Below are 72089 nucleotides of genomic sequence, written 5' to 3' on the forward strand. Positions count from 1 at the left end.
TGCAAACCAGGACATGAGAGTCAAGAGGGGAGGGGCAAGCAAGAGGGGAGGAGCCAAGAGGGCAAAGAGGCCGTCAGTGAATCAAGAGAAGAACCAGTGGGCGTGGGCGTGGGTGTGGGTGAAATGCAGGTTTTTGTAGGGAAGAGAAAATGCTGGAAGGGAAGCAAAGCCTGGGCTGAAGAGGTTTAGGAAACAGGGTGAGGTGGTGTGTGCTGCTGGGCTCTGGTGCCCATTAATGCCATTAATCCCAGTACCTGGCAGGCAGGGGCAGGCGGTTCTGTGAGTTCTAGGCCAGCCAGGTCTGTAGGGTCAGTTCCAGGACCCAGGGGAGAAGAGTGAGAGCAGGCTCAGGAGAGCCGAGGAGACATTGCAGACACTTGGGTATGCAATTAGGCAGCAAGGCCGTTAGTCTTGGGTTTCTTTGGTACCTGATAGACATGTCACCATACTAAAATTATAAAGTCTATCAAAACTTGTGCATACCACAACCATGGTCTACAAACAGAGCAAATATTTAAGAAAAATGAGAAATACTAGTCTTCAATTCTTTTGGAGGATTTTGGTTCAGTTAATGGAATCAAATTCGAAGATACATTCATTGTCAGTAACCACTGGAATTGTTTCTAGGATCCCCATAGACACTAAACTGGCCTGTGCCAATCAAATGGTGTAACATTTGCAGATGACCTGTATATATTGACCATCATTTCTTTATTTCAGGTTTTTCTGCACACCTAGTGTCTTAGTTACTTGTCTATTGTTGGGATAAAACACCACAACCAAGGAAACTTATGGAAGGAAGGGTTTATTTGGGGTATAAGGTTCCAGAGAGATGTGTCCATCACAGTTACAATGTAGAAACATGGTATCACACAGACATGGTCACCGTGGCTTGAGCAACAGGCTAAGAGCTGACACTTCAAACCACAAACAGCAAGCAGAGAGAGCACGCTGGGAACGAACGGTGTGAGACTTTTGAAACCTCAAAGCCAGCCTCAACTTTTTCCAGCATGGTCACATCTACCAACTGGGGTGCCAAGCATCCAAACATCTGACCCCCTGGGGAACGTTTTCATCCAAACCGCCACACCTAGTACAACAAACAAGCAAGCAAGCAACACCACAGATTGGACAGAGGTGCCGGCCTTGCGAAAACTGTCACGACAGGCTTTTCTCTGTCCTTTTAAAACAGGTTTCTAGAAGCGGCAGTAAGCACTCACGGGCTCGGGAGTTTTTGTCTGATGGGCCTCACAATAGGGCGGTGCGAGCTACTCTCTAGCAGTGTTTCTAGACTTGTGGTCTCAACCTGTGCCAAACAGGCCAGGTCCAGCCACCTTTCCTCAATTGGCCAAGTAAATGATACTAATTGTGAAAAAGCAGAGCAAAGACATTTTTTCAGTATGGCCATGTTGTAAAGAGGGATAAAGAGACCCGGTGGCCCCTCCTCCAGCCCACCGTTTGGTTCTGATGTAAGGGTGAGCGTTACGTGGTAGGCAAGAACTCAGCATTCTGCAAGAGTGTGCTCCCACTCAGCCAAGTTTCCCCTGGAAAGGCATCTGATAAGCTGAAGATCTCCAGGAGAAAAGTTTTTCTTCTGGATGACACCCCATCCCCCACCCTCCTCTGACTGACACCCCATCCCCCATTCCTCACCTTCAGACCTTTCTTCTCCAGTACAAGATTCTTGAAGGAGATCTAATTTCTTGGGGGAGGGGGGGGTCATGGCTTTAATAGTTTGATAGCTAAAGAGAGGAGCATAAATGCCCCTTTAGAGTGTTTTCTTTCACTGGAAAGTGAGTGTGACCGGGGTTCACAATATCAAACTCCCAAATAATAAAAATGTTATGAAAAAAAAACATATCCTCCCCCCACTCCCAGATAGTCAGTTGCTGCACATGGATTCCAGGTGCAGTCCGGTGCCCAGCATTCAGACAATGGTGCAGATTCTGTCTGCTGAACTTCTGTTTGGTCCCCCAAATTTCTGCTCAGGTGTCACCTACATTTTTTCTCTGCTCATGCAGAGAAAATCATTTAACTACTTTCCTACTTTCTTCAAACCTCAATTATTTTACTGCTAAGAGCAAACTGGTCAAGGTCTGGGACACGGCTCACCCTCCACGTAGACACACACTTACTGAGGGCCACACCAGGTTGAGTAGTTTGTATGCCAAGGGCTACTAGTGACATCCACCTGTGGGGGCGTTCAGAGGATCACGAGGTCAGAGGCATGAGGACAGCTATCACACCCCTGATAGTGGCAGGACCTGGGGCACTCAGAATTCTGCTCCTTCAGTTGGTTTCAAACATTACTCTTCTGAGAGCATCAGAGGAGAGGTGGTTGTGAGACCTGTGGGGAAGCAGAGTGCTTCCCTCTGGGAAATAGGTCCTCCTCGCTTTATTTCTGCTCTTAGTCATCCTAACTGATCCTGAGTCAGTATTTTGGTCCATCTGAGTTTCCTTTTCTCAACTTCCATTGTTCCTATTCACTTCACTGGCTGTTTCCCCACAGCTCTTGAAGACTCGCCCCACCCCTCAGATAGCACTTATTATCAAAGCTTGTCTTCCAGATTTGCCAGGAATCAGCCCGGAAACTTCCAGTTTGAGGGGAATCCCTTCTTTTGTTTGATGTCTCACTGAGTAAAGTAAGGAGGAAGAAAGGTAGTTTGGTTCTTACAACTCCAGCTTCAGCTGGGTGTGGCGGTGTGTGCTCGCACGGACACCCAGGAGGCTGGGGTAAGGGGATGGGTGGCAAGCTAAGGATCAACCTAGGCTAGAGCAATATGGTATATAGAGATGTAAATATTGATGGATGGTACTCTGGCTGTGAATTATATTTGAGTTTCCTGTTGTGATGGATAGGCAAGTGCAACTTTACTGTGAGATAGGTCACAGAAAAGTACTTTTTTTGGGCATGAGAGACTCAGAAAAGCTTTAGAAGCCAGGATTGCTAGTGGAATCAGATGTCAAGAATGACTACATGTGCACTGATCATGTAAGCATCACATGCTTCTTTATGTGAGCATCACAGTGCATCACGTGCGCAAGACTCCTTTTATTTCAGTCGCCTTAGTTCTGTTTATGATCTTGGTTACTTATTTCCCTTCTCTGCTCCACTTGTTATTTTATTATTTAATTTATTTTATGTGTGTGTGTGTGTGTGTTTGTGTGTGCGCATGCTGGCGTTGTGAGTGCTGGAAATAAACTGGGCCTGTATACCTGAGCTGTTTTTCTAGTCGTTCTTCTTTCTTTTTTTTTTTATATTTTGTTATAATAATGGATTAGTTAGTTCTGTTGGACTAACAAAACACCATGGATACTCAAATTATAAACAGTAAGGGTTTAAACTAGGTATGGTGGCACACAACTGTAATCTTGAAACTTAGGATGCAGAGGCAGGAAGATAATTACAAATTCCAGGCCAGCCAGGACTATATGGAAAAACAAAACAAAACAACCATTGTGTAGGCTGGAGAGATGGCTCAGTGGTTAAGAACACTGGCTGCTCTTCCAGAGGTTCTGAATTCAATTCATAGCAACAATCTAGTAGTGTATAACCATCTGTAATGAGATCTGGTGCACCTCTTTTAGTGTCTAAGCATACATGCAGGGAGAATATTGTATGCATAATAACTCAATAAATCTAAAGAAGAGGAAGAAGGAGGAGGAGGAAGAGGAGGAGGAGAAGGAGGAGGAGGAGGAGGAGGAGGAGGAGGAGAAGAAGAAGAAGAAGGAGGGAGAAGGAGGAGGGGGAGGAAGGAGGAGGAAGAAGAAGAGGAGGAGGAGGAGGAGGAAGAGGAAGAAGAAGAAGAAGAAGAAGAAGAAGAAGAAGAAGAAGAAGAAGAAGAAGAAGAAGAAGAAGAAGAAGAAGCAGCAGCAGCAGCAGCGTGGGCCTGCGGCTTTCTTGGTAGAAGGCTTGCGCAGGATCCACCCCCCCACCCCACCCCACCCCCACCCCCCACCCCCCGCACCTCATTCCCTGGGCATTGTGGCACATGCTTGTAACCTCAGCTCTTGGTTGGAGGAGTGAGAAGGATCAAAAATTCAAGGCCACCCTGGTCAGCCTTGGACACATGAGAACGACCTCAAAAAATTCAATGTATGGTAGAAAATGTATCCGCACTATTTGTCTTTATTTTAGTGAACACAATCAGTTCCACCAATTTCCTGCAAGTAGAACATTTTCTTCTTTGCAGCTGAATACTGCTCCACTGAGTATGTAAGATACCTTTTCCTTAATGCATTCATGTTTGCTAGGCACAGAGACTGATCCCAAAACCATGGAATAATACTGTCATAGCCTTGGGTAAGCAGGGACCCCTGATGTTTGCCATCTTTAGTTTCTTTCTGTGTTTATGTAAAGTTGGTGCAGTCAGCTCAATGGTAGCTGCAGCTGTAACTAAAGATTTAAACAATTGCATAATAGATGTAATTGCCCATGTGTAAGATAAGGTGCCCACCTGTGGGCGTTGACTCTTTCCTACCGTTTGAGTCCCAGGGATCAAATTCAAGCTGTCAGATCTGGCAGCAAGGACCTTCAATAACCGTGCCATCTCTCCAGCCCTAGATTTGATCTTTAAAAATGGGCTTCCATATTGATTTCCATTGTGAATTGACTAATTTATGGTCCTTTTCCCCTGCACCTTCAACAGCATTTGTATGTGTTGGTAATATTCTGTTCTAAGTGGAGAGAGACAGAATGAGTGCACTGTTAGCTGCTCTGGCTGCTCTGGCTGAAGATGTTGAATATTTTTTTCTGTGTTTCTTGACCATTCAAACTTTGTTCAATTTACTTGCGTACTAACTGGTTAAATTATATATTCTTTTGTTTTTAGGTTTTTGAGCTCTTCTTCTTCTCATTTTTTTTAAAGATGTATTTATTTCATTTATATGAGTACACTGTAGCTGCCTTCAGACACACCAGAAGAGGGCATCGGATCCCATTACAGATTGTTGTGAGCCACCATGTGGTTGCTGGGAATTGAACTCAGGACCGCTGGAAGAGCAAGCAGCCAGTGCTCTTAACCACTGAACCATCTCTTCAGCCCACCCCACCCCTTTTTGTGTTTTTCTTATATTCTGTGTGTTGCCCTCTGTCAGGTGAAGAGCTGACATTTCCCCCCTGCCACTCCTTGGACTGTTCATTCATTCTGTCTTTGATTTGATGTAATCATAGTCCCAAATTTTTACCATTACTTTCTAAGCAAACAAGAGCTAGTAAGAAAGTCCTTGCCTGTACTTATATCTTGGAGTTTCCCTAATTTCAAAGTTTCATATTCCTTATTAAGGTCTTTGGTGTACTCCAAGTTGACTTTTTTCCCTAGTGAGAGGTAGGATCTAGTTTATGTCTGTGAGTGGATACCCTGTTTACTTAGACCTATTTGCAGACAGCTTTTAAAAGTTCAATGTATGTTTCTGACTCCTTTGTACAGAATGAGACAGTTATAGTTGTCCATTATAATTCCATTTCTATGTTATTCTTTGAGCTAGTAGCAAGCTCTTTTCTTACAGTGGTTTTGTCGTAAAATAGGTACTGTGGATATCTGACATTTTTCTTTTGATTTGCGATGGCCTTGGCTACTAGGGGCCTTTTGGGGATTCATATGAATTTAGAATTTTTTCCACCACTTCTATGAAAAATGTTTTAGAACTTCTACGTGAATCATTCTGAATCTGTAGATTACTTTTGCTAGTATGCTTTTTTAACAATATTAATTCTCTCCATGTATGAAAAGTATGTCTTCTAATGTCTTTAATTTGTTCTGTGTTTTACAATCTTCATAGCAGAGGTTCCCCCACCCCCTTGGGCTAGTTTTATACACACACACACACCTCTTCTCTTTGAGCCTAGTGAGAATGAATTGTTTTGTGATTCCTTCCTCAGCAGCTCCACTCTTGGAGTATGTGTTGGTTTTGTTTCTTTTCTGTTGTGATAAAACAATGTATGCCACGATGGATGCATGCCACAGTCTGTTCCAGATGCAGAGTCCACCATTTTCTGTGCTGTCCCTTTCTCTCTGCTGTTTCTGTAAAGAAGGAGCCAGTCATCAAGCCCTGGTTAACTTCATCTACTTGCACCCTGATTGTTGACTATGTTTTCTCTCCCCAAACCAAAACTTTACATAGAACTAAGCAAAAACACAAAAACACACAGAAAAATTATATACACAAATTGGCTTCCAGTTGGCAAAGTAATGTGCTTGAAAAGACAGATGTATCCATTGTTAACAGTTCTTAAGAGGAAGTTTGTATTTCTTTATATTTTTTCTGTATCATTAAAAATTGTTCTCACTGATAATTTGTTTAGAATGCTTTCCAAGTAAAACCTGACATTGTCAGTGTGGTCAAAGGCCTGGAGATTTCTAATAATGAATCTTGAGTACATCTCGACAGAACCCCAGCTCTAATACAGTAAATAGGAACCTGGTTGAGTTAATTTCCTGGCCTCTCTAATGGTGCCAGGCTGCTGCTGGTTGTCAATTTCACACATACAATTTCTCTGTATTCAGAACTGACAGCTTAGATTTCCCCTTCCATTGTGAGGGCTCTTCTGGTTTCTGGCTTCCCCGTGCTTGCATTTGGTAACCTTTGCCCTCTTATTTGGTACAAGCCAAAATGCCATCTTTGGAAAACTAATGTACCAGAGAAAATGGTAGCATGAAGTCTCATAACCTACTGTTCTTTTCCTTTCTGTCCGTGAAGGTTATTATTAGAACTCATTTTAGAGAATTTCAAACCCATTCAGAGTATCATGGCTTTAAATTTCTCTAATGGAAGCAAAGCTTTTGATGTTTGGGTTTTAGAAGCCTGCCTGGCTTCTTTAGAGTTCAAATTTTTATACACTGGCACAATTGATCAAAGACCCTGTTTTGAGAGAGAGGGGAAAGGCAATTTACTTTACCTATGGTTGTTTTGTGATTTTCATGTTATTATTCCTATACTTTTTATTCCTGAACCCTCTTTCTGTTTGAAGATCTACTTTCTCACTCACATTCACTGGCCTCATCTTCTTTTTGATCAGCCCGAGAAACCATCTGGAAACAATTGAGAGTGACGTCACAAATTCAGCATCATGATTTTCGATGTAGTCTAAAAGAACAAGAGAAGGAGCAAATGAAAGAGCCAGGAAGGTTGATTTAACCTCTAAACACAAATATCAAATTACCAATGGGCATCACAGTAAGAGTTTACCTTGGGTCTGCTGTTGTAAATATGCTGACCCTCATTTCTACTAGTTAGAGCAAAAAGAGCAAATAGTCATCCAGGGATAAGGCTGACCACTGATGCCAAAGCTCAAAAGGCTTTGAAGCATTGGGTCTGGCAGAATGTCCTGAAGCTAAACACAGGAGACTATGAAGTCTTAAACCGGGGCTAAAGGTCATAGGCAAGGACAATAGACCTGGAATTTGGAAGAATTCGTACTCTGCTGAAGAATTCCCAGAGCACTCATGGAAATAGCAGGTTGCCTAACTCACCAGAGAACACTAAACCCAAAGTAAGCCCTGCACTGGAGCACAAGCCAGTGATTACAGAAGGGTGGCTCAGCAGAGAGGGCAAGAGCCTAGAGTCTCCATGTGAGTGACCCTGAAATCAAAGCTAACTCATGGAGTGATTTCTTCTCCGTTCTAGAAACAGTCTGCTCCGACAACTATCTCATTCTGGAGTGAAACATCTGTTTTTGGCTTGAACAGTCCATCTCCTGCCTCTGGATTTCAGCCAGAAGCTAAGGGAGGTACACAAGTCCCAGGGAATTCTTCAGCTCTGGCAGAGCTGTAAGGACTTTACTGTGGAGAAATCACAGAGTAGCAACTGCACACTCTCCCCACCTTACCCCCTACTCTTTAAATAAGAAGTCCTCCATTTTCTGGGATCTTTCCCAAATACAGCACACTATAATTGTGTATGTTTCCCTACCCCCCAAATTTTAAAATTCCTTGAATGCTCCTTAATTTTAAAATCTTTACAAAATACCTTGTTACCAATAAATTTAGTCACTCATTTAAAATATTATTATGGGATTACGTTTTGTGATTTTAGTCTGGAAAGTATGGTCAATAGACTACTAGTTCATGAACTTCATTTGGCCACCAGCTGTGCCCAGAGAAGCCTCCCTCTGTAGAAGCTACTTTAATTGGTCACCATTGAATTCAAGGGGGCTATTGATATTACTCTTATCTGATACAAAGCAAATATTTTCAACCCTTGATTTTCTCTTGTCTCTATTTAACTATAATATACACTAAATTGGACAATAAGGGTTCTTTTTTTCTAGTAAAAAAAAAAAAAAAAAACAAGAGTGATCACAGGCTGAGGTGATGTTTCGGTGAGTACAGGCCTTGCTGCATAGACATGAGGATGTGGGTTAGGAGTCTCAGCATGTAATAAAACAAAGGAAAGAAGGATGAAGGGAAGGAGAGACAGGGAGGGCTACAAGGACGATACAATATGTTATCTCCTCACTGGGAAGGCAGAGAGCAGAGAGCCCTGAGGGCTTGATGGCCAGGTTAGACCACTGCTGTGCATCAGGATCAGTGAGAAGCTCTCTCAAATGTAAGGCAGAGAACAATTGAGGAAGACCCACAGCCTTGGTCTCAGTTCTATGCACACACATATACACACAAAAGAGGCCATACGGATGGAGAAATTGCCTTCAGAGGGAGTACACACAGAAGCAACTTCCATTGTCCTCAATCTGATGAGGAAACTTTCAAAAAATTGTAGGGAAGGCAGGCACATATCATGTGCCCCTATTCCAGAAATAGAAAGTACAGTCCTGTGAGCTTGACCCAGTCTTCCATATTCTTAACACAGTATAGCCACTAACATTTGCCAGGAATTTACTTTAGACTGTAGAATGCACTTTCCTATCTGGGTTTGGAGAAAAACAATGTCACTTGCTTTGATACATTTGGAAAGAGATATATATTATTTTATTTAGAAATAAGTTGATTTCGTATATTTATTTATTGTCATTATATACAGAAGATGTTACTAGTTTGCAAATCTTGTACTTGGAGGTTAATAAAGACTCATAATCTGTGGGAACAGCAGTTGGGGTGTGGGAGGGCAGAGGGAATGGGACAAGTGTGTGTTCCCAACTTCCACTAGCAGGGCAAAACGCTTGAGAAGCACTGAGCATACTCACATGTCTCTGGCTTCAGTGTTCTTCATTATGTATAAAATGATGTAATTCTTTAAAAAAAACTTCTGTTTCCCAATCTGTAAAGTGAGATTATTTTAAAAAATAAATATGATTCTTAGGTAATACATTCTATTTAGCACATGGAGAAAGCAAGAAGGTTTGGATAAACAGGAAGAGTTATTTGTATTCATGGGTAAATAAAATCTTAGCTCATCCCAAACTTACACAAACAAGAAGAGAAGCAGGTATAGAATCTGCAGACTCTTCCTCCTCTGCTCCAAACCCACTCCTCTCCCCTTCTCCTCAGCTCTGGAGTAGACCACCTGCTGTGCCCCCTCCTTTTCTGTTCCCATTCTCAGGGAACTAAGAGGTCCTGGTGGGACACCTGCCTGTCTTCCATCCTGGAGACTCCTTCTAGCTTGTCTCCATCACTAAGTGTCAACTTCCAATACCAAGAAAATCATTCGATCTAGAGCATCCAGAAGCCATACCTGGCAGGATCTACGAAACATTCCCCACCAGATGACTGATAGCTAGAACATTCTCCTAAGAACTCCAAAGGCAACAGAAACTAAGGAAGAAAACAACCTCCCAACAAAGACAAGGCCAGATTTTAGCACCTAGAATTACAGTCATCAAAAACCTAGATGCCTAGCCACCAGTATAAAAATACAATCAAAGAAGCCAGGGCACGTCTCCATTAAAGCCCTACAACCCTATGACAGAAGGCCCCGAGAAAGGCAAATATAGCTGAAGTACAAGACAAGGACTTCAATATACTCTTTATGAATATGTTAGGGGTCCTTAAAGAAGAAATAAATAAATGCATTAAAGAAATCTATGAAAACACAAACAAGGGAATGAGTTGAAGAAAACAGTTTAAGATATGGAAGTAGAGATAAAATCAATAAAGAAAACACCATCATTTTAAATGGAGGGATTCTCAAGAGCAATTTCATTAAAATCATGAACAACACTGGGTTGTCCACTCTCTCCATATCTAACATAGTATTTGAACTCCTTTCTAGGCCAGTTAAACAACTGAAGAGATCAAGAGGATACAAATAGGAAATAAAGAAATCAAAATATCATTGTTTGTAGATGATATGATAGTATACATAAGGGATCCTAGAAATTCCACCTGGAAAGTCTCACAGCTAATAAATCTTTCCAACAAAATAGCTGGAGACAAAATTAACTCATAAAAATCAGCCCTCCTATGTACAAATGACAAATAGACTGAGAAAGAAATCAGGAAAACAATACTGTTAACGATACCTCAAAATGTATAACATATTTTAAGGTAACTCTAACAAAGCAATGGAAAGACTCATGTGATAAAACCTTTACAAAACTGAAGAAAGAATTTGAAGAAGATATCAGAAGATGGAAAGATCTCCCATGCTCATGGGTCAACGGTATTAACATAGGAAAATTGTAATCCTACCAAAATTAATCTACAGATTCAAAGTAATTCCCTTAAAATTCCAACACAATTCTTCACAGATATTGAAAAGAATTTTCAACTTTATATAGAATCACAAAAAAACTTAGGATAGGAAAAACAACACAAAATAATAAAAGATCAGATGCATGTCTTACCATCCCTGATCTCAATTTGTACTGCAGAGCTAGAGTAATAAAAGCAGCATGATATTGGCACAAAAACTGACATATTGATCAATGGAGTCAAATTGAAAACCCAGACATAATTCACACATCTATGGACACTTGATTTTAGAAATAGAAGCTATAAATACACTAGCTAGACAAAATACAGCACCTTCAACAAATGGTATTCATCAAACTATATGGTTGCTTGTAGAAGAATGTAAAATGATACTAATCACTTTGCACAAAACTCAAGTCCAAATGGATCAAAGACCTCGACATAAATCTGGATACACTGAACCTGATAGAATAAAGAATATCCTTGAATTCCTCAGAACAGGTAAAGACTTTCTGAAGAGAACACCATTAGCATAGATACTAAGATTAACAATTAATAAAAGGGACCTCATGAAACTGAAAAGCTCTGAGCAGCAAAGGACTCCAGCATTTGGAAAAAGTGGCAGCCTACTGAGTGGGCAGCTTTTTTTTCTTATCAAGTGTGCATCTGATAGAGGGCTAATTTCCAAAATATGTAAAGAATTAAAAAACCCCTAGATGTTAAGAAAATAAGTAACCCAATTAAAACACGGGTTACTGATATAAATCATTATTTTTATTAGTGATTTATATCAGTTTATTTATTTATTTATTTATTTATTTATTTATTTACATTGTAAATGTTGCTTCTCTTGCTGGTGCCCCCTCTTTGAGTTCTTCACCTCATCCTCCTCACCTTTGCTTCTGAGAGGATACTCCCCCATCAACCCACTCATCCCCACCAGTATCCCCTGGGACATCAAGTTTTTACAGAATTAAATGCATCCCCTTCCTCTGGGACCAGACAAGGCAGTTCTCTGCTATATATGTGCTGGGGCCATGGACCAGCCTGTGTATGCTTTTGGCTGGTGGCTTAGTCCCTGGGAGCTCTGAGTGATCTAATTAGTTGGTGTTATTGGTGTTCTTCCTATGGGGTTGCCATCTCCTTCAGCTCCTTCAGTCCTTTCCCTAACTCTTCCATTGAGACCCCCAACCTCAGACCAATGGGGGTCGGTATTTGCATCTGTCTCAGCCAGTATCTGAGCCTCTCAAAGAAATAGATTATTCTTAAAAGAGGAAACTCAATAGCTGAGAAATAAATGTTCAGCATCCTTAGATATCAGGGGATTGTGAATCAAAACTACTTTGGGATTTTATCTTATACTTGTCAGAATGGCTAAGATCAATAACATAAGTGATAGCCCATACTGGAATAAGGGGGACACCCATCCACTGCTGAAGTCCTTTGTTTATATGTTATGGCTTCTGACTTTGTGTTTTTATGGGATCTGTGTGTATGTGAACATGTGTGTCCATATAAGTTTCTTGTGTTTTCCTCTATTTTGTTTACCAGTATGGTTGTGTTGTCCTATTCTAACCTTCTTGTTTTTCTCTTATCTTATTGTATGTTATTTTACTGTGACTGGGCAGTCCTACATCAGTTAATAATCAAGGGAATCCTCCACAGATATGCTCACAAGCCTATATGATATGGGCAAGCTCTCAGCTGTGACTCCCTTCTCAGATGACCCTAACCTGTCAAGCCGGCAATTAAAGGTAAAGACAGAAATGAAAATATGTCCTCCAAAAGACTTCGGGTAAATGTTCACTCAAATGTCCTGGCTGCTCTACTTTGGATCTGATCGCTCCTACAAAGGGTATGTCACAAAGCTTGGTCCGAAGCTTGGCACCATTGGGAGATGGTGGATCCTTTTTAGAGGTGGGCCTCACAAAGGGAAGTTAGGTCATTGAGAGTGCGCCATTGACAGGTTATTGGGATTCCAACCCTTTCTGATGTTCGCTTTTCTCTCGCAGCTGCCATGATGCGCGCAGTCTCCTTTACCGTGTGCTTCTACCACCATGTACTGACGCAGAGATCTGAGAGCTTAGCGCCGTGAGATTACAGTCCGAATGCTTGGGTCCATGAACCACAGTTCACAGGTTTGGGGCCATGTGATTACAGAATGAAATGGCTGAAATCGTGAGTTAAAATTGTTCCAGTAGACACTTCTTAAAAAATGAAAGGTCTCACTCACTCTGTGTCCCTGGTTGGCTTGGAACTCTCTGTGTAGACTGACTGGCCTCAGTGTCTCAAACTCACAGAGACCCACCTGACTATGTCTCCTGAGTACTAGGATTAAAGGCATGTACCACAACACCCTTGTTTATTTCTAGTAGTTTGTCATAGTAATGGAAATGTGAATCATACAACATCCAAAAGATGAAAACAACTCAAATGTCCATTAACATGGATAAAAAATAGCATATCCACACAATGAAATTTTAATTAGCCCTAAAGGGAAAGGAGAACTGACATACACTATAACATTGCCGGGGGGGGGGGGGGGGGGGGGGGAGACAGACACAAAAGGGTGAACATTGCAGGATTCCATTTATACAAAATTTCCAGAATAAGCAACTCCTGGGAGACATAAAGTAGATTAGGAGTTGGAGTGAGTTGGCTGAGAGGGAAGCAGCAGCCACTGTTAATGGGCATGGCTTTCTCTTGGGTTTGATGAAGACACTCCAGAATTGATTGCAATGATGTTTACACAACTCTGTGAATATCCTAGACACTTTTATGGTGCACATTTTAAACAGGAAACTATGTGGTTTGCAGACTGTATCTCAGAACAGCAGCTATTTTACAAATCTATTTTGAAAGACACAGAGGACGGAATTGTGACTCATTCAGCTCCTAGGTGAGTCTCTGAAGAATTTGTCATATAAAACAAACACATCTAAAAATGTCTGTAAGTCAACAGTGACTCAGGGAATATATTTCTGGAATGTTCTATTAAGGACAAAAGAAATTATTTAAGATGGAATAATATGAAAGGCGAGTATGTTGCCAAATTTTGATAATAGAGGGCAAATTAAATTTTTCCCTGTAAAAGTTAAGGAGCATAGCTAAACAGGTGTTTATTAGATATTTTTTATAACAGATATTATTAGGGGTGTCCATTTCAAGAATTCTGTATCTTCATTCCACATACATATAGCACATACATGTCACAGAGACAGACACTAAGGGCAGGGCTCTTTATATCCAGGGAGCCATTTTAATAGACACTGAATGCTTCAGGAGTGAGAATAAGGAGTAATACACAGGTGTGCATGGAGCTGGGACCCACACAGGTGTGCATGGAGCTGGGACCCACACAGGTGTGCATGGAGCTGGGACCCACACAGGTGTGCATGGAGCTGGGACCCACACAGGTGTGCATGGAGCTGGGACCCACACAGGAGAGCATGGAGCTGGGACCCACACAGGCGTGCATGGAGCTGGGATCCAGTGCAGAGGATTCAGACACCATGAGCTTTGCTGTCTATTCAACTGTTTTTGGCATGTTCTTCTCATAGTTTCTGGTAGAGTGTCCACATGCCCAGAGCTGAGGCTCCACAGAGGTGCTACTTCAGACTTGGAGGGAAAGGTAGGTGCAGTGGGCACAAAGGGAATGGGACTCTCAACAGACAGACAACAGCAGGTAAGCGAGCTGTCTGCTTTCTTCTATTTTGGCAAAATACAAAAATACTATAGCCGGGCGGTGGTGGCGCCTTTAATCCCAGCACTCAGGAGGCAGAGGCAGGCGGATTTCTGAGTTGGAGGCCAGCCTGGTCTACAGAGTGAGTTCCAAGACAACTAGGAATATACAGAGAAACCCTGTCTCGAAAAAACAAAAACAAACAAAACACAAAACAAAAAACCCAACAACAACAACAACAACAAAAAACAAAACAAAACAAAAGCAAAACTATATTTAAACTTTTTATTTTATGTGTATGGGTGTTTTTCTTGCTTATATGTATATGCACCAAATGCATACCATGCTCACAGAGACTATAAGGTGGCATCAGATAACCTAGAACTGGAGTTATAGTCTGCTATGAGCTACATTATGGATGCTAGGAATTGAACCCAGGTCTTTTGGAAGAGACAGTGTGCTTAACCCCAGAGCCATCTCTCTAGTCCTTAAATACATCTTAATTAAAATATAATTTCATCATTCTCCCCTTTCATTTTTCTCTCTCCAGTTTCCCCCACATTTCCTCCTTCCAACCCTCTCCTGCTCTCCTCGCCCGACTCTTAAACTTCTGCCATTTTCTTTGATTATTATTACCGCACACACATATGTCCACAAATATAAAATTATCCTGCTGATTCCACCTTTGTTGTTTATGTGCCTATGTTATTTTCTTTTTCTTTCCTTTTTTGGGGTGCACAGCAAACTTTATTGATGGCATTCAGCAGTGTAGGCCCTCTAGGCCCTTCTGTTATTATGTGGGGGTGAGGGTGGGGATGGGGGTGGGGGCTGGGATGGTCACTGTGAAGAAGACACTCAGTGCCGGAGGCTGAGTTGGGGACAGGGTCTCCTGAGCAGCTGAGGCCTCTCTCTTGCTCTTGTGTCTTTGCTGGGGTGGGCGGTACAGGGCTTCTTACTCCTTCGAGGCCATGGAAGCCATGAGGTCAACCACCCTGATACTGTAGCCATATTCATTGTCATGCCAGGAAATGAACTTTACAGCGTTGTCATGGAAAGTAATGACATGCCAGCCACAGCATCAAAAGCAGAAGAGTAGGGGTTATTGTTGAAGTCACAGGAGACAACCTGATCCTCAGTGTAGCCCAGGATGCCCTTTAGTGAGTCCTAGGATGCCTCCTTTACCACCTTTTTGATGTCATTATACTTGGCAGATTTCTCCAGGCAGCAGCATGTCAGATCTATGACATATACATTGGGGGTAGGGACATGAAGGCCATGCCAGCGAGCTTCCTGTTCTGCTCTAGCATGACCTTGCCCACAGCCTTGGCAGCACCAGTGGATGTAGGGGTCATGTTCTGCACACCTTCATGGCCATCATATCACAGCTTTCCAGAGGGACCATCCACAGTTTTCTGAGTGGCAGTGATGGCATGGACTGTGGTCATGAGTTCTTTCATGATGTCAAAGTTGTCATGGATGACCTTGGTCAGAAGGGCTAAGCAGTTGGTGGTACAGGAAGCACTGCCAAAAATCTTGAGCGAGTTCTCATATGTCTCATGGTTCACACCCATCACAATCATGGGGGCATCAGTAGAAGGGGCAGAAGGGGTAGAGATGATGACCTTTTGGGCCCCACTCTTCAAGTAGGCTTTAGCCTTCTCCATTGTGCTGAAGATGCCAGTAGACTCCACAATACACTCAGGACCCAGTATCACCCCATTTAATCTTCAAGGAATGAGATTCTGCTAACATCAAATGGGGTGTCTATATTATTTCAAAGCTGAAAATGTATTAATGACAAATTCGGGACCTTGCATACATGCATGGTTTGGTGCACATTGGGAGAGGTTATTTCTGGAAACATTCATTGTCAAGGGGTGGGATCCTGTGAGATTTTTCCCTTTTCTCTATTAGCATGTCTGTTGATATTGTCATTGCTCAGAACTTGTTTGGTCTCTTACAATCTTTCTGTCCTTCTTTTGCAATAATGTCCAAAGTCATTGATGCAGGGGCTAGGAAGTTGATGTATCCACTGGAAATGGAGTCCCCATGATTTGACATTTTCATTGTTTCCAGCTATGATTTATTGTGATTTTCTCCATTTGCTGCAAAGAGAAGCCTCTTTGCTGAGGATTTAGATATACTTATCTGTAGGTATAAGAAAAAGATTCAGAATATAGTTAGAAATTATGCTGTCCAGCAAAGAGGAGATAGTAGATTCTCTTCTAAGATCTGACCTCATTAGCACAGAATCCTTAGTTGGTTAGGTTTCTAGGACAAGGAAAGATTCCCTCCTGTTGAGTGCCTCAAGTCCAACTAGGCAGATTTTATTCCTACCAATGTGTGAGTTCCAGTTATTGTTTCTTTAGCAATACCCTACTTTTCTGGTCATTGTGGCTCCTGAGCAGCACAGCTGGGCAGGACTACTAATTGCTTACCTCCCTTGGCAGCTTGCTTGGTACTTTCTAATACTAAGCTAGATTGCAAGAAGGAAGCTGTTGGATAAAGTGCAGCTCAGATCATTCTGAAAAATTTTTAAGCACACAAGTCAGTTGTACTAAGCCACTCACAATGTTGTGCAGTTCCTCTACTTTCCATCATCCCCAAAGGATACTTTGTACCCAGCAAATACTCAATCCCCTGTATTCCTCAACCTCAGCCCTGACAAGCTCTAGTCAGTCTTCTGTCTCCAGGAACCTCAGATCCAGATAGTCACAGCAGTATTATTTGCGTGGTCTACCAAAAGGTAGAATCAACCTGCATGTCAATAAAATGACTATTACTCAGTTGCAAAGACAATGAGGTCCTAATACACACCGTAAGACAATGAACCCACAAAGTCATAAGCTATTACATTTAGAAAGAGAGATGAGGTATTTCTCACTAGGGTCCTCTGGTTCAACACTGGGAAGTTTCTCTTCTACTCCTGGCCATGCATGAGGTCATCCCTTTTACAGCATTTATGGTGTCAATCAAGCCTTCTGACTTCGAAGTTTAGAAATAATTTTCTCTTCCTACCTGTCATAATAGCAGAGGAAACTTTAGCTGAAGAATTGCTTCAATTTGATTGGCCTGTAGTCATTCTGCGAAGCATTTGCCAGTTTGCTATTTTATTGAGGATGATCTTGTACTTCTGATTCTTCTGTCTCTGTCTCCCAAGTGCTGGGGTTATAGCATTACACCACCACACCCAGTTTATATAGTACTGTACACCAAACTCAAGCCCCAATGTATACTGTTAACTAAGCAACATCTTTAGCTCTCTTGGAATCTTTTTATGATGATGCTCTTTATGTTACTAATTAGTTTTGCTTTTTGGACCTATCAGACTAGTACATATATATTCACAACTGTACATCAATCACATGTACCTGTAACTATATATTTCCCATGTATATGTATTTATATATAGCTCATATATATCAATAACTATATATAGTTCTTATATACCTGTAACTATATATACAGTCCATTATAGACCTGCCTTTATCCATACCTGTATATGTTTTTCATCTCATTAAGCTCTACCTTATTTGAGAACTGTATTTCTTTTCCTCTGTGAATATGTACTTTATATTTTCAGACATATTTTAATTTGTAAGAAAATGAGGACATTGCTTTTTGTTACTGGAATCCCTTTTAAAAACATCCTGTTCTTATTACAGTTATAAAATTTTATGTGATTTCATGGGAAATAGGAAGTATAAATATAGTGTAGTGGAACATACCTTTAATTTCAATATTTGGGAGGCAGAGGCAGGCAGATCTCTGTGAGTTCAAGGCTAGCTTGATCTATACAATGTGTTTTTTGTCAGCTAAGGCTACATAGTGAGACATTGTCTCAAAATTATTTATTATTTATTTGGTTGGTTGATTGGTTTCTCAAGGCAGGGTTTATTTGTACAGCCTTGGCCATTCTAGACATAGCTCTATAGACCAGGTTGTCCTCAAACTCACAGAGATCTACCTGCCTCCAAAATGCTGAGATTCACGGCATGCCCTACCACCAACTGGCAAAAAAAAAAAAAAAAAATAAAGTATCAAGTATAATTTAGAAAAACCTTTCCCTTTCATAGTGTATGCTTTCCAGTTGTTCTTTTTTGTCTGTTTGGTCTTGTGGCTTCACTGGACTTGAAATCTCTCATGTTAGAGTTGTGGATTATATATTGGATGGTGGATTGTGCAAGTTTGGAGTCTGAAGAGATTTGGCAATCGTTGTCATCTTGGGGGCCTGGCCAGGCTCTTGTGTGTGCATACATGTGTGTGTGTGTGTGTGTGTGTCTGTGTGTGCATGCACGTGTAGTTGTTATACAAAAGTCTCCATCTTCTTGTGCTACTTAGAATCAAGAAGATGACTTTCAGATCCCTACTGTGGATTGGAGGCAGAAGTGGGTAGAAGATGGGAAGTCTGTGCTTCTAGGTTCTCCTCTAAGCATCTGGGCCCGCTGCTATCTAGCCCGTTGTTTCAGGGTCTTCTGAAGAACCCCGGCTCTTGTCTCCAGTTGCAGTGAGGTGGGGTCATCAGTTGTGGGGTGTGGAAGAACATGTGACTCAGCTTCTTTCCAGGATTTCAACTGTTTCTACTTACATATCTACATCCATCCCACTTCCAGAAGTTTCCTGTATAAGTGCATTTGGAACCTGTGGGCCTCTTCTGGGGCACAGTGGCTTCTCTTTCTATTTTCCTGTCCACTGGCTCAGGCATCATTGTGTGTCCTGAGACGGTTGCAGCTCTTACAGGTCTTTTCTCCAATTTCTAGACTTCTGGTGTTCTTGTTTCCTTGCCTGTCCTTTGCAGTTTTTCTGGTTTGCCTGTTAAAGAAAATTTCTTCATTCTTATTGAAGGACAGTTGGGAAGAACCAAAGGGGACTCAGATATTTCATCCCTATCTTTTTTATCATGTGCTTTGTGGATATTCTATAAAATACCCAGCACTGGATGCTCTCAGAGAGGTGCTGAGTTCAATTCCCAGCAACCACATGGTGGTTCACAGCCATCTGTTATAGGTTCCAATGCCACTTCTGGCATTTTGAAGACTACTATAATGTGTGTGTGTGTGTGTATGTGTGTGTGTGTATGTATACAAATATATATATAAACAAATCTTAAAAACCAAAACAAACAAATAAACAAAATCTAAACCAAACAAAACAAAATCCACCATGATCAGGAAGCAATTTGGGGAAGAAAGGGTTTATTTGGCTTATACTCCCAGATCATAGTCCAACATTGGAGGGAGTCAGAACAGGAACTCAAGCAGGGCTGGAACCTGGAGGCAGGAGCTGATGTAGAGGCCATGGTGGGGCACTGCTCACTGACCTGCCTCACATGGCTTTATCAGCCTCTTTTCTTTTAGAAATCAAGACTACCAACCCAGGGCTGGTACCACCTGCAAAGAACTGAGCCCTATCCCACTAATCACTAATTGAGAAAATGCCTTACATCTCGATATTTTTTTTCAACTGAGGGTCCTTTTTGATGACCCTAGCTTGTGTCAAACCAGCCAGTACATACATCCAAAAATGTTCAATCACAATAGATGGAGAACAAAAGACATTTCATGATAAAAAACCAAATACATAGGGTATCTATTTATAGATCTATCCCGATAGAAGCTACTAGAAGGAAATCAATTTCTTAAAAGAAATACCACTACATCTTAAATCACACAATAGTCCTCACACAGTGACAATGGAAGACTTCAATAATCCACTCTTGCCAATGAATAGGTCATCAAGATAAAAACCAAACACAAGTACTGAAGCTAACTGATATTATAAATAAAATGGACCTAACAGATATTTACAGAACATTTTGTCCGAACACAAACGAATGTACTTTCATCCCAGCACCTCAAAGAACCTTCTCCAAAACTGACCACATATTTGGATGCAAAATAAGCTTAATGGATACAGAAACATAGAAAAAACCCTGCATCCTATCAGACCACTAGGAATTAAAGCTGGATTTCAACAATAGAAACAACAGAAAGCCTACAAACTCATGGAAACTGAACAAACAACTCACTACTGAATGAAAAAAAAAATGGGTGAAGACAGAAATCAGGAAGAAATCAGAATTTCTAGAATTTAATGAAAATGCATACATAATAAAAACAAAATTGTGGAACACAATGAATGTTGTCATAAGAGGCAAGTTCATAGTATTAACTGCTTATATAAGAAAGTTCTACCAAATACCACCCAGAGAGAGCTGGACTCCTAGGAGTGCTGACATACCCAAGATCAGAGCTGACCTAAGAGGGACTCACCAGGAACCCACAGGGCACAGGAACCATGGAGCAGTCAGGAACAGGATCCTTCCAGTTTGCATGTGTGCCCTGGAGATAACCCTGTGCCACATCTCTCTGGACTAAAATCCTGCCTGAAAAGAGCTAGTCTCCCAAGAGAACTGACACACCTTAGATCACAGGCTCTAGAGATAGAAAAACTAGGAAAGAGATTAGGAGTCTTAGATGCATCACAGAAAGAATACAAGATATAGAAGAGAGAATCTCAGGTATAGGAGATACTGTAAGACCCCAAAAGTCGAGGGTGCCCCAGCACCCCACACCCCGGAAGGTGACACCCAAATCACTCGAGAGAAACGGTCTCAATGCAATAACATGAGGGTTCCTTTATTCCAGAATTCTGGGTTCCACAGCTGTATACTGCGCAGGGTTAGAGGACTGTGGACCACGAGTGCCGAATTGCGACAGCTTTTATAAATTTACGACAAAGCCCGTGAATCACAAACCAATCATTTCTTAGCATGGAGAGCCTGTGAAATGCGAGCCAATTGATTTGTACCACTCCATAGTTTTTAGGCCAATCAGTTTAAATTATCGGAGCCTGCACTAAGTGGACCAATTAGTTTCCAATTTTCTTGAATGTCTACAGCTGCGTGAACTCCTCCATAGGGGTAATGGCGTAAGTTTATAGAAGCAAGATAAGCTTAGCCCATTTCCAGTTACCTTTTGGGGCTAGGATCACCTATTCAAGGCCTTTCTGCTAGCTCTAAACAAAGGGCGGGCTCTGGAATGTGATCTTTTACCTAGTTTCTAACAAAACGAGATAGCATTTGAAACTTCTGACTTCTTGGGGTCATTAGAGTTAGGCTGTATTATTTTCTATCCTTTCACTCTCCACTTCTTTTCTTGTTAATAGTTCTAATCTTAGAACTATAGAGCTAAATCTCTGACTCTATATATTCTGGATTGTCTGCCCTAAATCTCTGATATGTTGGCATAGCCTAAGAATCTGCACAGCACTTATTTTTTCCCTAATAACAACTATTAACTGGTTAATCACACAGGTTCCAATTGTAAGCAAAAGGAGTAAAATTACAAAGGGTCTCATCAAAGCAGAAAGCAGGGTAGTCAAGAGTACAAGATAAGGGTCTTTTCACGGAGACTCAGGTTATTCCCCCACCCCCACCCCTGCAGTGGTGTCTAACGTAGACCACCGAATCTCCAAATTGGAAGCAATGTGGGACTTGCAAGCCTCTTTCTCTTGAGTAGGCCTCCAGGAGCTGCTTCCACACTTGCTGCCTCATCCACTCCAGGGCCTTGAGCCTAGAGAACAAACGCCTGAAGCAAAAAGGGTAGGAGAGCTATCTAATCATTAACATCAGGCTTTGTGGTCAATTTGGTGAGGGATGCCTAGTGTCAGAAACTGGGCCCCTCTAGGGGCAAATTGTGTGATTTTCCTTGCTTTGTCTTCTTGAATCTAGAGGCCTAATGGTGGCAGGGTCAGGCTGTCTAAGTGGTGTTGTTTTTGTATCATGTTTTGTGTTCTTGGACTTAGACGGACGATATTATTTTGACTTTGACTGAAAAGCAACTCTGTGGTGCCAAAATCAGGTCACATGACTCAAGCTCACCAACTTAGAACAAAAGTAGAGACAAAATACTTGGACTCTGACACCCCTGGTGGAGAAAATAAGTCTTGAAAAGACGCTCAATATGGCAGCTGTGAGAATTTTGGGTTTAAGTTGGTACAAATGGTTTATTTCTTTTATTTTAACTTGTTTAAATTAAATTGTTATGATCGATGTGATGTTAAACTTTGTGGTTATATTGTTCCTCTGGGAGAAAGGTCAAACTAAGGGAGACCTCCAGAAGACTAGATTCTAAAATATTAAGTGAAAAAATCTGTCTTTGTGATACTAAAATCTTTATAATTGTTATTAAGTTCAAGTCATAAGTTCTTATTTGATGCAGGTTTTATTTTGATACAAAATCAAGGCTTTCATTGGTATAAATACTAAATTTGAAAGTACAGGATTTACACCCAGTTCTTTGTTATTATTACTGATCTGAGATGTTTAAGCCTATGAGTTTAGGGCTAAATAGAAATATAAGGCTCTGAGTTTATTGTTAGAGTGTTTTCTAGGTTTTAATCAGAAATAGCTGAAGATAGTTTAATAGACAACAGTCCACATTACTTTACATAGATAGTTGGTTTTCAAAAACGTCAAAAATCCATGGTTTATGATGTTTATATCTTAAAAGCTATGTTAAGCTTTCTCTATATTTTCATTTATATATATTTTAATATTGGTCACTCTTAGATTTCTGATGGGGTTGAAGACTGTTAGTCTCACAGACAGCCCAAGCTATTTAATCTTGAGAAAGCTGATATAAATTTAAATAAATGATTTTCAGGTGACATAAAATTTAAAGCCAGGACATAAGTCAATTCTTACAATGTTAATTCTTAAGTTGTATTGCCATATTGGGTATGGTCATGCCACATGGTAGGAACTTGACATTGGTCAAGGACAATCCCTGGCTTCGGGCAGGAATCTAACGCTAGGCCCATACCTAAACATAGTAAAAGTAATATAAAGCAAAGCAGTAGCCAACATCAAACTAAATGGAGAGAAACATGAAGTACTCCCACTTAATTCAGGGATTAGACTAGGCTGCCCACTCTCTCCCTATCTATTCAACATAGTACTTGAAGTCCTAGCCAGAGAAATTGGGCAACAAAAGTAGGTCTGTAGCTGTTCAGCAGCCATGGATGAACTGGGTGGTTAGCCGAAAGGGAGGCTTGAAATGAAAAGGGAAGAGGTGGGGGCAAGGGAAGGATGAAGCCAAGACAAAGTTTCTGATCAAGGCTCAAAGTTTAATATTCATCACTGTATTTATATAGGGAGAGCACACAGACCCATCCTTTGTTTCAGCTGGATTATGTTGCAAAGCAAGCTCAGCGGGCAGTCTGCTCCTGTAGGAAATAGAAGGTGTGGCAAGGCAGAAGACTCCACCTCAGTCATTAAGTTCCAACTGTGGCAAACACTTAAGGTCTGCATAGTCTGCTCAAGGCTGGGGGAAGGGCACAGAGGTCAAAGGGATGCAAATTGGACAGGAGGAAGTAAAAATATCACTATTTGCAGATGATATGATAGTATACTTAAGTGATCCCAAAATTTCCACCAGAGAACTCCTAAACCTGATAAACAACTTTAGCTAAGTGCCTGGATATAAAATTAACTCAAACAAATCAGTATCCTTCTTCTAATCAAAGGATAAATGGGCCAAGAAAGAAATTAGGGAAACAATAGTCAGAAATAATATAAAGTATCTTGGTGTGACTCTAAATAAGTGAAAAATCTGTATGACAAGAACTTCAAGACTCTGAAGAAAGAAATCGAAGAATACCTCAGATGTCTCAGAATATCCAAGATCTCTCATGCTCATGGATTGGCAGGATTAATATAGTAAAAATGGCCATCTTTATGAAAGCAGTCTACAGATTCAATGCAATCCCCATCAAAATTCTAAGTCAATTCTTCATAGAGTTAGAAAGAGCAATTCTAAAATTCATTTGGAATAACAAAAAATCCAGGATATTCTCAACAATAAAGGCATTTCTGGGGGAATCATCACCCCTGACCTCAAGCTATAATACAGAGCAATAGTGATAAAAACTGCATGGTATTGGTACAGTGACAGGCAGGTAGATCAATGGAATAAAATTGAAGACCACACAACTATGGTCTCTTGATCTTTGACAAAGGAGCTGCAACCATCCAGTGAAAAAAATGACAGCATTTTCAACAAATGGTGCTGGTTCAACTGGATGTCAGCATGTAGAAGAATGTGAATTGATCCCTTCTTTTCTCTGCTGCTGCTGGTGTGTGTGGCATCCTGTGCACCTCCTATGCTGTGCTCCTTTAGGGCCTCCCACAATTTCCCTAGATACTAGAAAAGCCTGGGCCAACCTGTAGCTGGACCATACAGGTGCTCACCCAGTCCCCATCTCTGGGCCCTCTAATATAAACTCATGGCCCCACAAATTTGCCTCTGGAACATTTCCACTCCTACATCTGTTTGAAAAGGAAAGCAGAAAGGTAATAAAAGAGAGCAATGTCTAATTCTCTCGTTAGGCATGTTTGTAGGTCTGCAATAAAGAACTCTAGGTGACTTTTCTACCTCTTGCTGTGAAGAATAGAGCCCACCCAAACCCTACAATGGTCCCTTCTCTCCTTTGTTCCATCCCTGGGCTAGCTGGGCCTTGGTTCTGATCCTGAGAAGCAGAGGAGGTTCTGTGAATAAGTCAGACCAATAAAACCAGGTTTACACTGAAATACAAACAAACAAACAAACAAACAAACAGAAAAAACAAACAAACACTTGCAAATTGACTCTAGGAATGCATAGAATGATCATTTTCCATGATCAAATAGGTTTTATCCTAGAGATGCAGGGATAGTTCAATACGTGAAAATTGTTAAGTGCAATCTACCACATAAACAAAGAAAAAAATTACCCCATTATCATCTCATTAGATGCAGAAAAGGCCTTTGCATAATTCAACACCCCTTCATCATAAAAATCTGGGAGAAATTAGGGATGTAAGGGACATTCCTTAATATAATAAAGACAATTTATAGCAAGACTATAGCCAAAATCATCTTAAATGCACCTCGAAGTATTTCCACTAAAATTAGAACTAAGACAAGGTGGTTTATCCTCTCCATTTCCATTCCACAGATTACTTGAAGTCTTTTCTAGATCAATAAGACATGGAGAATAAGGAGTACAAATTGGAAAGGAAGAAATCAAGATATTGTTATATGTAGATGATATGATTATGTGCATTAAATGACCCTAAAAATTTCACCAGGAAACTCTGACAGCTAATAAACACTTTGAGCAAAGTGGCAGGGTATAAAAATTAATCCACAAAAATCAGTAGCCCAGAGTGTGAAATAGGGTATGAAAGAAATCAGGGAAAATTTCAGAATAGCCTCAAATAATGTATAATATCTTGAGGTTACTCTAATAGAGCTAATGAAAAGCTTGTATGATAAAAACTTTTAAGACAGTGAAGATAAAAGTTGCAAAAGGTATTAGAATATGGAAAGATCTCCCATGCTTTGTGATCAGTAGGATTAACATAGTAAAAATGGCCATCCTATCAAAAATAATCTATTTCAAAGCAATCCCCATTAAAGTTCCAATACAATTATTCTCAGAACTTGAAAGGGCAACGTTCAGCATCATAGGTAATTATATTGAGTTACATTAATTTTTATTCCCTAGAAGCCTGTTTTCTAATGACAGACAGAAAGGGAGTAGATCTGGAGGAGAGGGAGTTGGGGAGTAACTTGAAGGGCTAGAAGGAGGGGAAACTGTAGTCAGGATATACTATCTGAGAAAAGGAAATCTATTTTCAATAAAATGTGCAAACAAGAATTCTAAAGATTTATTTATTTATTATATGTGAGTACACTGTAGCTGTCTTCAGACACTCCAGAAGAGAGAGTCAGATCTCGTTACAGATGGTTGTGAGCCACCATGTGGTTGCTGGGATTTGAACTCAGGACCTTTAGAAGAGCAGTTGGTGCTTTTAACCACTGAGCCATCTCTCTAGCACAAACAAGAATTCTTTCGTTGGAGGAAAAGCACAAGAACAAGAATGTGGGAAGATCATTCTCTAGTACCATTTAGCACTCAGTATTTATTATATTCGAGATGATTCTCCAAGCTTTCTGCACTTGTTTATTTAGTCTCAAAACTTCTGTGAAGTAAATGCTGCAATGATTCCCATTTTATAGATGAGCAAAGTGAGTCATAGGTTAGTAAAGTGACTTTCTTTCATTCATACTGGTAGGCCTACCTGAATAATGGCCCTTATACCATGCCTACGAAGAGGAGAAAAGGAGAGTGTAGGGAAAGCTCTTATATTTACACTGCAAATCCCAACTTATTCTTAAGGAGTTAATACAATGTTTTATTTTGATACAGGTTTTGCTGTGCAGCTCTGAGCAACCTCAAACTTGCCATCTTTGCTGTGAGTACAGGTCAGTGCCACACTATAACACCTAAGCCTGACTTTGTCTTCTCTATATACTTAATAAATGATGTTCAGCATGTAAGCAGCTTCAGTTTGCATATGCTATGTGAGGGTGTAGGGGGTGGTTCTAATGCGTTGATCGGGAATCTGTGTGTGAACACTGAAGGTCCTGTTGCCCAATTATTAGTTCTTGATCAGTCAATAAAGATAGCAACGGGCAATGGCTGGACGGAAGAGGCGGGACTTTCAGGCTCTCGCAGGAAGACTTGGACACTCAGGAGGAGGAAAGGGATTTGCCATGCAGAGTAAGATAAACCCACCAGCCAAGTGAGGTCTCAAGTAGAGCAACCAATGGCCACTTCCCTGATTGGGTTTGAAGTAGCAGGCGGGAGATTAGAAGTGTTATTAAGCTAGGACAGATTTAGAAGTGTTGGGCAAGGAGGAGGTAACTGGGCAACTAGTTGAAGAGAGATTCAGAGGCGTTGAGCAAGGAGTAAAGAGAAGGGTTTGTTACCCAAGGGAGGCACAGAAGAGCCAGGCCACTGAGCCATGAGGTGGGTTGAAAATGAGCTTGTGTGTGTGTGTGTGTGTGTGTGTGTGTGTGTGTGTGTGTTTCATCCATGGATTCAAGGGAATCCGGGGAGGGGCTGGTAAACTGTCCACCCAGAGCTTAAAGCAGGGTAGTAGAAACTACACCCTACACCAGGGCTTTATCTCCAAATTACATTTTCTAGTTCTTATAGCACTTTGTTTTTTATTACTGTTCATGGTATCGTTTGTACAGAAAGAGCTAACATCTAGGAAAGTTATCTGTCTGGCTTCTCAGATGAGATCCAGGTTTTATTAATTGCCCTGGTTTTGTTGGTCAGGGTTGGATTTTACTCTTGACCCTCCATCAACTACACTCAGGGAGAAGAAGGGATCTCTAGCTGCCATAGAAGAAAGTGAGGTTGGTTGTTAAGCAGGGCAACAATGCCTGTCCCAAGAACAAATGAGAATTCCTCGGAGAATGTAGACTTAAGTTTAGAGCTACTCTTTTAAGCAGTTAATAGAATTAAAACTAAACTATTTCAGAGAAGTCTGGGATGAAATTCTCTGAAGATCTTCTGTTACATTTCAAAGTCTGTTAACATTTTATATAATTATAGAGCAAAATTCAATGTTAAAGAATTCCTAAAGATCAAAAACTCAAGCTCAAGTGGAACAAATGACTAATTGTTGAAATGACTAAAACATTGTGGAAGCCATAATTTTTGGTGGTGGTGTTTTCTATTGGGGGATTATTTGTTTCATTCTTTTTTTTTAAAGCTAAGACATCATCGCATTTGGCTCAAACTCATTATGTAGCCAAGGATGGCTTCAAACTCCTGATCCTCCTGCCTCTGCCTCTGAAGTGTTAGGTACCCATTCTTGCACTCAGCCTACAAGATGTCTTTTAAAACACAGAAACTTGAGCTAATTCAAGGTAAAAGCACGTGTCATACACCTGACAGTCTGAGTTCAATCCCCAGGATCCACAGTGGAAGAAGAGAACTGACTCTTGAAGTTGTCCTCTAGTCTTCATATGAGCATGGTGGCGCAATACACTCTCTATCTCCCTCTTGATTGCTCTCTCTATACGTGTATATGCATATATGTATATTATATATGTATATAAACATATATGTAAATAAACGATAACTTAAATATATTTTAGACAAACAAACATGGAAACCCTCACATTTATAAAGAGTGAGAGTCACTTAAAAGACAGCGAATAAGGGCTCGGAGTACAGCTCACCAGAAGAGTGTTAGCTTGTCATCTGGGTAAGACTGCCATTGGTGGCAGGTGATTTCGGCCACAGCTCTGGCCACAGCACCAAGCAATGAGCAAGCAGGCATTTAAAATGACACACAACAACTTACTGTTTTCTTATTGGATTTAAGACCTATTTTAAGGGTACAAGAACTGTGAATATGTCTGTGAACCGGTGATTGAAGAGCCCACAGGACCAGAGCAAAGCAATGACTACAGACATGAACAGAGTGCTACACTTGAACTCCAAGAAGCAGCTAGTACCTGAGCATATATCAAACTAGTCCGCATTCTAGCATAAAAAGGCTCATGAGACCCACCCCTAAAAAGAGGCGCTACTGAGAGGTGCTAGCTCCTGGGGAAGAGAGAGTGAGCCAGTGTCTTTTAAGGCAGTGTTTCTTAGCCTGTGGGTTGAGATGCCATTTACAGGGGTTACATAGCAGATACATACATTACGGTTTATAACAATAGCAAAATTATAGTTCTAGTTTTAAAGTAGCCATGAAGGGTCACCGTAACATGAAGAACTGTATTAAAGGTTCTCAGTACTAAGAAGGTTGAGAACCACTGCTTTAAGAAACTGGCCCCTGGTAGGTCAAGTAGTAGCTAGGTCCATATCTGTAAGTATATGGGCAGCACCAAATTTGAAATACATCACATACATGTATAAAATTCAAATGAATTAATAAAAGTATCATATTAAAATAAAGTTATGCTGCTATAAGACATTTGAAATATATCTTTTTTATTTAAAAATGTATTTCCTAGCCTCTAAGGCCTAGGGATAATGGCAAAGATGGTAATTGCAAATTATCACTTTGTAGTGTTTTGACTTTCTTTCTTTTTTATTTCTTTCTTCCTTTCTTCTTTCCCTCCCTCCCTCCCTTCTTTCCTCTTCCCTCCCTACCTCTTCTCTCTTTCTCTCTCTCTCTCTCTCTCTCTCTCTCTCTCTCTCTCTCTCTCTCTCTCTCTCTCTCCCCCTTCCCCCTGTTCTTTCCTTCATATTAGGGTTTTTCAGTATTGTCAGTGAACAGGTCAGAAAGCATCTATAAGGGAGGATGCTGGGAACCTCTCTAAGGGATTGAAGCCAGGGCTTTGATTATATCAGGCATCTGCTTTACTACTGAGCTCCATCCCAGCCCTGATTTTCCATAAAAACATAAGCATATAGGCCATCTATCCATCTAGCAGTCCCACAACTAGAAATACTTAACACAAACATGCCATTGTACATGCCATTTCCCACGAAAGATGAGCCTGGATATTTAGTCAAATGAATGGTTTCAGATCTGCTGCAGGTAATGAGTAACTCAGAGCTGGATTAAATGAGTTGAAAGCACCACATAATTGAAATATGATGGACATGTGAAAGACTGTGCATAATTAACATGTGCTACTTGATGATTATGGAGGTGCATAAACAGCCATAAAACCATCATTATCATCAAGGCCTTGAACAAATCCTTCACCAACTTTCTTCCTGACACCTGTACTACTACTGTCGCTATGTTTTTGCATGTGGTAACAAGAGTATATATTCTCATCATAAACCTTAAGTATACTATGCACTTAGTCATAGGTGCTGTGCTTTATAGAAGATGCCCAGAACGTGTCTTCTACAACTTAAGGACAAAGTTGGCCTGTACTTTTTCCCCGTGGTCTCTTCAATTTTTTGGCTCATAGTAATCACTCATTGTATTAATATTCATTGCTTCTGTGAACTGGGTAGTGTAAAATTCTTGCACAGGAAATGGCATGTTGAATGGCAAGTTTGTATTAAGTATTACCAGTTGTAGGATTACTTGGTAGATGGTAGATATGTAGGGTTACTTGGTAGATATGTTTATGTTTTTATGGAATATCGGGGCTGTGATGTTGCTCATGGTAAAGCAGTTGCTTGACTTAAGAAAGACTCTGAGTTCAATTCTGTATTAGTCAGGGTTCTCAAAAGGAAAAGAACCAATAGAATAGCTATATATTAAATGAGATTGCATGGTATGCCTTTCTTATTTCATTGAGTAGAGTGTCTTCTAGGTCTACTCACATTGTCACAAGCATTTCCAATGCTGAAACTATTCCATTTTCTTTTCCTTCCGTTTTTCCTTTCTTTTCTTCTTTTGGTGGTGCTGAGATTTGATTGAAACAAGTTCCACCACTTTGCTGTGTTTCCAATCCAAAGCACGTTTCCTTTGTCCATTTGTCCATCAATGAGAATTTAGGCTGTTCTGTCTTGGCTATTGTGCCATAAATTTGGGAGTGCTTTATCTGCCAATATCCCAACAAGTTCTTATGGTTGAATTTCTAATATATTGTGTTTGTGTGTGTACATCTGTATGTGGTGTGTGTATGTGGGTTCACATGCATGCATGGAAGACAGAGGTCAATGACAGGTATTCTTATCAATTGCTCTCTGTGTTAATCTTTGATATAGGCGCTTTCTTGGAGTTAAACTTGGAGTTTAGCAATTTGGCTGGACTGACTGGCCAGCCAGCTCTGGGGTTCTCCTGACTCCTTAAACCTGAGATTATAAACTTGTAGGTTCTGAGACTGAATTCAGGTCCTAATGCTTATATAGCAAGCACTATGTCTACTGAGCTCATCTCCTTAATTCCCTAAATACTGTCCTCGGGTTGACTGCTTCTCAGCTGTTTCATGGGTATACTGGGGATTTACCCTGCAAACTTCTATACTTTTCTTCTTGTTTGAAAGTCTTTGCAATGGAAAGTTAGAAAAATCCATAATTGAAATACATAAATATCCATGGCATTTTCAAGTTAAAAAGAGCAATTGGCAAAACAAACAAAAAAGAAAGAACTTAATGACTTTTTTTTCCCTAAAAGCAACTTTCTCAAATCTCCTTATAGAAGCCCATGCAGCCCTTCTTTTGTGTTTTAGATAGGTTCGTTATATAGTCTTGGATGGACTGGAAATCACTGAGTAATCCAGGCTGCCCTTGGAGATCAGCTTGTCACTGCCTCTGCCTCTTCTTATAATACCTGGATTAAAGGTGTGCAACACCATACTAGGTTTGTTTTGAGTTTTTAAGCTTAAATGTCTTTATTGAAGTATTACTATACATTTGAATACCAAAAAACTATCTACAAACTCAATTTAAAAGAAATTATTTATTTTTTATGTCTGTCTGAGACAAAGCCTCCTTGGTATGTAGTTTTGGCTGACCTGGAAGTCACTATGAAGGCTGGGTTGGCCTCAGACTCCTGCCTCTGTCTCAGGAGTACTGGGATTAAAGGTGTGAGTCACCATACCTGCCAACAAACTGAATTTATTAAGAGTGAATTAAAAAGAACAACACAACCGTATTAATCATGAAACTTTGGGACAGAAAAACAAAATCAAAGTTTCAATTAACAGTGTTGAGTTTCTGGATGAACCCGCCACTCACAGATTCTGACAGCGCCTCTTTGAGAAGTTACTTTAACAAATGAAAATGTTGCTATTTTCTCTAGTTCACAGCTTCATTGATGGAAATCCGTTGAAAACATCTTCCCTAAACTTAGACTTCTTTCATCACCCAACAGCCTAAAAACAATGGTAGTGGTCACCATGGTAGGGGCCAAGCCTGAAAGACTGGACCAGCCCTGCGGTCCCCAAATGGCCTCTACCTCATTTTGGTTCAAACATACCTCCTTCACAAGTGCCCTAAAAGGACTGAGAGTCTGGCCTCAGCACTTGGCAGTGTTGCAGAAATAGTTCATTTCCTGTTGATTTCAGGGTCTGTCAATCCCCTGCTGTTTGAAGTCTCCATTTAAAAGAGGGGAGGAGGCAGACAAAGAAGAATCCCTATCAGACAGGGACGGAAACCTCGAGGGGGTTCAATTGAATTCTGAAGCTTTTCTTCCTTACTTCAGGGATATTTATGTCAATGTCTTAATAACAGAAGCAAAGCACTTTATTTACCTGGTACATGTGTGCTCACAGCAGAAAAATCTACGTGTTGTAGAGAAGACGAGCTCTACCTCAGACCATGTGGGCCATAGTCTCATCAGGGTCTCTCCAGGCGAGGACCGTCTTTGCAGAAGGCCGGTTGAATGTTGTCACTGCTGAGGCTGGAGGGAAAACCCCTTTGAAGAAGCATTCATTTATTGCTTATTCCCGCTGTGAATCTTAAATTCACTGGATACGTTTATTGGGAATAATTCTACCTAAATGCAATTAAATACTATTTTTGTAATGTTGGAATGACTTTGCACTGCAATTGCAAATACATTTCTGAAGCTTAGAGTGGTTTCCAGCTGGGAACACTGCTGCTCTGTTTCAGTGTTGACAGTCATTAATTATTTCTATAGATAAATAAGTAAATCAGTAAGTTAGCCCTATTTGCATTTTGATAAACATGAAAGCAAATGCAGAGCTAAGAGCCATTAGTTTGATTTTGCCGATGTTCTATAGGCAGCAGGATACTGGGCTGAAGAGGCTGCTCAGGGATAAGGGCATGAGGAACTGAGCTCAGTTCCCAGGCTCTAAGCGGGGTATGTCTTGTGGGCTTGCAGGGCAGCCCTGGAGAGGCAGAGACAGGTGGAACCCTGGGGCTCACTGGCTAGGAAGGCTGAGGTAATTGCTGAGCTCCAGGCCTGTGAGAAGTCCTGCTTCAAGTCACGAGGCAGACAATCTGAGGAATAACACCTGAGGTATAGGATGTTTGTCCTACATGTGTGCAAATGCACTGCACACACAGAAAAACTTGCCTCATGGTTACAAGTGTCTAGTACCAGTCATGTCTCACACCTCCACAAGTGTCCCTTTCTGATGAAACAGCATTTGGAGACTGCTTCGCCAGACTGATCTGTTGAAGGCCTGTGCTGTGTCGTCTCTACCACAGTGATACAGGATCTAATGCAGAAACTGTTCCATAATAGTCTCTTACAAAATAAAGTATATTTAGCAAAAAGATAAGTCAAACACGAAAAAAGTTGCAGGCTGAGAATTCCTTTAAAAAGCTAGGGAGATACTTGGATTTTTGAAATAAATGCATAGATTTTACCATTTGAACATTGCCTGTCTGACAATTTGAACTCTCAAATATTCTCAAAAACCTTCCCATGTCCAGTGTTTCAGAGTTTTAGATTAGGAATGCTCCATCTCTGCTTGTGTAACACACACAATAAACAGCTTGTATCTGCAATATATATGAATGTTTAACAATAAAACACTTAGTAAGAAATGAGTATAAAGTGTGAACAGAACCTTCACTAAAGAAGATGTGCAAGTAGTCAACATGGATGTAAAAAGGTGCTCTACTGCATGTCATCAGGGAAATGCAAATTAAAGCAATAATGTGAGGCTACTGTATGCAATGCTGATGCTAAGTTTTAGTAATTTAAGCACCTAGATAACACTTTCAGAGTGTGTATCCCAGTGTTTATTGTTTGTTTGTTTTTCTCATTTGCTTGGTTTGGTTTGGGTCTCTTCCAATGTGCTTTGTGAAGGGGCTTAAAAAGAGAGGATTGGGGGTTTAGAGAAATGTGGAATGGCGGTGTGGGGGAAGGGGGTGCCCAGGCAGGCCCTTGTCCAGGCACTTCTTCCCCCTGAGGGACCACACACACAGGTGTGGTATAGAATAGAGTTTATTCAGGGTAGAGGTTGGAAGTTAGTGGTATAGTGGAAGCAGAGAAAGGCAGAGAGAGAGAGGGGGGGGGGAGGAGAGAGTGTAGTGGAGGAGGCCAGCTATGACCACTTGGAGAGAGGGGGGAGGGGAGGAGAGCCCAAGGGTCAGAGAGGTGAGAGTGGGATGGAAGAGAGCAGAGAGAGAGAGAGAGAGAGAGAGAGAGAGAGAGAGAGAGAGAGAGGAGGAGGGGCAAGTAGCCCCTTTTATAGTGGGCCAGATCTATGGGGCAGGTCATACCTAGCTATTGCCAGGTAGGTGTGCGGTGTAGCTTAGACAGAATACCAACACTTTGGACAACCCTATTTAGCTCAGATTCACTATAACTCTTGTGATGCAATTGACTTATTTTCTTCAGGGGCTTGGTATGCAGAGATACATGCTTATCCCCACACATGTGCACATGAATCTATTCCTCTTTCTTTTTGTGTTTGGAAGGGAAGAGCATCAGATGGCTTGCTCATAACTACAGCCAAGAGAAGGCCAAGAAAGGACAACACTGTGACAGTGCAACGGACATAAGCAGCAATGTAACAGATTTTCTCCATGTTCACATCCAGTATTTCTCCTTGTAGAACAATTTTTTTTTTTTTTTTTTGGATTTGGTTTTTTCAAGACAGGGTTTCTCTGTATATGCCTGGCTGTCCTGGAACTCACTCTGTAGACCAGGCTGGCCTCGAACTCAGAAATCCGCCTGCCTCTGCCTCCCAGAGTGCTGGGATTACAGGCGTGCGCCACCAACGCCCAGCCTTGTAGAACAAATTCTTAACAAGAGGAACCCAGATTCCCATCTGAACTGACCCACTAATCAGCTGAAGATTCAGAGTAGAATAATAACCATTCTCATTTTATTTGACTAAATGTATTTTAGATCAGAGAATCTCTAAGGATTAGAAGTTTCCGGTTTGGGCCTGCCTGTGAAAGGATAGAAAATAATACAGCCTAACTCTAATGACCCCAAGAAGTCAGAAGTTTAAAATGCTATCTCGTTTTGTTAAAAACTAGGTAAAAAGTCACATTCCAGAGCCCGCCCTTTGTTTAGAGCTAGCAGAAAGGCCTTGAATAGGTGATCCTGGCCCCACAAGGTAACTGGAAATGGGCTAAGCTTATCTTGCTTCTGTATACTGCTTAGCCATTACCCCTATGCAGGAGTTCACACAGCTGTAGACATTCAAGAAAATAGGAAACTAATTGGTCCACTGAGCGCAGGCTCTGATAATTTAAACTGATTGGCCTAAAAACTATGGAGTGATACAAATTGATTGGCTTGCATTTCTCGGGCTCTCCATGCTAAGAAATGATTGGTTTGTGATTCACGGGCTTTGTTGTAAACTTAGAAAAGCTGTTGCAATTCGGCACTCGTGGTCCACAGTCCTCTAACCCTGTGCTGTGTACGGCTGTGGAACCCAGAATTCTGGGATAAAGAAATCCTCATGTTATTGCATCAAGACCATTTCTCGAGAGTGATTTGGGTGTTGCCTTCCGGGTCGTGGGGTGCTGGGGCACCCTCAGTTTTTTGGGGTCTTACACCTGCAGTGGGAGTCATTTCAATGTGCATGTATGTGGTAGAGAGATGGGAGAGGAAGAAAAGCAGAACAGTTTAAGCACTGTGAAGAGAGACACCAGGGTGGAGAGAACAGACGGATGTGAGTAACCTGCCCTGCCACTTGAGGCCATGGTGAAGTCCTAGCCTATGATGCCACTGAGGGCTCTGTCTGGGGTCTGTGACCATGCAGCAGCAGGGGTCTGTGCCAATATCCATGACTCATTACCACCAAAGGCCATGTGAAAGTCTCCGGTCTGGGCTGCTGCCAGGGACTGTGTTGATGTCCAAGAGTTGTGCTGAGTTGGCCCTGTCCCTCACTGACTGCAGCACTTAGGAGAGTGGGCTCTGTACCTTGCGTGGACAGCACAGTAGGGCTGACTCTTGTGGTACTAATGAGGGTGAGCTGGCCCTGAGACGGTGAGTGCAGGAGAGCTGGCTCTGTCCCTTGCTTGCTGTGGCACTGGATACGTTACCTGGGGCAGTGATGGAGAGCTCCCACCAGCCCCTGATGGGGAGGGTGTGGAAGAGCTGGCAGACTGATCACCTGAGATACCTTCCAGGCCCAGATCCAGGGCTTTGAGTTGGCCCAACCCAACGGTCCACCCCATCTATGAACTGCTGGAGTGCTTGAAGGGGCTGGTCCTACAGACCCAAAGCTGCAGAATCTCCGTGACCCAGGGCAACAACAGGATGTCTAAGAGGAGTCCCTGTGAGGAACCCATATTGATAGTGTAGCAGAAGCCACAGAGACCTTGAACCAGACCAGTGGCTCACTGCAGTGAACATTTGCAAGTAAACATATGTATTTTGCAAGTAAAAAGTAAAATGTGAGGGCACACTGTGACACAGCTTCCCTGATTAAAGTGTTTGCTTGTTTGTTTTTCATCCTTTACTTTTATGGTTCTATTTTCTTTCGGTGGGGAGGTTGCAAGGGATACAAAGGTGGATACAAAGGGATGGGGATGATGTAAAATTCACAAAGAATCAATAAGAAGTTAAAAAAAAGGTGGGGGGGGGGAGAGATATTTCTGGTTTGCCCAGAGCATCTTGCAGCAGTGAAGTGTCCAATAAGCTGGTTTTCTTCCATACAGAAAGAAATATCTTGCTTAAGGTAGCCAACAAGTGGGGTCATATTATGTTCAGCTCAAGAAGTGGCAGAGGTTTGCTGGGCAGCAATCATGGAGAAGAATATAGCTTGAAACCCTCATGGACCCACAAGTAGTTAGCTCTGTTAGTTCTTTGGACCAAGAATGGTTTCATGGAAGTCATGAGTCTGGTTTTCTGCTGGGAGTAAGGTCAAAAAATGGGCTGCCTTTTTCTTCATGCACAGAAAGAAGAAGCGAAACGCTTCCCCCAACTGAGGAATAGGAATCTCTTGTTAGCCTATTGCACTTAATTGATATGCCATCTTTACCCAGAATAGTCTCCACAGCCATTCCACACACCCTGAGTACATTAGAGTCTTAGGGGTCTGCCTAGGGATTTGATAATGGGTTGACCTGGCTTTATTTAGTTGGTAAGACAAATAAACAGAAGTAAAAATGGTTTGGCAGCAACTGGGACTAACAACCAGTAGTGGTACGGGATTGCAGGGGAAAAGTAGCAAGTCAGAAAGCGGCAATTGTTTTTTCACTATTCACCAAATCCTGAGAATTTTATGGTTCAGTAAATAACATTTTTCTATTGCTCTGATCTTTTATCAGACTACTCTTGAAGAATCAATATTGATCACCATTTTTGATGCAAAAAATATTATGTAGTTTCTGAAAACAATCCAATTGTTCATTCATTAATTTGTCATCTTTTGATATTTACTAAGTACTGAGAACTTAATATACATAAAGCAATAGCTTAAACTATTTAAAAATGTGCCACTTGAACACATGCAATGTTTCCTAATGCTACTTTATTGAGACTTGATGCCTGTGATATCATAGAATGCATTTAATACCATTAATTTTTGTTTTTCCATAAATCAGTGTCATTTACTAAATATGCTTTCAAATATGGTTTTTTAAAACAAGTAAAAAATTGAAAAGAATGTAGTATCATTTAAAATATATTAGAATTTACAAATAAATCATCATTTGTGTGACAAATTCATACATATTAGGCACCTGAGCTATGTACCTGCTTCAAGCTCCTATTGGAAAGGTCAATTATCAGGCATGGATTTATTTAGATTTCACTTAGTAAGTGCTTGGCTTATTAATCTGCTCTCTGCTCATCCTGTCCTGGCCCTTTGGGAAACCTCTTTCCAGCACTCTCTATGCAAGTATTTACTTCAGCGTTGTGAAGAAGAGTGAGTAAGTGATTTGTCACCTACCCTGTGCTAGTTGGATAAGCAGACAAGCAAATAAATAATGATAGTACAAAAGACATGCGCATGACTGGCCCCAACATCCTTTCTGTGGAGCATGTTGGGAACAAATATAGATCAATCCCAAAGCAACAGCCTGCTGAAGAAGGTTGAAGGTCAGGACAAAGTCAGAGCCAACCCAAGCTGGGTTTGCAGTACAGGTGCTCTAATGCAATGGAGGAGCATGGCGACAGGAGCTCTTAGGCGGACGTTGTAAAAACCCTGTGGTTTTAGGAAAGCATCCAGGTTAGTGCAGTACCATGTTGATTGTGGAGAACAGAATTATATCAGGGTCTAGCCAAGAAAGCAAAGATGTGGGACATGGTTGTCATAAGGCAACACTCAGAGACTCTGAACCCTTCATGACTGTCCGTTAGTCTCATGAGGATCGCTCTTGTTGCTTAAGACAAGTAGCATGTCTGTTCCTTGCTCAGTTACTGGTAGTGACAGGATTCTTCGTACTCTAGTCATTTAGTATTGTAGTATTCTATGTATCATGCCCCTCAAAGGCTCACATTGGACAATTGTCCCCAGCTGATGGCACTGGTTAAGAACACTGACACCGGAGGAAAGAATCAGTAGGAGCTGGCCTGAGCCTTTGTCGCCTGGTGATGCTCCTGTCTGCCTTCTGTTTTCTGACTATAGGTGCAGAGTTTTTGTCTGCCTCCCATGATGAAGGCAAAAGAAACTCTTCCTCCCCTAAGGTTCCTTTTGTCAGGTATTGACTCAATAAGACAAGAAAAGTAATTAATGTACTGTTGTGAATATGAGATTTGAGAACACTAAAGCCCCAATGAAGATTAATGCCAGAAAAAGACTTACCTCTCCTTAATTTTGCATGAAAGGAAATGACAAAACATGAGTTTTGTAAAATAAAAAATTCATCAAAGGCTGACAGTAGAGGCCAGATTAAACATTTATTACAGAGTATTTTTAAAGACATACACACAGAGACACAGACACAGATACACACACACACACACACACACACACACACACACACACACACACGGGGTGGGGGGGATGTAAACTCTGTGTACTTGCCAATTAGCCTACCCAAATCCCAACATTATGCAGTATTTGGCTGTAAATGGTTGTGGGTTGCCTAATATGGTTACTGGGAGCTAAACTCAGGTCCCTCGAAATAAGAGCAAGCATTTTTAACTACAGATATCTCTATCTAGCACCCTTATATAAGAAACATCTGTTTGTATATTTTTGGGGGATGATGTTTGAAATCTGAGGTGCACATGAGGATAAGATTAGGAACACATTTGGGGACGTGAAATGCTAGAATGAGTGAGACAGACAGACGTTAACTGAGCGGCTAACTGCTACATTTACTTCCACCTCAAAATCATCTCAATGCCAACACAGTAGAGTTGAATATATGATCTAAACTTTCACTTGTATCTTAATCTCACTTTCTTTTTAACCCTCTCGTTAAAGACACTTATTTACTTTTATTTTTTTATGTTTGAATGTTTTGTGTTTGTGCTGGGTAGTTTTATGTCAACTTGACACAAACTCAAGACATTTTGGAAGACAGACTCTCAATTGAGAAAGTGTCCTCTGTATTAGTCAGGGCTTAGAGGAGCAACAGAACCAACAGAATAAATTAATACGTGTGTGTGTGTGTGTGTGTGTGTGTGTGTAAGATAGGTTTTGTGTATTTATTATATATTTATATAAGACTTAGACTTATTTCTGACTACAGACACACGCATACACCACACACACACATACACACACACACACACACCAGGATGGCATACAGGCTGTGACCCAGCTAGTCAAACAATGGCTGTCTATCAACAAGACATCCAGGACTATGGTAATTGTTCAGTCTATGAGGCTAGATGTCTCAGTTGGTCTTCAGTATACAATGGAATTCTAAAGAAGTGTTCTCTAATGCTAATGAATGAATGAACTTGCCAATGAGAGGAAGCAGATAAAGAGAGCAAGCTCCCTTCTTCCATGTTCTTTCCACAGGCTGCTAGCAGAAGATGTGGCCCAGATTAAAGATAGATTGTCCCATTTCAAAAGAATTGGACTAAAAGTGGATCTTCCCATTGCAAACAATTTAAAAAAAAAATCCCTCACAGTTGGACCCAGCCACTTGGGTTAATTCTAGATGGAGTGAAGTTAACACCCAAGACCAGACAGACGTTATACCCTCAACAGGTTGACCTGTAGGCAAAGCTGTGGTACTTGTAGACTGATGACTAATGTGGGAGGGCCATGCACACTGCGGTCAGTGTCATCCATGGGCTGGTGGTCCTGAGTGCTATAAGAAAGCAGGAGAGATGTGGACTGAGCCAATAAGCAGTGTTCCTGGGTGAATTCTGCTTCAGTTCCTGTCTCTTGGTCCTGCTCCTTGGTCTGAGACTTCCTTTGATGATGGAGCACCATGTCTATGTGAAAGTCAAATAAACTCTTTCCTTCCCATGTTGATTTCATCTGTGGTGCTTGATTACTGCAACAGAAACCTTAACTCAGACAGCCTATGTTTTTGTATGTCACAACCTTCATGCTGGTGCCCATAGAGACTAGAAATGGATGTCAGATGCTCTGAAACTGTAGTTCTGGATTGCTGTCATCCACCTCCTGGTCCTGGGAGTCAGGACTGAGTCCTCTGCAAGGGCAGCAGGTGCTTGAGCTATCTCTCTAGAACCCCTGTCCTCTGTCTGCTATCTCTTTAAATATCACCACTCCATCCAACTGTAGGGAGCTCTTTTTATAGATTCACAGTACAAAGGTGATACGTGATATGGGTAGTATCCTATTGTAGATGTGTGACCCACAGAAGTTTTAGCTGCCTAGAGAAATTATTATATTGAAACAGTTACGAAGTTTTTTGGCTAAGATTAAAACAGAACCAAAAGTAGTGAAGGAGGAATCAAGCTTGGAGCGTATGGCCACGGGTTACAGAAACTGACTCAGACAGAGTTGATACTCTTTGTCATGAAGCAATTCACAAGCTAAATCATATGCTGTATTAAACTCTTTAAAAGCAGCTGGTAAGATGCCATGAGATACAGGAGGGCCTGAGTCTCCTTGGATGGGCTGCAAACAGGGCAGATTTCTCATTTTTTTTCTCTCTGATTCATAATCCCTTTCAATCCATGATATGCCTATTTAAAAAATACGATTAGATGGGAATTTATCTAATGCAAACACACCCACTTCCTGAACCCAAGAGATGCATTTAATATGTCTGCTGAAAGTTGGGATGTGCCAACAGACTTGGAGAGTGGCATTGGGCTTCCTTGAAATTTTTTTAGCCAAGCATAATCTGGGCTAGAATGAGAACATGGCAGGTGTTGCTAAAATGGTGAAGGATATCTAAGACTGCAGCATTTGGATTCCAGACAGCAGGATCTGGGATTTGATCCTTGCTTGTTTCATCTCTTTCTATCTGAGCATTGTTTGTGCTTGTTCCAGCACAGACTCCATGCACTTTAAGAAGTTACTAAAATGCTCTGTGTTTAAGGATTCTTGCGGTCGTGAGCCTGGATCTCGGGAGTGGCCTACCTACTCATTATGCACCATTAGTGCTAGTACCTCTAGCAAGCTTTCTCAGAGTTTGGAACTCACTTTGGTAATTACTATGTGTGCTTAACCACCTCATGGCTTTCACTCATCCCACATATTTTGTTGATTTTCTATAGCAGAATTAAATATTCCTATGTGATATGCCAAATATGGATTACATTAGCATTTGGATATTATATGGAGGTTGAAGGATCTTAAACATATACATACCTCAGTATATCTTAATGTGCATATATAAACACATGTGCACAACATGTGTGTATGGAAATTGAACTCAGGGTTTCTACTAAACACAATCTTCTACCAAACATCATTTCTAGATTCAAATCAGCATTTCTTTACTGCAAACGTCAAGAATATGCCCATGGATCGGAAAGCATCAGCCCACTTTCAGCTTGCTGTTCTTTTTTTAAAAATAATTTATTTATTTTAATTCACTTTACATCCCGATTGCAGCCCACATCCCAGTTCCACTCTTACAAATCCCTTTCCTCATTACTCCCTCCCCTTCTCCTCAGAGAAGCAGAAGTCCCCCTTGGGTACCACCCCACCCTGGGACATCTAGTTACAGCAGGACTAGGCACATCCTCTCCCACTGAGGGACAACCAAGCAGTCCAGGTAGGGTAAGGGGATCCCATGACAGACACTAGAGTCAGAGACAGCTTCCACTCCAATGTTAGGGACCCCTATGAAGACCAGGCTGCACATTGCTAGAAATGTGGAGGAAGCCTGGGTACACGGCCTGCATTAAGCTTTCTGTTCTTAAATCCACTTGTTTATTAATGTTGACTTCATTAGAGAACATGGCAGATGCTACTAAATAATTAAGTTCAGCTAATTTTAGCTGGCATTCATCTTGAGATTTTATTTTTTTTTTTACTAGAATTTGCACCTGACGTTGTTTCTCCAGGTGTAGCACGCATTCATGCTGTTCTCTCTACATCGCTCTCTCTATGTTGACTGACTTCCGTTATCTGAACCTACATGTGATCGTTCTTGCCAGAGGCTCGAGCATTGCTTGTGTGTTATCAGTTTGAACTAGCCTTGGGGATCTAGATTAACATTTTGGAAATAAAGCTACTTGTAAGTAGAGGAGCTTCTATATATTTTCAAATTATTTATTATAATCATTGTTCATAAAAAGGGAAAAAACAATTACAAACCATTGAGCTATGAGATGTTTTAACAAAATGGCCCTTTCCAAAATAAGCTGAACCCTGCTTTAGCCGGAAAGGTAATACTACAAAACTTTATTCAGTAACATCATAAGTATAAGATGTTTAGAACAAATTCAGTAAGAGGATAATGAGTTTTAAAATTTCAGGAATAAAATATGACCCCTCCATCCAAAAAATATCACGGATATGGCCCATTCTCAAAAATTATAGAGGTCCCTTAAAGAAATGCTTAAATGCTTAATTTAGCTAGAAGAATGACAGGCTAAAAAAATTAAGAATTTCAGAATAAGAGACTGGAGAGATGGTTTAGGGAGATAAGCACTTGTTGTGGAAGTTTGAAGACCTGATTTGAATCTCCAGAACCTGTGTCAAGCTGGGCTTGGTGGTGCCCTCCCAAAACCTCGTGATCCCATGGTGAGATGGAACACAGATGCGGGAGAATCCCGTGTGCTGTCCTTGTAATTCATTGGTAAAACAACAAAAAACCCCCGTCTCACACAAAGAACAAGGTCAGGACTGACCTCTGATGGATGTCTCTGATGGGCATGTGTATGCTGGCCTCACACAGATGAAAACTAACAGAACCAGGAAGTTGTGGTATGCAACCAAGACCAATTATATCTTCAAGTGATACCATGATTACCTAGGACACACGGTACCCTCCTGGACTTTTTCTTGCTAGATGGGATAATTATAAGAGAAGAAGTGAAAAGTATGTCTTTGGACATTTTCTTGGTTAACAATTGATATAGGTAATGCTGCCCCATGGCGCATGGCACAGGGTGCTGTTAGAAAGCAAGCTGAACAAGCTCTGCAAATCATGAGGACAAGCCAACAAACAGCGCTCCTCTGTGGGCTCTGCATCAGCTCCTGCGTCCACATTTCTGCCTTGAGTTCCTGCTGTGACTTCTCTCAGTGATAATAGAAGTATAAGCCAAATAAATCCATTTTTGCCTTTTTTCCCCCTGAGATAGAGTTTCACTATCTTGTTCTGACTTTCCTATAATCATCATATAGACTAGGCTGGCCTTGAACTCACAGAGATACACCTGTCTCTGCCTCCCACATGCTGGGATTAAAGCTGTGTGCCATTGCACATGATGTTTGACTATGGTCTTTATTACAGCAATAGGCGGGTGTTGTGTGATAAAACTTTTTCTGGGAGGTGAAACCATATGTTTACTCACCTCAGATAGGAAACTCATACCAGACCAAAGTATAGATACTGTAAGAGATGAGTCTGGCTCAGGATCTCTAAGACTAAATTCTTAGCTACAAAGTATATTTGGCCCAGAGGGACAGAGGGCAGGGAATAAGAGACGAAGAAGATAGAGGCTTAGGGAGAAGGGGAAGGGAACAAGAGAGAGGGGACAGAGGTATTAGATGTGGACCCGACTGGGAAAATTGCTGTTACAGCCACAAGTGTATCAGTCGGTTCAAACAACGACAAACAGTTGAGTCTAAAAGCATGTATAAATTACAAAGAAGTGATCAGGCCTTTGAATGGGAGAGCTGACAGAAGCTACATCAACTAGGGCATCAGATGCATCACTGTAGTAGTTTGGAATAGGTCCTCCTGACACAGTACGGCTTCAACTGTTCAACCTGCATTTCACCAAGAGGTAGAGAGCAGACAGATTGTAGGACAGACATCTCTGCCACAAGCAACGCCAAGACAGGAACAGCAAGTTGAAAGGATCCACCTTGAGTCTTCACCCAGACAGGATGAAATATTCAAAGGGTCATGATTTCTGCAACTCTTTCTGAAAGGACTATCAACAGTCTCTCTGAGTTCAGTGCTCAGAATGTACTACAGTGCTTAAAATCGCTGGCTTGGTGTGAAGGTTAGATCGAGTTTTATTGTCTGACTCCAGCTTTTCATAAGGTCAAAAGATCTGTCAATATAAATTGTTGGGCAGGGGTAAATAAATAGAAATATTTTGGGTAGAAACAGGAAATGTATAGCTGATGGTTTACACCAATTTAAAAGCCTGAATTTTGAGCAGATATTTTCTGTTCTTAATGTTTCAATTTAACACCAGGCCATGTTAGCCATGTCACTAAAGCTGTGACTTCTGAGTTTGTACTGCTATGAGGGGACATGCTTGGGACGAGATTTGGTTTCCTCTTATGTGCCTAGGAGCTCTGGGAAAACAGAAAATATAGCTAATTTCTAGTTGTTGATCATTATTGTAAGAAGCAGAATTTTGAAGATAAGGGTAAAAAAGAATCAGAATACTAGAAAATTCTGAAGTTTGTCCATAACCTTTCCTTTCATTAATGTGTAGATGAAAATGCTCACCAGTGTAGATAACTGAGTTTCTGTTTTGATCAGTTTTCAGATTTTAAATCATATATTTAGGAATAGGCCCAAAACATTACTGAGTATGTATAGTAGTGAATGCCAAGCCATTCTGCAGTGTTTGCGTAGGAAGAAACGTTTACCGGAGGCTAAAATCTCAAGCAGATGAAGATAACACCTCACGTTAGAGCAATAGGAACTAGAGGACCGAATATTGAGTCTTTTATCGTCTTTCTAGCCTTTCTTTTTCTTTTTTCCCTTTCTTCTCTTCTCCTTCTCCTCTTTCTCCTCCTCTTCCTCCTGCTTCTCTTCCTCCCCTCCTTCCCTCTCCCCTCTGCCTCTGTCTCTCTGTTTTTCTTTCACTTAACTTTTTGCTCTGATGTTCTTCTATGGAGCAGGGAACAAGCTCACTAAAAACCAAGGTGTGCTGGAATTTATCATCATGCGGCATCTACTACTTGAGAAAGAGAAACCCTCAGTGTCGGATTCAATTCAAAATGCCCAGTGGAAGGAATATGATTGGCTGCTTTGGTGTCTCCTTCTGGACCAATCAACTGTGATTGGTCTGGCAGGCTTATGTTCATAAGGAATTAGGGTCCCAGAAGTTGGAGCTGTTGAACAGTTGGAGAGTAGGGTGCTGGTCTGGCAATGTCATAGGTGCCCATTATGTTGGAGTTCTGGGTTTTACATTTACTGTAAAATTAACCACAGAAAAGATGAAACAAGATCAAATCCTATAAGTCCGTCATTGAGTGTTTTGTGGAAAAACAAATGTCTTGGGACTTCGAGGAGTTCATTGAATTTCCAGAGAAAAATATAATCACAGAGACACTGAGTAGTATAAAACCTGAGCTAAATAATTTTTTTTAACAAGTGGGCTGAATCATAGTTTCTTCTTGGGTGGAGTGAGAAAATCCTATGGTTTATTTTTGCTTGTGAGTTTGAGAGTTTAGAGCGAAAATATGTGGTGACATCATTATGACTAAGAAAACTGCAAGTCATACAGAGGAAGAGGTTTGCAGTGATTACACAGAATTGCCAGCTAAAACTGTTCCTTTAAAGGTCAGCAAACTCAAGTCTGCAGCCATTGTGTTTGTTTTCAAACTGTACTGGACGCCTATAACTGATTATCTTTAACTTCCTTATGCCTGGTATTTTTTTTTTTTCAAAATGATTGGAAATTCTTTCCAAACTACACAAAAGGAAAAAAAAATATTACCCTTCTAAAGCTTTCTACAAACTGTTGAGCATTCTCCAACTCTCTTCTTTGGATGACAAGAAGCAGCAAGAATCGTGTCGCACAATGTGATGGACGGCATATATTACTTTAAGGAACAGACTTGGGTGCATTTCCAGTTACTGGAGTGTGACATTACAGGTAGCAAAAGGAGCCAAAATTTCTCAGTCTGAGTGGAGGATGTTAAGAATATGTTATGTGTGCTGAGCTATATATAGTTTTTCTAGTTATACAACTAAGTACCAGGAACATGGGTATTCCAGCGTGACGTGAAGATACCTATTGGTGCTAGAGATTTTTTTTGTGTGTGGGGTGTTCTATATGGTCTGAAGAATAATAATCATGCTTTTTAGTTGAGCTTATTAAGCATATAATAAAGAAAAAGATCAAGTAGCAGATAGATGAGAGAGAGAAAGAAAGTAGCAGGTAAAGAGTAATACATCATCCAATCAGAAGTTGACAACATCCAGTAGGGCCAATTGTAGTAGCTTGATTGAGAGATCAAGCAACGGGAATAGCATCAAATCAGGGGGTCTACGACATCTTGCAGAAATGGCCTGGGAATGTCAAGATGGTTAGCTGGAGTTCCTGCTGGAACTGTCTCTGTGGAAGGGCTTCCCACTTCCTGTTTCTGCCACACAAGCTTTTATTCCACAGGATAAACAATAATAACCTGTTGTGAGTAGCTTTTGCTGCCCAGCCTAAGCTCAGGGATCCCGGTAGGGATCTCAGGGCCGGGATCCTGCCCTGCCAGCCTCTACCCAGCTTCCTTTGAATCCACAGATAAAAGACACAGACACACAGTTGTCTAATTTCTACTTGATAGTTGTGAGTGCTACCTATCTCCCACCTAGAAAACTGAACCCTTATCAATATTCTTATCCCTGCACCTCTCCACCTGCCCTAAACTTGTTGCTCAGTTCTATCTTGTCCCTGCGAAACACTCACAACTGCCTGATTGTGAGAGCGGCCACAGGACACCCTCCACCAGAGATCTCACATGACTGGTCACGCCTTTCTCAGAAGCAAGGTGAACTCTCTCCTCCCTTGCATTTGTCTCTCTTCCCCCAGGGACTAGGATGCCAGTACAGAGCCATATTGGGGCAGTCATGCCCATGGTTTGAGTTTGACATTGGTCAGGGACAATCCATGGCTTCGGGCAGGAATCAGCCCTTAGGACATAATAGGGAAGTAGGTTAAAGCAGGAATTTTTATCCTTGGGTGGAGTGCTAAGAGTGTAGTTGACTATGGTCAAGGTTAAATTCTCCCAGATAGCCAGGATCCTGCTCCACCTAGGGTGCAGTGCTGAAGTAAAGGTTAAGTTCATTGTTCCTCCAGGTCTAGGAATTCCTGAATGAAGCAGGTGACTCACCCAGCTGCTGAGCAGTCAAGACAAGGACCTCCAAGAAAAGCTAGACAACTTCCACCGGAACTCAGGCCAGAGTCTGGGGGAAAGGGTTTGCCCAAACTGTTAAAAGGTCTGACACCATTAAAGTTTCCGGCTTTGATTAGTGAATATTGTCTTGGCCCTTCTTTCTTTTCGCCCCTTCCCTATCCATCCCTCAGCTTCTGTTCCAGCAACCCACTTCGTAATAGCTGCAGGCAGCTAAGGAATACAACAGATGCCCTAGTCTTTATGTCTTTACTGAAAAAGGGATTTAAAAAAAATAAATAACCCAAATGGGCTGGTATGGTGTGCACAGGAAACTGCTGTCATTAAATAATTTGTTTTCCAATATATTAATTTCCAACATTAAATGCGATATTCTATGAATAGTAGCAGAAGAGCAGAGATTTAGGTGACTATTACCTACTATTACCTACATTCAACCCCTCACGTCACTGACTAAATAAAGCAGGAATTTAAGGCACAGAAATATAGACAGCATATATTCTTGTAGAAATTAAAATTTGAAAACATTATTTTGTCACAAATGATCAGGGTAGAAGACTAAAAAGAAATGTTGAATATGGTGTGGTGATACACACCTTTAGTACCAGCACTCTGGATGTAGAGATGGGCTGCTTGCTGAGTCTGAGGTCAGCCAGGGCTACAAAAGGAGACTTTTCCACAAACAAACAACGAACGAACAAACAAGCAAACGGTGTAGCGACTGAGGGGCTGGAGAGAGAGAGCTCAGTGGTTAAGAGCATGTACTGTTCTTGTGCCCAGAACTCACAATTGCTTGGAACTCCAGCTCCACAGAATCTGATACTCTGCCTGCCTTGTTGCCTGAACCCCCCATGCACATCACCACAGCCTCCTCTTACTTAAAAAAGAAATTTAAGTAAAGAAAATAAAGAAAGCAAAAGTTGAAAGAAATTGAAAATTGCTCATTTCTTTCTTGGTAACAAATAATTGTGTTTGAAAGATGCACCAGCTTTAATTTTAAAAAAGAAAAAAAGAAAGAAAGAAAAATGTCTTGGGCAAATTTTTAAATCATTATTGACCTCAGATTTTTAGGTGCCTGAAAACTGAAGCTAAAAGAACCATAAGTGATACATGAGAAGTAGATTGTCACAACATGGCTATTTGATTCAGTAATCGATGTTTCATGACTGACACATAAATCCTGCCATGGTCCCTAACAAACTGGCATTATATGAAACATCCCCAAAGCTGGTTTTAGCTGAGAAGGGCCCCAAAATGGGAATGCTGGGATGGTTTCCCTGTCTCTAGGGTAGGAGTAATAGAACTAGATCAGCAAATGCTGATGTTGACTGCTGTGTTTGTTTAGTGATTACAGAATTCTGCTTAAATAAAGCAAGTAACATTCCCTTCAGAAAGACAAGGAGACCAATTTGTGACAAAGAAGAATAGTTCTACAATGCAAAAGAGAAAGCCACTTCAAAAATAAGGTTCCATGGAAATACAGTCCAAAGCAGGAATGAAGGTAATGTCTCCTAAGCATGGGGGTAGTCAAGGGTTTTATGTCCTCCCTCAGTTTCCCCTTAATATTATTTCTAAGTTAAAAGAGCTTCCCAAATCCATGGACTTTTAAAAATATTGATTCTTTTAAGCCTTGGTTGACTTCTCCTAACTTAGAAACATTTCAAAAAGAAACCTAATGTCCAGAAAATTCTATAATATCAGTTTCTTATTTATTGTTTTTAAAAAGAAATGTTACAGTAACCTGTAAAATTTGTTTAAACAGAACTCATTTTTAAATATAATATACATATGATAATTTTATGAGCTAGCCAATTTATCCACAGAATAATTAATATTTATAAAGGAACAAAGATTTAGAAAATATGTTTGGCTATTTGCATGATTTTAGTAGTCCCACTAGATTTCTTTGTCTTCCTTCCTTCCTTCCTTCCTTCCTTCCTTCCTTCCTTCCTTCCTTCCTTCCTTCCTTCCTTCTTTCCTTCTTTCCTCCCTTCCTTCCTCCCTCCCTCCTCTCTCTCTTTCTCTTTCTTTCTTTCTTTCTTTCTTTCTTTCTTTCTTTCTTTCTTTCTTTCTTTCTTTCTTTCTTTCTTTCTTCTCTCTCTCTCTCTCTCTCTCTCTCTCTCTCTCTCTCTCTCTCTCTCTCTCTCTCTCTCTTTCTTTCTTTTCTTCCCTTGGAGGAGAACAAAGAGATGGAAAATTTCCCCCCATGTCTTCAACTTTTCCAGAAAAGCTCGATTTCTTTTTAAGATGTTATTGGGGTGGATGGCAGTCATCAGTGGGACCTTAAGACCTGCCATTTTCCGATCCTAATGAAAACTTGGCAAAGTGGTGAACGCTGAGAAAATAAGTGAAATGATTTGTGCTCAGTTGAAGCCAAATGCTGTGCCCAGTTTATGATTAGTTCGCTCGTTCATGACCAAGCATCTAAGCCCTTTTTTTTTTCCTTTACAGCACTGAGTTTTGGAAGACAGTCACTCCCAGTGGCCAGCACCCCAGAGGTGCCTCTGGGCCTTGCAAGCTCTCCATCCGTGACTTCTGTGCCCAGACAGCCTTTGGTAACTGTTGCATAGAAGTGAAACCATTGTGCTAAAACATCTTGGACTTCACCTATAATAGTGGAATCAAAGTACCATCTTGCTTTTAATTAGTATCTTGTCATATCATGAGCTCCTGTAAAAATAGTTATTTCATTTGTCTCAAATAAAATACATGCCACATGAGTGATTGCAAGCATGGTGGTGTGCTTAGGGAGGCATGTAGAAACAAAACAGAGCTTTGTAAGTCTGTGTCAGGGAACGTAAGGAAAGCAGCGGAGAAGAAATTAAGAGTTCACTCACACAACACACAGTCAAAAAAAAAAAAAAAGCACCAAATGCACTGCTCAGGGGGTGGTGTCTAAAACATTGTGTCAGCGCTTCACCTTTCCACTGTAAAATATTCAGAAGCATGATTTTTTCCTCTTATTTGTGGCAAATACGTACAACCAAACAAACTACATAATGTTGAAGCAAAGATTTGCTAGAGGGAAAGATATAAATAATCATCCTCAGTCCACAGGCTAGCACTTTCAGCAATAAAGAGAAAAGAAGCAGGAAGCACCCTTTGACTGCAAGGAGGAACCGGAGGTATAATTACAAGTTCGTAATCTCCCTGAGCATTTCCCTTCTCAATGGCCTCCTCTTGAGGAGCCTTCTGCACCTGGCACTTGAGTGCAGTGGCAGCTGAGAGGCAGACACAGAGGCCGGGCTACAATGGGCTCTGTCTGGACCCTCTGAGCAGGTCTGCACCTCAATGGCTGCAGATGTTTGGGAAGAATGGCTGCTAGGTACCCTCCTAGAGTTCTGATCCCAGTGCTCTTGTAACAAGCAGCCTGAGCTTGAGAACAGAAAGGCCAGGCCTGAATAGAGGCCCTTCAGAATGCCTTCACAGGCCTGGCCTTGGATGTTCTAAGTGGGTTGTGAGCATAATTCACAATAAAGGACCAAGTTAATTTAGTTTTTTTTCACATTATAATACTCTGCTTCTGGTTTTTCTATAAACTGATCAGTTTGTCTGGTGGCATTTTCTGAATTTTAAACATGCACATAAATGGCTTAGGTTATAACTGGTTTTTATTAAACCATTAAAGGGGAGTACTAAAAAGGGGTTTAAATTCAGGTGCATCCAATAAAACTATGTTTGAGTTGGCAAAGATGCAGGGGCATAAGTTTTCTAGTTGAGCCAGTGCTGGAAGTTAATCACCTGTATTATCTATAGTTCAATGCAATGCTGCTTCAATAAAAGCCCCATTTATAATTTCTATTGACGATCGTCAGGGTGTGTTCTTACAGGATGAATTAACCTGATGTTAAGAGGCAAGTGATATATCCATTAGAATTATCATGTTCAATAGGCATTTATGCTCCCATGACTTTCAGAAGATGGACGAGGAGGACAAGGAGGGTTCCTCAGGGCAGCATAAGCCCACTGGAGGTTGCAGGCTCAGTGTGTGCACTGTCCTTATTGATGTCGTCGAGCTGAGGGAAGACAGTCCCTGCTAACAGAGGTGATGGACATGCTATTTTAGGACGGATTGTTATTGTTACTGTTTGATGCTAAGGGAAAGGGAATCTTGTCTTCATCTCTCATGGAATGGTTTTTGAAATTTTGTTGAAGCTGGAATCTCTGACCCTTTTTAATTTACCTTACCGTGTCATCTGCCTTCCTGGGATTTGTTGGCAGTATTTAAATTGTGCCTGAGAGGCAGATTGGGCTGTGTCAGAGGTCAGAATCCAAAGAATGGGATCACAGAGCCCTCAACACACATATTCAGCCCCTTGGGTCTATGCAGCAGTAAATGCCCTGAGCTGTTTTTTAGGTATATCATGGGTATGTTTAAAAATATTTAGTGTGTGGTATATGATCTATATGTGTGTGTGTTCATGTAGGCATGTGTGTACATGCATGTATGTATGTATCCATGTGTCTTCCTTGGTGCCTCTCCAACAAGACAGGGTCACTAACTGAGCTTTTAGCTCATTGATTTGAGTAGTGGGTTAGCTAGTAAGCCACAGGGATTTGCATATCGTTCTTTTCTCCCACATTGCTAGGGTGCCACCATGCCTTGCTTTTTATAGTGTGCTGGGATTAGAACTCAGGTCCTCATGCTGAATGCCAGGCAGGCACTGAGCCATCTCCTTAGCTCCTCAGATACTTTCCTTTATTCTTTTAAATTAGTGTTACTTGATTTCTGTCTAGGAAATACATACTAATTTTCTGGAGAGACTAGTTATCTAAATTCAGTGCTTTAACTAATGATGGTATCTAGATGTACTGAGCATTAGTTCTATTTAAGATGTTCCTCCTGTGAGTGCATGCACATGTATAAGTATGTGTGTACATGCATGCATGCACATGTGCAAGTGTATGTGTATATATGAGTGCATGCACATGTGTGTGTACATGTGTGCATGCACATGTATAAGTGTGTACATGCATGCATGCACACATGTAAGTGTGCATACATGCGTGCATGCACATGTGTAAGTGTATGTATATACATGCATGCATGCACATGTGTAAGTGTGTACATGTGTGAATGCACATGTGTAAGTGTGTGTACATGTGTGCATGCACATGTGTAAGTGTGTATATATGCATGTATGCACATGTGTAAGTGTGTGTATACAACACATGTGTAAGTGTGTGTGTTGCTGGGGATCAAATATGGTCTTTCACATGCCGGGCAAGCACTCTGTCATTGACTACATCTCCAGCTCACTAAACACCATTTTTAAAAGTCTACCGCCACCACTTAGGTGCTTTTTCCAGGGAGGCTTTGTCTGGGATGCTGTTTGCTGTGGAGAGACAGTGCTCTCACAAGGTACTCCCTAGCAATCTTTCCTCTATTTCACTTCTGAAATAAGGAAATTAGACTAGATTGTGGAATTGCATCCATTATTTGGAAAAGCTTGTTGTAAGGTTTTAGTGTGTGTGTATACACCCTCTTGGAGTTTAATGGCTATAAATTCCCACATACACACACACAATTTTTATTATAATGTCAGTGAACCACTAGCTTTTATGTGATTCTTATCACCGACCTCTTTCTCCACCTCCTGTGAACTGAAAAGATACAGTCCAATTGGGCTCTTGAAAAGATGTTGATAGACTTTCCTGGAGCGGGGCCCTGCTGTTTAAGAAGTGAGCCAGAGGGACCAGAGAGATGGCTCAGCCTTTAGGATGCCTTTCAGCTCCTTCAGGCTCACAGCCACCGCTGCTCCAGCTCCAGGGCATCGGACATCCTCTCCTGGCTGTGGTAGGCACCAGCACATGCGTGCCATATACACGCGCGCACACATGTACACACACACACACACACACACACACACATGTAAGTAAAAGTAAACACAGATGTTAAGAGAGAGGCAAATATCACAGAACAAAAGATTATCTAAGTTATTGTCCTGTGTAGGAAAGCACAACTATCTGAAGCTGAGGCATCAGTGTAACCTTCTGTTTTGTGCTTTTATTTCTGACAGAGTTGTGCACAGTAGAGAAACAATAGAAACAGAAGCAATACAGGATTCAGCTTTAAAAATCGACGAACTTATGGGTTCATGTACACTTGGACTTGTATAATTACAGTGTTGAAACTTGGTTTTCAATGAATTCAGATAGTACATTCCACACAATGACAACCAGTGGCAGCAGCTACCACAAAACCAACAATTCCTTCAAGACCTAGTGTGTCTTGACCCTTACAGGAGAAATACCATCTGGACAAATTAAAATGAAAGTTTTGAAAATGTTCTAGAATTTTGCATTTATACTGCAAAAATACCCCATTATTTGTAGGATAATTGTAGTACTGAAGATGAAATGATGAAAATATGTGTAGTTTCCTGCAAATTTGTCTGAGGATCCTCCCAGATAAAACATCGCCCAGTTTGAACACTAGCCACAATATGATAATAATTTTCACTCTGGAAATGGATTTCCAATTTAGGACATTTTTCAGACTAGAAACAAGAATGGATCAGAATATCTGGTGGGATGTCAAGGCTTGATAATGAAAAGGAAGGACCAGGGGAAGATACTATGCATTGAATACCCATGGTGCTCTGGGCTGGTCTCCCAGAAGAGCTACATGATAGAGTGGTGACTGTGTCTGTCTTGTAGCGAAGAAGTGCTGTCTGACAGAGCTGCTGAGGAGAGAGCAAGCCAGAAAGACAGAGGGACGCCTGGAGGGGAGATTCACCATCTGGACCAAAGGGCAATGGAAGCCTTGGCTTAGGCACTGACTACAATAATAGGTGGAGAAACTCAGCAACCCTGAAGGGTGGACTCGGCCTTAGCAACCACATAGCTATTGTGCTGCAGACAGACAACACACAGGCAGGGAGGACCGGGCCAAGGGAAAGGCTTTCTGAGAAGAGCCAAAAAGGGAGTTAGATCAGTGAGAGGCGGCTGTAAGTCCTGGGAAGGTTTCAGTAGGAAAAAGTAACAGAGTAGTGGCTAAAAATCCACATCTCATGCATATTTGGAATTCAATATGCCTTTTAAAAAATTAAAGGTTAGTACTTGGTTAGTGCAATAACCATTGCTGTATAGACTTCTCTACATAGTGCCACACAACAGTAACTTTCTTTGGTTTATGGGTTGTGAGAATTGGGAATTTGGACAGGCTACAGAAGGGATAGCCTTTCAAAGGCCCTGTGACTCACAGAGCAGAGCCTGAATCATCTGCCATCACATAGAATCCTGGAAATGGCTGTTGGCTGGCATCTCCCTGAAGTGCTGTCACTGGCGACACTTCCTGGCTTCTCTCTGTGCTCTCTGCTCCACAACCTGAGTTTGAAAAGCAAGTAAGGAAAGGGACTCCTGCCAGAGCAGTGCCATCTTTCAGATGCTGGAGCTGTACAGCACCCTTCCTTCCTTCTCACAGGCTGAAGCTGAGGATGCTCAGGCCACTGGGGGAACATGTTAGGATGACTTCCTAAGAGGACATAGAATGAGAGGTCGTGTTGCCTGCCATAGTTGAAAGGTGGCATTTTATCCCAGTGACTGTCACTGCTGGTGCTGGTGAGGGGTGAGGTAAGTGTGCTTTGTCAGTTGGTATGAGGAGATCTGAAGCCCAGGGAAAGACTCTGGAGGTGAGGGATCAATGCGCCATCTTTACTGGAGGAAGGGAATCAATGCGCCATTTTTACTGGAGGCTCCCTGCTGTCGATGCTGGTTCCCCTGTGCACTGGCTGGAAATGAATCTGTGCATTGTGGTTCCATTGAGGCTCCTTGCATCCCAGTGAATGAATGATGCTTCAGAAATTTGGGCAGGAGATGTAGCTCAGTGACAGAGCCCTTACCCAGGGGCACGTGCGATGCCTGAGTTTGACATCCAGCACCATAAAAATATAATAAAAATAAATATAGTTTCAGCAATTAGACAACAGGGCAACAACAATGCTCACTTTCTGAAGAATCTTTATTTCCCCTTGACAGTAATCAGATGTTTGTGAGGAATAGAAGAGAAGGGCTGTCATCTCAGAAACAAACAAGAGCTTACTTTTGCTGGGTTTCTTAATTCCTCCTGTGGCCAGGGGACCTCCTGATGACCTTTGCTTCTGCTCTGAGTTTCTTCTGCTTGAAGCCTTATCTCCCCTTCCGTCTGCTTGGACTGCTTCTTGCCTGGTTTCAAGAGCGTCTCGCCACCTTTGTGACTGGACTTCGCTCTGGGGGCTCCTTCCTCAGGTACCAATCCTAAGCAACATATTATTAACTCTTAACATACATCTTCACTTTTAAGAATAGTGAAATAGGAAAACAAACAAACAAAACCAAGATAAAACAAACAAAAGAACCCTCCAAAGCCAAACCAAACCCCTATGAAACTTGAGTGTTTTGTCCAACAACTTTCTAATTAATCCATAAATACTGACTGCCACCCAGGTGCTAGTCATGGGGTGGGTAGCCTCTGGTGGCTAAGATAAAAGAGGAAGACAAATGGCCGGAGTCGTGGAGGTCTGCAGGAGTCAGAGGAGCGTACTTGAGGAAGGGGCCTGGTGGGCTTAAGCGAGCAGGAGCCCAGCACCTGCCTTCTTCAGACTCATCAAGGCAGCAGCCAGGGTTCACAGTAAAGTCTAAACAGACTCAGCTCCCTTCTTTGGTGAAGGTGACTTTAGCTAGAACTCAAATTAGCTCTGGTACAGTTAAAAGCAAATACTGAGATTCAGAATGAAATGGTCCTATCTTTTTCTCTTTTATCCCCACTCATTTTATTTGGGGGGGTGCAGGGTCTTTCTATGTCCTGTTCAGGGTCCTGGCTGGCTTTGAACTTATGGCACTCCCTCCGCTCTGAATGCTGAGCTTACCAACAGTGCATAGCTATGCCTGCTCTTAACTCTGATCTTAACTATTTCATCATGGGTGTAAAGGATGCATTATGGAATGTATGTATTCAATGTTCTGCATTTTTCTTGTCTCATAATGAACAAACTAAGTAATTCATTTTCTTTTCTGACAGCGGTCTTCCTTGTAGCTTTTATAGTGAGTTGGTGCTCTGTGCGAAGAAAAACTCAGTAACAAAAGTCAGAGAACATAACCACTTATTTTGTTACCATAAAACCATGAGAGAAGGGAAAGTACAATTGGTGACCAAATAATTTCACCCCTACCTAAGGTGTTTAGTTACCTGCTTCTAGATCTCCGTGCACATTAACATGACTTTTTGTACTAAGTGTAAATATGCAAATTGTGTCTTTTATACTGGTTTCCCATTCGAGATGCTCCAACCTTTTTCTACCCTAAGACTTCTGACTGTCATATTAACTTGTCAATCAGTCAGTCAGTCAGTCAGTCAGTCGGTCTGTCTGTCTGTCTATCTGTCTCTGTCTCTGTGTGTGTGTGTGTCTGTGTGTCTGTGTGTGCCTGTGCACATGTGCATATGTGTAGTCATTCCTGTGGTGACCAGAAGTCTGACAGGCATCTTCCTCAGTAACTCTCCACTTTATTTCCTGAGCCAGGTTCTCTCACTGATTTTGCTGGCAAGAGAGTTCTCCCCACCCTCCTGCCTTTGCCACCCCGGCACTGGGATTACAGACCTGTGTGTGCCACTATGTTTGGCTTTTAACAGGGGGGCTGAGGATCCAAACTCGGCTCCTCAGGTCTGCAATGTAAGCACTTTATCAGCTGTGTCGTCTCTCTAGTCCCTTAGATAATTAAAAGAATTAGGGAAGCAGGCAGAACACCCATCTCCACGATCTCTGCTCTTATGTGGCAGTCAACACTGTGGAGACCCTGGCCAGTGACTTCTGGACTAAGACAGTGTTGGTGTTGCTTCATGGTTTCTTGTTCTTGCAGACTGCTTCTTGATCATCAAGGATTTCTTTGCTTTGGGTGGTATAAATTTGAGGAATGTATATACCTACTTTCTTCCTTCTTTCCTTCTTTTTTCATTAGCAAACATTCATTATGACATTTAATAACTATTAATCAATCTTTCATTAAGGTTTCAATGAAGTAGGTAAATTTTGCTCTTTAAAACTTGTCAACTGACTGAATCAGGTAGAAGGTTGGCTATAAGGAAGTAAGTTCCCTATTTAAGGATAAGAATTCGTATGATTGAGCAAAAGAGTATGAAGTCAACAGAAGGGATTAAAGAAGAGGCCCTTCGGTCTACAACATTCAGGGACCAGGGACAAGAATGGAGGACTGTCACAGAGACACAGGAGATGAAAACTGTGACACAAGAAGTAAGTAGAAAAGGAAGAGAGTGACCAGGGCTGGAGAGGCGGCTCAGTGGTTAACAGCAATCAATACTTGTGCCTACAAAGGATTTAGCTTCAATCCCCAGCACCCAAATTGGGTGGCTCACAACTCATCTCCGTTTCTAGGGGATCCAGTGCTCTCTTCTGGGCTTCTAGGGCAGCTTAAGTGTGAACATACTCCCTACTCACGCACATCTTAGAGTCTCTATCACTGGAGTGAAACACCGAGACTAAAAGCAACGTGGTTCATTTCAATGTCATTCAATGTCATCAAATGAAGTTCCCCCAGGAACTCACAGCAGGCACCTAGAGATTGGAACTGAAACGGATGCCAAGCAGGAGCACTGCTCACTGGCTAGCTCTCCGTGGTGTGCTCAGCCTGCTTTCTTATACCACCCAGGATCAACCAGCCTAAGGGTGATTCTACCCACAGTGAGCCGGTGCCACCCTCATTAATCGTCCATCAATAAAATCTATCACAGGCTTGCCTGCAAGCCAATCTGGTGGGCTCATTTCCTCAACTGAGGTTTCTTCTTTAAAAACCACTCTAGCATGTGTCAGGTTGACATTAAGACCAGTCAGCTCCCTCATGCACATATGTAGATATAATAGAAAATAAAAATTAGTCTTAAGGAAAGAAAAAGTGTGACTATGTAAAGGTGATAGTGCTCATAGACTAAAGAAGATGAATACTGAGTGTGGGCCATTTATCCAGTCTGAGAGTGGCAAAGACAGCATTCTGAGAATGGTGGGATGAAGCCTGGCTACAGTTAGCTTAGTGTTACTAAGACCTCTTTCTCTTGTCTTGTGGGCTTTTCCACTGACTGTGCCTAAGTGTGTGTGTGTGTGTGACCATGAGCAATATGCAAGCAATCCTCTTCTCCTTCTAGCTCTTCCCTCCCTTCCTCCCTCCTTCCCTCCCCTCTCTGTATCACTCTCTCTGTGTCTGTATCTTTCTCTCTCTGTCTCTGTTTCTCTCTGTCTCTTTCTCTCTCTGTCTCTCTCTCTCTCTCTCTAGTCTTTTTCTATAAGACTTCATTATTTCTCAGGTCATTCTGTCTAGTTTTAAGATTTTGCTTTCTTTTTGTTCAAATCTATTAGGTAACTACTTTCACTACCTCTAATTAAAATCTTGACCCATATAAGGCAGCTTGCATAAGCATTAAGAACTGCTGAGAGAAACTTTTAGGAAAGCCAAACTGGAAGGACTCAGATCCACCATGACAAGCTGCAGGTGAGAGGTTCCAACTGAACTGCCTGGCCAGGACACTCTCCAGCCTGTTGAGCTGCCTGCAGTGTGCTCTAGGCTCCCCACTTTGTGAGATGTCACCCATGCTAGGGTGGCCTTTAGGTGATGCATCTGCCTTTGAGTCATTTCTGCTCCTGTAAGTGACCCCTTCCCCATTTTTGTAAGGAATGGCTATACGTATAACTGGTTTACCTGTCTTTGATCTATCACTGGTTCCCTACCTGGGTGGAGGAGACAGCTATTCATGCCTTGTCATGACTAGTGTTACTGAATAATGAAAGTGCAGAGATTTTCCATGTGTCCATTGACCTTACATGCAGTTTCCTTATTATCAGAATCCCTCTCCAGGATGAATGTTCCTATATTGATGGTTGATGGCCCTTTATTGAAATATCACTGTCACTCAAAGCCCACAGCTCACGTTTGACTTCACTCAAGGTGCTGTCCACCCTATGGCTTTAGACAGAGATTTTAAGACTACTTTGTAATGTTTTTGGGGTAATAGTCTTTTGACAGCCATGTCAAACATTTTCTCCCAGTCTTTGGCTTATCTCCCTGTTCTACACCTAGTAAACATTTTTAATTTTACCAGACTCAAGCTTATCAATCTTTCCTTCCTGGATTATGGAATTGGCACTGTATTTTAAGAGTTATCACAAACCACCAGGACTGCTGGCAGGTCTGTCATCCCAGCTATTAACAAAAGCTGATTAAGCTGTCCCAAATTCAAGGCCAGATGGGGACAAGGGGAATTCAGGGTCATTCTGAGGCAACTTAGTGAGACTTTGACTTAGAAGAAACAGCAAGGAGAGGAGGGAGGATATAAATTACTGTGGAGCCCTTGGTAGCATGTACAGCAGGTTGATAGCTATTATTATAAATTAACAACAACAAAAACATCAACAACAATGCTATTATCATACCCAATATTATCTAGATTTTCCTCTATATGAGCATTACAGTTTCACTTTCAACACTTTGGTCTGTGAAACATTTGAAGTGATTTTGAGGAGGGTTTAAGATTTTTGTATAGACAATTTCCATTTGGTCATTCCTTTTGGTACATGAGTGATCAACTGTCTCAGCACTATTTGTTGAATAGAGATCTTTTCTTCATTGGCTTTATTCTTGGCTCTCTTGTCACAACTAAGATGACTGCATGTTGGTGGCTCTATTTCTGGTGTTCTGTTAAGTTCTTTGATCTATTTGTGTTTCTTTTCTGAAATCCCATGCTGCCTTTAGTGTTTCAACAAGTCTGGGAAGTCGGTGCTATTAGTTCTCCAACCTTATTCTTCTTGAGCAGTGCATTGGCTATTTTGTTATTCTTGCTTCTTCATGCATGCTTTAGTTAGAGAGTTAGTATATACAAAATACTTTGATAGAATTTTGACTGAGATTATATCTGATAGGTAGCTGAAGTTGTAAAATTTTTTACTAATATAGAGCCTACATTTCCATGAAAATGAAGTATCAGTCAATCTATTTAGTTTGATTCTTTCAGCAGAATTTAGTTTTCAACATATTGCCATGTGTGTGCCAATCTATCTACTATCTATGTATCAGCTATGTAACTATGTATCATCTATGTATCTATGTATCTATCTATGTATCTATCTATGTATCTATCTATCTATTTATCTATCTATCTATCTATCTATCTATCTATCTATCTATCTACCTACCTATCTATCATCTATATAATTTTGGGCTGGAGAAATAGTTTATTAGTTAAGATCACTTATGTTTCTTTCAGAGAACCTGGGACCAGTTCCCAGCATCTACAAGGTGCCTCATAAATGCTTGTTGCTCTAAGGGATCTGACAGTCTCTGCTGGCCTATGTAGGCATCAGGGAAATGTGTGATGCACATACATGCTTGCAGGTAAAGTACTTGTACAGATAAAGTAAGCTTAAAAATTTATTGGGTACTATTGTACTTTAAATTTTAGTTTCTCAGTAAATATTTTAAATAAAATAAACTTAATAATTAAAGCTCCATATGACATAGAACAAGAAGTTTCAATCTGACCTTCTAGAATATCTTCATCTCCCTACAACTTACTGTGCCACCCCTATGCATGCCATCTACTTCACTCTTTATAACTGAAATGGAAGCCAGAAGACAACGCTATTCTGACTCCTTAAGAAGAAATGATCATTTCTTACTTATACCTGTGTGAACAGTGGAAAATAAGAGAACAAATGTGGTTTGTCCCGTGGCATTAGGAAGCAGCTTCTTGCTTTCCAGTGGCCATGTCAACCACGAGTACAACATTCATCAGACACAGAGGCGTCAAACCAGAATGTGTCATGAGTGCCCGCTGCTGCAGCTGGTAGATACTGGAAGCAGAAGGGACGATGCATTTCAACACTTAAAAGGAGTCTTTTTGTTGTTTCTGATCATCCATAACACTTGTTTTCCTGAATAGACAGCAGCTGTAGGGAAGGAAGGTTTAATGGAAAGACCTGCTTGCTTTGGGAGAGACCCATTAGAAAGGGAAAGAGGATCATATTTGGATAAGATCAAGTCATTTAAAGACTCAATCATAAATTTAGCATATGTTAAAGACATTATCGACAATGGCAAGAAAGCTATCTTTTGGCTGGGTTCAGCTTACCAATTTTTGTTGTTTTGAGTCATGATTCTGTAAGGATAATGTACTCATATTCTCAGATTATTGATTAATTTTTGTTTCTAGAGAAGATCTCACTCACTATGCAGGCTGGGTTTGCCTGAAACATGCTGTGCCTGTTTCTGTCTCCCCAGGGAAGGATTAAAGGCACAGGACTGGTCTTATAATCACTGGCCATTGTTAATTTGGGCGTGTGCTGGATTGCTTCAATTCTTAGATGGTAGTCTTACTTTTGTAAAGGCATGTGGAAAGCAAGTAGGTATGGAGATTTTAAAAACCTCCTCCACATGCACAGCCCACTTAAAAGTTTCCACAGATGATAAGACATGCTTCTATCAACCTACTTGTTTGACATCCCTTAGTGCTAACCCTTAAGGGGAATGGAAAGTCAGAGCCCATACATTTTGTGACTGTTACTATGAAAGGTGGTCAAAATGAAGACTTTTATCTAAATTCATTTCGAATTTACTAATTTTGACCTCAAAGTAACTAAATGTTGGTCAAGTAACAATGACTTATGCAATTGACTGCCACATGTTCACCAACTTAATATGATGGCCAAATTCAATGGAGCTCCAAAAATATAGCTTATATAAAGAAACTGACACAAAGGAGTTTCCAGTCTAAAAGGGGTAATGAGTATACATGAAAACAAGTAACATCTGCTTTTGACTAAATTCCAACCCATCTGTATTGCTTCTCTAAGGGATTCATTTAAATCAGTTTGTTCTCTCCCTTTGGTGCCTGCAACCTCTTGCTATTTGCTTACGCTTTGCCCAAGTTCAGGAGTTTCCTCAAGTGTTATCTAAAATAACTGTTCATCATTATATTTCCTCTAAATCTTTTTCTAAAGCAATACTCCTTTTAACTAAACATTTAATCAAAAATTGGACTGAGTAAATGTTACCCGACTGTGGCATTGGCCCATGTAGTGAACAATTTTCAGCTATGACTTTATGGTGAGCCTTGACATCGTAGACCAGAATGATTTCGGAATGCTATTCCACTGGCCTATGAATCTACCTGGTTCCTCCCCAGGTCACTTATTTTTGGCTTTATTTACAACACAATTCATTCTATTTTTAAAAATTTCATGTGGAATGACTGCTCCTATTTCCTGCCATATTTTTCTTATTGTTGTTGTTCTTAGATAATTGGGTTGTTTTGTCTACCATGATTCTCAATATGCAGTGAGCTCTTCTAGAGTCTAAATACTCAAAGCATTAAAACAGGAGAGACTATTTGCAGTGAATTATCTAGTAAATTTTCCTTTTTATGTGCAGGTGTACATATACATGCACACATGTCCAGATGCACACACACATGCACACATGCACACAGGCACACACACTTGCACAGCTCTACTTCCTCTGCACCCACCCAAGAGCTCTGGATTCAAGAATACACACACACACACACACACACACACACACACACACACACACACTCACAGCAGCTAATTTTGATAAGCCTTGACGAGCTCAATGGTTGGGCACTTCTAAACCTCCCCAAGACTAGCATATACCCCTCTGGTATTTCTGACTTAACATTTTCTAAATCTATATTTTATCTTTACTGCCCTGTTACCTTCTGGACAGCACCCCCCCCCCAAATAGGGCCACTTTCTCTTTCCTCCTGCATTGCTGGATAGTTTCTCTCCCTCTTAAATGTGATTCCTCTGCCTCTGAATCATGGTGATTCTTCTCTTCTCTTCTCTTCTCTTCTCTTCTCTTCTCTTCTCTTCTCTTCTCTTCTCTTCTCTTCTCTTCTCTTCTCTTCTCTTCTCTTCTCTTCTCTTCTCTTCTCTTCTCTTCTCTCCTCTCCTCTCCTCTCCTCTCCTCTCCTCTCCTCTCCTCTCCTCTCCTCTCCTCTCCTCTCCTCTCCTCTCCTCTCCTCTCCTCTCCTCTCCTCTCCTCTCCTCTCCTCTCCTCTCCTCTCCTCTTCTCTTCTCTTCTCTTCTCTTCCTCTCTCCCCTCCCTCCCTTCCTCTCTTCCTTCTTCCCTCCCTCCTCCCCCCTTCCCTCTCTGTGTCCCTCACTCACATATTCTAATCGCCCCACCTCAGTTTCCCTGCTTAGCCATTAGCTTATGGCAATTTTTATTACCAATTGAAGCCAGCTGGGGGCAGGGACCCTCAGGTCTGGAAGCGGCTTTGGGGAGCTGAATTAAGACAAAGCATTAGAACCAATTCACAACAATATAGCCCACACCCAAGCTGCTCTTGAGCCCTTGAGCAACCCATCTCAACTTACAAGTGTGGGATCAGAAGTGAGAGCCACAAATCCTTCTACTATATAAAGAATACTTGGCAATATGATCAGGTGATCTAACTGGCCAGCCTGCAACTGGATTGTTGGTAACACTGCTGTCAATTAATAATATTAATGAGAGTTACAGATAATTACTGACAATCACCGAGACAAGGAAGCAGTCTTGCTGGAAACACAGGCCGTGATAATTTCATCTTGTCACAGAAACTGAGCTTGATCCTATTAAAACTGTGTGTCTGCTACTTGTATCATGAGCCTGTGTTGTCTACATAGTGATGGAAGTGTAGGGCTGGAATCTGGTTTCTGGGGTAAATGTGCTTGCCTTGTAAGTCTGACAGCCTGAGTTTGATTTCCAGAATCCACATGATAGGTTGGGTGTGATGGTGCACATCTGTTGGAGGTGGAGACAGGAGAATTGCCCAGAAGCTTGCAGGCCAGCTGGCCTGGAGTCCACAGTATGGCAGAAACAACCAAAGATGAACAAGATAAAATGACAGAACTAATTGCTGAACACTGTGTGACTTCCATGTGCTCTGTAGCATGTGTCTATGTGTGCAAACACACACATTCCAAGTAGTAACAACAACAACAACAGATAATAATAATAGTAACATTTTAATCCAAAAATTTAGTTTACTTGCCCAATGCCCTTTGGTTAGTACTGTCATGCTTTTGGGGTTTAAGAACCAAAACCATGATCAATGGTAAGTGATGGGACAGCATAGGGCTGTTGTTAGCCTAACATCATCAGTGAACTAGGCCAAGGGATGATGAAGCCGTGTGATAGCTCTGACACTGTAGCCCAGTTAGCTTAGGTTAAGCCAATCTCACTCCCTACATCTTCCTTTGGGATACCAGATCTCTTATGCTTAAGTAAGATATAAATTGCATAGTTTTCTTTCCTGCCACTTTGTGGTGAGTTCCCTCCATAGACCTCAAGTCCTAACCAGAACTGATCCGATTCATGCCCTAAGCATTCACAGAATGCCACATGGAATTGGGACGCTACAGTCTGAAGCCTTCGTGACTGTCTTCCCCCATTTATCATCATGCTTTGAGATTTGTCCTTGTTGCAAGTACCAGAATTTTATGGTGGGGAGCATTCCATCATGCTGATGGTTTTTATTCTCTCCTTAGCTGAAGAGCTAAGGAGAATTGAAATGAAGCTGCTCTTCATCTTTGCTTGTTTGTTTGTTTGTTTATGTTTCATAATATTCCACTCTTACAAAGGACCTGGGCTCACTCCACAGCATCCACACAATGTCTTACAACTTTCTGTAATTACAGTTCCAAAGGACCTGATACATTCTTCTGGCTCTCAAGACACAAGGCTTGCATGTGCCAGTACACTTGCAGGCACAATGCCCAGACATATAAAGTAAAATAAATAAATAAATAAATAAATAAATAAATAAATAAATAAAACCTTGAACTTTTCCAAAGTGATTATAAAATTTTTCATTTCCCTCAGGTTTTATTCTGCTTTCGATCCAGCTCTTGTGGAGAGATTTTCAAAGTTCTAGCCATCCTGTCCTGTGATGGGATCACAGAGATACTTTATTTTCAGTTTCTGGACACTTAGTTATCTTTCTTGAAGTTTCCACTGTATATCTTCCTTCCAGCTCACTGGTTTTATTGCTTGTTTGCTTGCTTCCTTCCTTCATTTATCTATTTATTTATATTGAATATATTCTTCATTTATATTTCAAATATTATAACCTATCCTGGTTTCTTCCTCTCTGAAAACCCCCAACCCCTCCTCCCATGCCCTGCCTCCCAGAAGATGCCCCATTGCACAACCCACTCCCACCTACCAGCCCAAGATTTCCCCACGCTGGGGCATCTATCGAGCCTTCATAGGATCAAGGACTGCTCCTCCCATCGATGCCCAACAAGACATTCCTCTGCCACATTCTTGGCTGGAACCATGTGTACCCCTTTGTTGATGGCTTAGTCCCTAGGAGTCCTGGGGCATATGTGTAGCCTACATCGTTGTTCTTCCCATGGGGCTGCAAACCTCTTCAGCTTCTCCAGCCTGCCCTCTAACTCCTCCACTAGGGACCCCATGCCCAGTCCAATAGTTGGCTGCTAGCATCTGCCTCTGTATCTGTAAGGCTCTGGCAGGGCCCCTCTGGAGACAACCATAACAGGCTCCTTTTAGTTATGTACTTCTTGTCATCCATAATAGTGTCTGGTTTGGTGATGGCTTATAGGATGAATCCCAAGGTAGGGCAGTCTCTGGGTGGCCTTTCCTTCAGTCTCTGTTCCACACTTTGTCTCCATAATAGCTCCTGTGAGTATTGTGTTCCCTTTCTCAGAGGAACCAAAGCACTGCCACTTTGGTCTTCCTTCTTGAGCTTCCTGTGGTCTGTGAATTGTAACTTGTTTATTTTGAGCTTTTGGGCATCAGTGCCCATACCAGTGAGTGCATACCATGTGTCTTCTTTTGTGATTGGGTTACCTCATTCAGGATGACACTTCCTAGTTCTATCCATTTGCCTAACAATTTCATGAATTCATTGTTTTTAATAGCTGAATAGTACTCCATTGTATGTATGTATGTATGTATGTATGTATGTATGTATGTGTATATATATATATATATATATATATATATATATATATATATATATATATATATAATTTCTGTATCCATTCCTCTGTTGAGGGACATCTGGGTTGTTTCCAGCTTCTGCTTATTATAAATAAGGCTGCTATGAACATAGTGGAGCATGTGTCCTTATTACATGTTGGAGCATCTTCTGGGTATATGTCCAGGAGTGGTAGAGCTATGTCCTCAGGTAGTACCATGTCCAATTTTCTGAAGAACCAACAAACTGATTTCCAGAGTAGTTTTAACAACTTGCAATCCCACCATTAGTGGAGAAGTGTTCTTTGTCCACATCCTCGACAGCATCTGCTGCACCCTGAGTTTTTCATCTTAGCCATTCTGACTGGTGTGAGGTGGAATCTCAGTGTTGTTTTGATTTGAAAATTTCTTTAGATGCTTCAGAGCCATTCGAGTTTCCTCAGTTGAGAATTCCCTGTTTAGCTCTGTATCCCATTATTAATAGGGTTATTTGACTCTCTGGAGTCTAACTTCTTGAGTTCTTTGTATATATTGGATATTAGCCCTCTATCAGATGTAGGTAGGATTGGTAAAGATCTTTTCCCAACCTGTTTGTTTCCGTTTTGTTCTATTGACAGTGTCTTTTGCCTTACAGAAGCATTGCAGTTTTATGAGGTCCCATTTGTTGATTTGTGTTCTTAGAGCATATAAGCCATTGGTGTTCTATTCAGGAAAATTTCCCCTGTTCCCCTTGTGTTCAAGGTTCTTTCCCACTTTCTCCTCTATAATCTTCAGTGTATCTGGTTTTATGTGGAGGTCCTTGATCCACTTGGACTTGAGCTTTGTACAAGGAGATAAGAATGGGTTGATTTGCATTTTTCTGCATGCAGATCTTCCTGCCTGTCTCAGTACCAATACCATACAGTTTTTTTTTTTTTTTTTTTTTTTTTTTTTTTTTTTTTTTTAATCACTGTTGCTTTGTAGTAGCGCTTGAGGTCAGGGATGGTGATTCCCCCAGATCTTTTGTTGTGGAGAATAGTTTTCCCTATCTTGTTTTTTTTTTTTTTTTTTTTTCATTCCAAATGAATTTGCTTTCTAGCTCTAAGAAGAATTGATTTGGAATTTTGATAGGGATTGCACTGAATCTGTAGATTGCTTTCAGCAAGATTGTCATTTTTACTATATTAATCCTGCCAATCCATGAGCATGGGAGATCTTTCCATTGTCTGAGATATTCTTTGATTTCTTTCTTCAGATGCTTGAAGTTCTTGTCATACAGATCTTTTACTTGCTTGGTTAGAGTCACCCCAAGGTCTATAATATTATCTGTGACTCTTGTGATGGGTGTCATTTCCCTAATTTCTTTCTCAACTTGTTCATCCTTTGAGTAGAAGAAGGCTACTGATTTGTTTGAATTAATTTTATATCCAGCCACTTTACTGAAGTTCTTTATCAGTTTTAGGAGTTCTCTGGTGGAATTTTTTGGGGTCCCTTAAGTACACCATCATATCATCTGCAAATATTGATATTTTGACTTCTTCCTTTCCAATTTGTATACCTTTGACCTCCTTTTTTTGTCTGATTGCTCTGGCTAGGACTTCAAGTATTATATTGAAAAGATAGGGAGAGAGTGGGCAGCCTTGTCTGGTCCCCAGTTTAGTGGGATTGCTTCAAGTTTCTGTCCATTTAGTTTGATGTTGGCTACTGGTTTGCAGTATATGGCTTTCACTATACTTAGGTATGGGCCTTGAATTCCTGATCTCTCCAAGACTTTTATCATGAAGGGATGCTGAATTTTGTCCAAAGGTTTTTCAGCATCTAATGAAATGATCATGTGCTTTATTTGTTTTTTGAATTTATTTCTGTAGTGGATTACATTGATGGATTTCTGTATATTGAACCATCCCTGCATCCCTGGGATGAAGCCTACTTGGTCATGGTGAATTATTGTTTTGACGCATTCTTGGATTTGCTTGGCCAGAATTTTGTTGAGTATTTTTGCATCAATATTCATAAGGGAAATTGGTCTGAAGTTCTCTCTCCTTGTTTGGTCTTTGTTTGGTTTAGGTATAAGTGTTATTGTGGATTCATAGAATGAATTAGGTAGTGCTCCTTGAGTTTCTATTTTGTGGAATTGTTTGAGAGTGTTGGCATTAGCTCTTTGAAGATCTGATAAAATTCCCCAGCAAACCCATTTGGTACTGGCTTTCCGGTTGGAAGACTATTAACAAGTGCTTCTATTTCCTCAGGATTTTTGGTACTATTTTGATGGTTTATCTGATCCTATTTAAGCACTGGCACCTGGTATGTATCTATAAAATTGTCCATTTCATCCAGATTTCAAATTTTGTTGAGTATAATCTCTTGTACTAGGATCTAATGATTTTTTGAATTTCTAGTTTCTGTTGTTATGTCTCCCTTTTCACTTCTAAATTTATTAATTTGGGTAGTGCCTCTGTGCCCTCTGGTTAGTCTGGCTAAGTGTTTATCTATCTTGTTGATTTTTTCAAAGAACCAGCTCCTGGTTTTATTGATTCTTTGTATAGTTCTTTTTGTTTCTATTTGGTTGATTTTGGCCCTGAGCGTGACAGTGGATTTGAAAGCTCTAGAACAAAAAGAAGCAAATACACTGAAAAGGAGTAGATGGTAGGAAATAATCAAACTCAGGGCTGATATGCAGCAAAATGTTGGGTCCTGTTTACATATCCAGTCTGTTAATTTATGTCTTTTTATTGGGGAATTGCAACCTTTGATGTTAAAAGATATTAAGGAAAAGAGCTTGTTGCTTCCTGTTATTTTAGTTGTTAAAGGTAGAGTTCTGTTTGTGTGGCTATCTTCTTTTGGGTTTGTTGAAAGAAGATTACTTTATTGCTTTTTCTAGGGTGTAGTTTCCTGCCTTGTGTTGGCATTTTCCAGTCATTTTCCTTTGTAGAGCTGTCTCTGACTGTGTCTTATCTGTCCTTCAAGCCTGTGTATCTGTACTCCTGGGCTTCCCATTCTCTCTGTGAACACAGGTATGTAGGCTCTCCTGGGAGACCAGCTATTCTGTGCTCCCAGGCCTTTCCACACTCCAAATCTGAGTGCGGCTGGTTCTCAAATGCCTTGAGTGCTGCTTGTTCTCTAGGAAGTATCAGGAGATGGTGTCTTCATTTTGGCAGACCTGGTAAGATTCTGTCACAGCAGAAAGGGCTGGCATTGGCAAAATGGGAGAAGGATCAGAAGGGGAGTGGTATTCAGAAGGGCAGGATAATGAAATGAAAAAAGATTTGTAATCAAATGAAAAAAGATTTCCCTTGACACCTTTGTCAAAAACATCACTTGTCTTTTGTCCATGTGTCTGTGTGTCTATATGTCTATGCCAGACTGAACTCTGACCCACATTAGATCTGGTACCTGCTTCTATGTTTTTTTTTTTTATTACCTTTACATATTTTTTGTTTGCTTTGGTTATTTACCATACTTTTAAATTTGGATATCTCTGAAATTAACATCCTTCATTGTTCTCAACTGAGATATTATACAGGAGTTAGGAGTGGTTCTGTGGTATTCCTGAGGGTCTGGGTTAAATCCCCTGCATGCAGAGCCCCCCCCTGCTCCCTACACTCATACACAGAGGCATGCAGGCATGCATATACACAGACACAGAGACACACATCTTTTTGAGACATTCTTCAAGGTAGTATACTCTATGAAACATATTAAAATGTTAGAATACTTGTAGTGTACTTAGTGTGATATGTCACAAATATGAACAAACACTTGAGTATATAATGTCTTTCACTGATAAAATATTCTATGAAAGTAATGCTATTAGTCATCAGTTAAATTGATAATGATATGTATGCCAGTAGTTCCAGGGACAGAGGTGATCTTCCAGTTTTTCATGGATGAAGTAGAACCTGAGCTTGGTGATATGAGGGCAGATGACAACTAGGCAGATTTGAAAAGTGACTATAAAGTGCAGAGTTCATACTGCTTTGGCTTTGGAAACTCAGACTTTGGAAACAGAGTTTCTCTTTCTGTTTTGGGGATCAAAGTTTAGCTACTGTCATTTCTTTTTGTTGAAACAAGTCTTGTTGTGTAGCTCTAAGTGGATTTGAACTAGTGGTCCTCCAGATGCCACATGCTCAGATTCAAGGAAAGCTACTACCCCAGGCTACTGTGTGAGACCTCTCTTCTCCACTAGCTAGCATATGTAATATACATAATCAAGGTGCTCATTGCATTTAGAAAGCAACATCTTTATTCTCTCATGTCTGTGCCCTGTGACCTAAGATGAATAAGCATAGTTTTCCATACTGAATTTCTTTTTTCAGAAAACAGGAACTTCTACTTCCTAGGGTTGGAATTTAACTAGAGCGATGTTCACAAGAAATGTGCATGGATGAGCTACACAAATGGTGACTCCATGACTTGCTGTCATGTCTTTGATATGAGCAAAAGCGTGGGACAGGGATGACAGAGGTGTGATAGAGGAAAGGAAGTGGAGCACATCCACACAGCTCTGCAGCCAGTCAGCCTAACCCAGGCATTCTTTAGCCTTCATCCTGTGTGGAACAGGAAGTCATTGCCCAAGAGGCACATCTCTAATTGCTGCAGTCAGTATCTTCCCCTCTTCTTTAGGTCAATGGATGCCAATAAAAGTCTGAACATCTCTGATAGTTTGAGTCTTAAATCAGATTTTCTTAAATGTTTCTATTTAATTACTTAAGAAAATTTAAAACTTCCAAATATGTCACCACCACGACCACCACCATCACCACCTCCATCACCATCATCACCATCACCACCATCATCATCTTAAGGATTCCCCAAGCATCTAAGGCATGTAGCCATTCAATTCACACTGTTCAGTCCTATCTTCTCATCTTAGGGAGGGAGGAAGGTAGAAGTTTCCACTCTGCTGAATTCACAGTCCGGGTTCAGCCTAAGTGTCCCAGAAGCTCCTCTACTCATGGTTCAGGGCAGCGTGTGAGGACAGTGTCAGCTTAAGAGAAGCAGTCAAGAAGACCCTGAATTGCCATAAGGCGGCCCATCAGGAAAGCATGCAGTAGCTGTTCCCATGGCTCACCAGCATCTAGCTTCAGCCTGGCCAAGGCAGTCCTTGTGATCACAGCAGGAGACAGACGGTCTGAGTGTCTGCTGTTTGCTGCCATTACCACTTGTGCTATGTGATTCATGGTTTCCTCTGCTTAGAACACTGTAAAACAGTAAGGGAAGCTACTGGTCACAGGGAACACCTCTGAGTTCTCTGCTCCTGGAAACCTCTTGTTCTCACAGGAGCTGACACAAAAGATACTTCCTGGGGCTGGAGAATGGTTAAGAGCACTCACTGCTCTTCCGGTGGACCTAAGCTCAGTCCCCAGCATCTATTGTACAGGGGGCTCCCAGCTTCAGGGTCTCTTATGACTCTGGTCTCTGCAGCCACCTGCCTGCATGCGGCATACATATTCACACACACACACACACACACACACACACACACACACACAGAGTTCAAATAATATCTAAGCAAAACAAAACTCCCTAAATGATCTTTCTTGCCGATATACACTTCTTACAA

Source organism: Apodemus sylvaticus, chromosome 3, assembly GCF_947179515.1.
Source record: "Apodemus sylvaticus chromosome 3, mApoSyl1.1, whole genome shotgun sequence".
NCBI classification, from domain to species: Eukaryota; Metazoa; Chordata; class Mammalia; order Rodentia; family Muridae; genus Apodemus; species Apodemus sylvaticus.